Source organism: Tinamus guttatus, unplaced genomic scaffold (genome assembly GCF_059628265.1).
Source record: "Tinamus guttatus ecotype Peru unplaced genomic scaffold, ASM5962826v1 Tinamus_guttatus_pri_ptg000112l, whole genome shotgun sequence".
NCBI classification, from domain to species: Eukaryota; Metazoa; Chordata; class Aves; order Tinamiformes; family Tinamidae; genus Tinamus; species Tinamus guttatus.
This window is the reverse complement of record NW_028288646.1, coordinates 1,408,065-1,479,802: the sequence shown is the minus strand read 5'-3', so window position 1 is coordinate 1,479,802 and position 71,738 is coordinate 1,408,065. Positions and strand designations below refer to the sequence as shown.

General features: G+C 44.0%; 2 protein-coding genes across 2 annotated transcripts; one reads left to right on the top strand and one right to left on the bottom strand.

Moving 5' to 3' along the window:
- Nucleotides 1–33,777: 33,777 nt before the first annotated feature.
- Nucleotides 33,778–58,330, bottom strand: NUFIP1 (nuclear FMR1 interacting protein 1). The gene is given in 13 exon segments (XM_088521043.1): nt 33,778–34,253; nt 36,752–36,984; nt 38,638–38,766; nt 43,110–43,378; nt 47,151–47,243; nt 53,707–53,783; nt 54,086–54,148; nt 54,727–54,834; nt 55,648–55,730; nt 55,819–55,983; nt 55,986–56,014; nt 57,467–57,647; nt 58,219–58,330. Coding segments are annotated over 13 exon segments (1,878 nt in total). The 3' UTR covers nt 33,778–33,917.
- A 1,914-nt stretch (nt 58,331–60,244) lies between these two features.
- GPALPP1 (GPALPP motifs containing 1) lies at nt 60,245–71,522 on the top strand. Its single transcript, XM_010217885.2, has 8 exons — nt 60,245–60,251; nt 60,338–60,482; nt 61,283–61,378; nt 64,886–64,994; nt 67,941–68,075; nt 68,307–68,471; nt 68,859–68,957; nt 71,195–71,522. The coding sequence occupies exons 1-8, from the start codon at nt 60,245–60,247 to the stop codon at nt 71,411–71,413; spliced, it is 975 nt and encodes a 324-aa protein (XP_010216187.2). The 3' UTR covers nt 71,414–71,522.
- The last annotated feature ends 216 nt before the right edge of the window (nt 71,523–71,738 follow it).

Here is a 71,738-nt window from a genome sequence, read left to right as displayed (position 1 = left end):
CAAGTTACCTCCCGTTGTTGGCTGAGCTGTAATCACCGATCTTAGGCAAGCTTTGTGCCTCTGTGAAGTAAAACACAAGTATTTAAGTGAGCCCATTTCATCTGGCAATGGAGGCAAGCCGAGGGCACGCACATGGTTAATTAGTACGGTTCAGCCAACAGACAATAACTCATTAAGCTGCAGTAACAGGACCGTGTTTGATCATGTGCTTGGTACCCCAAGGCACTTCATAAGTAAAGCAGTAAAGTCAACTTATCTGCCATCTCAATTCCTCTCTCCCTCTTTCCCTCTCTCTCTTTTTCCTTTTTTTTTTTTTTTTTTTTTTTTTTAACCACAGAAAATCGTGGTTAAACCACAGAGGATAATTTCTGGACACAGAATAGTTCATCACCTTCCCCTTTCTGGAAGACTAAGCGCACTTGAAGATTGCTATCACGTCTCCTTTCAGCCTTCCCTCCCCCAGGCTAAAGCCAAACGCTCTCGCTCTTTCCTCACGGCTGCAGCTCTGCAGGCTTCTCTGCAAGGTCACGCTCCTAGAGGTGGTTTCCACACCTCTCCTGAGGTGTAACACCAGAGCCCTGCCTTTGCAGAGCTGCCACCCGGTCGGGCTGCCCCATCCTGGGCCTGGGCATCTGATTTTTCTGATGACAGTGCTGTTTTATGCTTGTCTCCGCTAAAATTCCAACTTTTTTTTTTTCCAGATCATTCTTCAAATTATTGAGATCTCTTTGAGCTCTGCCCCTCTCCTCCCCAATGTTCTCGCTGTTAGCTGAACCTCCAGTAAAGGTGCTCTCTACTGCTTCATCCAAGTTATTAATGGAAATAGAGAATAGTGCTGAACCCAGGCCAGATCCCTAGGGAACCAGCTCAGTAAATCTTTCCAGGTCGACAGGGAGCACCTGATAGCTGAGTACTCACAGTAATTTCCTCTAAACCTTTTCCCCTATTTTGCTTATGAAAACATTGCCTCTTTAAAGCAGAGATGTACTACAATTACATCTTACCCCCATTTACAGGAAACAGGAAAACCTACATTTTTAATAGCTAATTCTAAGATATTGTATAAAGGGAAGCCAACATTCACGTGCTAGACCTAGCTTAAGCCAGTTCCTCTGCAGAGGAACAGGATGTGATCAAACATCGCAGCCTGCCTACTGCAAACTCGCTCCAGCTTTCAGCAGAAGGCTCTGTTGGTGGTCCCACCGCAAAGAAGGCAGTAGATGAATACCTTATTATATTGGGAATAATTTAGTGTGACAGTTCATAAATTATGAGCTTCCCATCTTCTGTGGGATTTGGATCAAGTCCATAGAAGTCCTATATGTTCTTCCCATCTCCAAATAAAAGGGATGGGTTTCCAGAGAACACCTTCACTCCTGCATAGGTGAGTGCATTTCTAGGTTTCAGGGTCAGCATCTGAGAGGGGATATGTGCTTTTATATTTGGAGAAGCGATTTCCAGGAGGGGAGAAATGAACTCAGCTCCGTCACATCCTTGTGCCATAGTAATTTTGTAACTTGCACAGTGAAACGGAGGGAGACTGCCAATGACGAAGACATTCAGCAGTGTTTGTTGCTCTTTTCACATCATCCCGGGGAATAAGAACATGCAAGGAGGTAAAACTAAAATCTAGCCCTAACCACCTGTTATATTGCGCAGCACTGCAATAAAACACTGCTCACTTAAGCAGGAGCATTTGAACTGCTCACTAGAGGAGCCCTACCCTCTCCATTGGTTTTTATAGATAGCCTAGGGAGATTACATGCTTGAGTTTTAGACATTTAATCTAGATACCTAGAACAAACAGAATAAATGCCTCCATGACTACATAAGACAACTCTCCTTTTCAAAAACGAATGGATACTGCAGGAAAATTTTGAAGAGAAAAAAGGTATTTCACTCACTCTTCAATGCAGCCATGTTTTTTTTTTGCATTTCCGATGTCAATAATAATTGAATGGGAACCGTGTGGATGATGCAAATTAAGCAGGGACATTTCTGATCACTGGCCGAGTGTTTGCACTGTGCTAACAAGAAACTGAACTGTAAAATCCAGTCAAAATATTTTTTTCTGCGATTCCCAGTGGAAGTCAAAGCAAACACGTGTTTGTGCTTCCTCTTGCTCCGCGGGCGGCTTGGCGGCCCTTTCACTGGCAATGAGTCCTGCCAGAAAAGCCCATCAGGTCTTTCAGGTTCCCACTGGCAGGAAAAGTACCATTCTCATTGCACTAACATTTGGAAAACAGAGAATGTGCTGAGTCTCAATGTCCTCGAAGCTGCCATAAATCACTCATAGAAAAGAGTGGGGGTTAGTTGGGCAGTCTGTATGCCTGAAGCGGGGCTGCAGGAGGACCTCCAGAGTCGCTATAGAGGGTTTTCATCACGAGGAAGGGAGGCTGAGCGAGGATGCCCGGGTACAGCAACATCCTGTCCTTGCAGAGAAGAGAAGGGCTTTGAGGGAATGACAGCGCTTTGGAGGCCAGCTCCCCCAGGCAAGTTCAGGCAAGTTCAGGCTCGGCCCTTTTGTGCCATAGGACGTTGGAGCTTATTATGAGATCGAACTCGAAAGAGCCTTGCCAAGTTTGCAAGTTCATGATGTTTTGAGTGGAGAAAAGGAAGCCTCCCACCTCTCAGAGGGGCCGGTTTCGGTGTTATGTAACAAGCAAGGAGTTATTTAGCTTTCATTCCCAATGATGCCTGGAGTGTGAAAGGATGGGGGCCAGGGGCAGGATAGCCTGTGGAAAGCACACGGCGCTGCTCTGCTTCTCCTATGGCTTAAATTACCACTGCCTGGGTGTGCTGCTTCTTTCTCTGCAGCAGATGAGACAAATATTGAAAGGGCACAGAGTAACAGCATCCACAGTGGGCTCCTCATAGGATTACCGGGATGAGGCTTAAATCCACATAACCTTGAGCCTTGTCCCCTTTCTCACAGCTCCTTCTCACCCATCCCAAACATGGTCTTCGAGTCATCAGGGTATTTGCCTTGCTGCAATGAAATTGCAAAACATGCTCTGGTTTCCACCCTCAGCTATTAATGGCCAGTTGACACCCTTTTGCTTTTGTGTCAACCATCTCCCTCCCTCATCTTAAACAGTTCTTGTCCCTTCTTTGGGATTATCTGCATTATTTTCATCGGTAGCACCCATAGCACCCCTATCCTTAGTTTGTCTAAGCAAAACAAACCAAAGACTTTTAGTCACTTTTTATGAGTTGGGCTGTTCTTTCTGCTCTGCCCAGTCTCCTAGCCTTATCTGCACTTGATCTCATTAAAATTTATCTTCCTTGAAAGTGAATAACTGGAACTGTGTAGGTCAGGGCTCATAAGCGCTCTGAATCCTGCTAATAGCACGTCCTTCCTCCACGCTAGCTTTCATGCCTGTTATGGCTGTTTTATATTGTTTTATTTTTTTTCGTCTTCTCACATTCAGAGTGCAGAGTCACCTTGCAGTCATGCCCTGCACTCGTATCTCTGTAGCCTGGATGGTTTTCAAGCACAGCTTTCCCAAAGGAGAGCGCAGATTTTCCTTTGTGCATCCCGTGGCGATTCTGTGCCACCCCATTTCACCTCACACACACCACCCACCCCTCAGGGTCAGACATTTTTTCCTCAAAACCGACCTGGTCCTACTCTGCAGGACAGTGTAGAGCTCCTGACCTCTGCACCAAAAACATTCAAATGAGGATTTAACAAATCAGTCCCAAGTTTTTAAAGAAGTCCTACTCTAGGTTTCCTCTAGCTTGATGCTTCCCTAAAAGTACAAAAGCTATTTCTCCCCTCGAGGCAAACCTTTACGTATCTCATCTTTCTTACGTTACTGCCCGCCTCTATTCCACTCAACTAGATTATATCTATTTCATCCCTCTTGTATGGGAAATCAGGTATCTGTCAAATGAAGAATCAGACCAGGATGGCTTAAGTTACCTCTGCTAAACCTAGTCTGTGTTTCACAGGGATTTTGTTTCGCCCTGGACACCATTATCATTTTTATTTCTCCCTCAAGTTTTGTTCTAGGCCTTTCCTAACATAAAAGTCAAAGTAGTCAACCTGATAGGAATGCAGTTCCCATATTTTAAAACTCAGGTTAGCCACACGACTGGGTAAGATTATAAGAAAAAAAAAAAAAAAAAAAAAAAAAAGAAAGAAAAAGGTAGTTGCTACTGGACTAATGACTTCAGGTGCTGTAATGACTGAATCTTTAGGTATACTGGGATAGAGATCATCTTGTCTACCCCTGAGGGTCACTGACCACATTATTTTGCTCATGTGGTCCTTTGAATTTCCATGTCTTAATTCCTCTCAGCCTCTTGGTGTCATTCCCAGTAGTTTAGCTATGAATTATGGTGTTATTTTATCTTCATGTAATATCCAGCCTCTCTCTAGCATCTACTCCCTTATTGTCTCCTTACTCGCATCTTCTTCTCTTTGTATTTAAGATGATAAAAGGATCCAGTTGTGGGCTGTCTCTGCAAAGCCTAACTCAGCTTGATTTTCAGCACCTCTCTCTTCACAGCAACACATCAGGAGCTCCCCAGATCTTCTAGGATCTCCCTTCCTCCCTGCCACTTAACATGTTTGGAGCATCCCCCTAATAAGTGTCTCTAGTTTACTGAAGCAACACACTGCTTTGGTGCATCTCACCACCTGGAAGGTGAGAAGTCTATCCAAAAGTGAGTCTCAGACGTGCAACGTTGCAAAATATGAGGAATTCTTTTTTTGCTCATTCCCACCTTCTCCCCAGACCTGGGAGTGCTTGTGGCAGCTTGGAGCATCCTTCTGGGCACTGCTGCACCCAGCGCTGCCGGCCTCTCTTTTCCGGCATGCTAGTGCTGAAGGATGAGGTGGCAGCAGCATCGATGTTACATGCCAGGCCCAGGAAAGAGGAAAGAAATATTTTTGTTATTCTGAAATGCCACATTGATTTTGCGTCCAGCTGGCACTGCCTTTATATCCTCGTCTTCCCACCCCACAACTCTTTTTTCTTTTTTTTTTCCTTTTCTTTACATCCTGCCCTCATTTCCCGGGCTGTGCTTGTTTCCGCAGCCCCTCCTGTGGCCAGAACTTTTGAAGAAAAAAAAAAAATGCAGGCTTTGGGTTTTTCCTTGCACTGACATCATTAGCTGCCCATCACTTTCACGATGAATATGCTGATGCCATCAGTGGGGTTTGCTTCCCGCCCAGCTCTTTAAATATAGCAGAAATTCCCCTTCCTGCTCCAGGGCAGCTGTGACCACCAGCCGGCCAGGCACGAGCGTGGGCAGCAGGTATACCTGCTCCTGATAAGGTGTGCACAAGGCGGCTCAGAGCTAGTGCTAGCGGAGAAACAACTCACAGCTGAGCTTGGGAATTGGGCCCTTTCACCTCTGCGTGTGCTTTTACACGCAAAGAGGCTAAGAAATTTCAACGTTTTAAAGCTATACAAAGACATAGCTGGCCAAAAAATGAAGGTGGAGTCAAGTCTTTTGAATCCACAAAGATAGATATTTTCAGCTATGTGGATGGGAGCCTTTGAAAAGGTCCGTTCTTGTAGGTTTTCAAAAAATATTTGATACACACCCCAAAATTATGCAAGCTGAAACTTCAGGAAAAAAGTGACTGGAAGAAAACATAGAAGGAGCATTAACATGAAATATCTCTCCTTCTCACAATCATTTCTGAGGTTTCAAGCTAATGCTATTTGAGTCCTCAAAAGTAGCAGAAATGTTTAAAATTAATAGGAAATTTTATAAGTAGCCAGTGAAGAGATTTCATTGCGAGAGTAATCTGATTAAATTCTCTGAATCCTGTTGGCATCCTCCCATATCATTCTGTATCAAGTGCAATCTTTTAATAACACAAGCTAAGAGGTACAAAAACGATGCATTACAACGGCATACAGTCTCCCAAAATACTATTAAGGTCTTATTAGTCAAATGATCCCATAAGAATAATGACTTCAGGCTAAATGCATTCATATTCCTTAGTCTTTTTTTTTTCCCAAAATCTGAGGTAAAATACTTGACTCAGTAGTAAATAAATAAATAAAACCCTGAAGCAGAGTGGTTAGGAAAATCAGAGTTTCTCTGAGGACATAAAGAGAGGGAAATCACCCCTTTAAAGGGCAGGCGAACAACTGGCACTCAGGATCGTGTGTCCAGTTCAGAGCTCCTGTTTGCAGCTGGGTGAGCCCCGGGGAAAAGGGGCAGCAGAATAATTTTCACCTGGCTCTGGGTCTTTGCAAATGCACACATCGTGCACGATTGCATCCGGCACCTAAGCCTTTGTGGAAGCAATGTTTGGAAACTGAACACCACCCCCACCTCCAGACTGTCCTTGGCACCAGACCAAGTGGTTCAGCTCAAGATAGGCCCAGTCTTCTCCACGGCTGCAGTAAATCCCAAGGAACTGGATTCTCCCTGAAACTTGGCAGTTTTGCTTATTTATAGCTGCCTTATGTAAGTTCTGCAGCAGCTGATTGCACCTGCCGGTGCTCAGTTTGCATAGACCCATTTGTGTTGTGGTTGCTGAGATTTTCAGAGACAGGAAAAAGTGTACAGGAACAAAAACATCATCTATCCAACTGAGAGGGAAAAAAAAAGAAAAAAAAAACACTTAAAACACTTAAACTTTGGATGGGAAAACTTCAGGAACGGAAAGCTCAATCTCACCGTCTGTTTCCGAGTCCTCTAAAAGGAGTAACGTGCTAATCAAAGGGAAGCAAAAATCTTCCTGAGTGTTTCCTACTGTGCTTAAGGAGCTGAAGCACCTGCTTAGATCAGCAATATGGGACACGGTGAAGGTGGCATATACGGGAGGACTTTCCTCCTGCCCAGGTTCTTGATGGCTGAGATCCCGGCTGTTCACTGCAGCTAGGTAAGAGGTGGCAACGAGATGCCTGCTCGCTAAAGCACCTAGAAAAACACATGGATCCTCCATTTACAGCACTCATGCAGACATCTGGATGTCTTTTCTGGCTCAAGGACCAGATCTGCCCTCTTTCTTCAAGGACAGTGGTGGCCAGGCCTATGCAGTCTCTCAGAAATACATGACAGTAGCTTCCAAAGCAAGCAAGAACCAGGGCTGAAAACAGAACCAAGGCACCTGACACCCAAAATTTTTAAAACCTAAGTAAAAGCTTTTATTGATACCTGTCACCCACTGTGGCACCCAACATACCCATATGCCTTCCTGGCTGGCTTGCAACAGCCCCGGGTCCTGAGCATAGCTCAGCAGGATCTCCACTCTACTCAACCTTCCCTCCCACCCTCCCCTCTGCTCCATCCCACCCCCTGTCTTCTTCCCTATTCCCTGCCTTCCACTCTCTACCCTACCTACCACCCCCTGCACCCTCCCCTCTACCCTACACAGCCCTGCCCTGCCCTACCCTTCCTTGCTCCGGCCCTCTGCCTGACCTGGCCTGATCTGACCCTCTACTGAACTCTCTACCCAACCCTTCCCTCTAGCCTCTACTCTGTTCTACCCTCCATACTAGCCTACTAGCCTGCATTGGCCTCTTCTCTGGCCTCCCCTCTACCGTCCCTCCAGCCCCTGCCCAGTCCCACCCTCTAGCCTAGTCATTATGACCATCCCACCATGTCATTCCCATGACAACCACCCAAAATGTCATTCCCATGACAACCAACTCACCATGTCATTCCTATGACGACCACTCCACCATTTCATTCCCATGATGACCAACCACCCCAGCATGTCATTCCCACCACCATGCCCAACTTCACATTGGCCATTACACCCATTATGTGTAATATTACATTATTATCCTTCTTAAGAGATATTCACGTGCTTCAATGCGATCCTGTGCAACGTGCTCTAGGTGACACTGCTCGAGTAAGGGGGCTGGACTAGATGATCTCTAGAGGTCCCTTTCAACCTCAACCATCCTGTGATTCTGTGTGTGATCATACTGCTTTAAAAAATAAGTCCTGTGCTGGATATATAAACACTAGCATTCAATTAAAAACACAAGGTAATTCTGCTCTGCTGGACTTAGTGATCCTCACTGAATGCCCTCAGTGGGAGTGAATTGCCCGTTTTGAGGAACATCTTGTGTGATGGGTAGGTCAAATAGGGAGAGTTCAGAGGAGGACAAGAAGGCCAGGAACAAAATTATTTAGTGGAAAAACTAAGAAGTTAGACATCAGGACAGGTAAGGCTTTCTAAATCTGAAGAAAGATAAAAAATTAGCAAAGGTTTCCCTCCATCGCTGAAGGTCAACATGGCTGAGAGCTGGATAGACCTCTCTCAGGAGGGACCTTCCCAGAGGGAGAAGATGGATGAGAAATTTTGTCTCCCCGGAGCTGTGGGAGCCGCCCTGGGGCTGTCTGGAGTTCAGGGCATGGACATGGGCTCCTGGCTCCATGGGGGATCAGGACTGTTCCAGCAGGCCAATGTCCTTAAAAATGTGGTGATGGAGGTCGCCCCCTAAATTCAGAACTGCAACAAGTCTGAAAGATGATGTAGCTGATATTAGTGGAGAAGAAGGGATGTCACTAGGAAAAAGAGAGGTGCTAGGTAGTCATCTCCTCCTACAGAGCAGTCAATCCATTTATATTCCATGGGATGTAAAGTTGGAGGGATTGCAATGTGCCATAGAATTGCATCACTATAGAGTATGCAGTTTGGGGGACCTAGGAAGGAAAGTTATTAGCTCATGGGTTTGTCTTTGGGAGGCTGTTTTTTAGCTCTCCCCATTTGGAAGTAAGCTGCCTCTAATTTCACACCAGAAGAAGGATTTCTGAGCCCAAGTTTTCATACTTTTCCATGATATACCAGTTTATCTTACAAAAGGTGATATCTGCATCTATAATATTCACCTTACCTCAGAAATAATATCTTCTGTGCTTTATAAAATAATAGAGGGAACTATGGAAAAAATGACCTGGAAAGGTGCTTTTGTCCAAGGAAAAATAGACATATTTTTTTCATACCTGATAAATGCCCTTGTGAAATGATCTTAAACTCTGTGGTGATGGACACCCTGCATCCCTGCATGCAGACTTCCCAGGCTTCCAGTGCTTCACTATCCTTCCCTATAGAAAGCAACTCCGAATATGCAGCCTTTATTCTCCCTGCTGTAGTTTAAGCCCATTACACATTTTTACATAGGACATTCCCATGCACATACTTAACACACTATTTATTCTCTTTTGCAAAAGCATAAAGATACTGTCTGAGGAGGTTGGTTGTTCCTAAATGTGGTACACCCTTTCGTCCCTCTCCATGATCATTGGTACAGGCATCCTGCAGCCTGTGTGAAGCCACAGCAGTTAAGTTGTTTCACCAGATCATTGTCAGACAAAAACGACAGCCAAAGCCGGCTCTGCTCCCACATGGCAGCCACAGCAGAGAGAGCTGTCATCGGAGTCTCCATGCTCCAAAGGCAGCTGATTGAAATGCTGCTGGATGCACTTAAAATATACATATATCAATCATCAAAAAGGCTTAGAGCTCAGGGAAAGGAACCAACAGAAAATCTCTGAAAGAAGGAAAAAAATTCTCCTCTTCTAAGGAAGGAAGGAAAGATAAGAAAGAAAGAGGGAAAGGGCAAAAGAAAGGAAAAGAAGAAGAGAGAGAAAGAGAGAAAGAGAGAGAAAGAGATAAAGAGAGAGAGAGAAAGAAAGAAAGAGAGAGAAAGAGAGAAAGAGAGAGAGAGGAAGAAAGATAGAAAGAGAGAAAAAAGAGAGAAAGAGAGAAAGAAAGAAAGAGAGGAAGGAAGGAAGGAAGGAAGGAAGGAAGGAAGGAAGGAAGGAAGGAAGGAAGGAAGGAAGGAAGGAAGGAAGGAAGGAAGGAAGGAAGGAAGGAAGGAAGGAAGGAAGGAAGGAAGGAGAAAGAGGAAGTGAAAGAGAGAGAGTAAGAAAGACAGAAGGGAAGGGAATAATTCATACTTTAGGTGTCTTACACTGCCCAGTGTGACCAGAGAGCACTTGACTGCCAGGGCCTTGGCAAGGTGACAGTGACAGCAGCGGTGATGGAATATCCCCAGGTTTGGTGGTGTGAAACTTTATGGCCCCGAGCAGGGTGGAGGTACCCAGGCAAGGAGGCAGGAGGGGTTTTGCTGTGCGTCAGACCCAGTCCAAGACATTTTGGGTAGCAGTGAGGAGGTTTTGGCACCATTCCCTGCATTTCACAGATCCACACGTGTGTGATCAGGGATGAGTTTTGAAGCTGGAATCAATCACACATCTGCGCTGGGGACGGTCACCTGCAGCTCCCTGTACACTCAATGGGGAGAGAAACAAACCATTGCAGGAGAAACAACACAGTTCTTGTTTCCCAGACCATCAGCTTCCAGGCTAAAGATGGCACAAACTGCAGGCAGTTGCTTAAGGAAAGACCACTTTCAGCATCACATGGTGTGGGGCCTTCCCAGTGTGGCGGCACCAGCACACGGGTGCTGCTGCTGCTGCTGCCAGACAGCCGACACACACCAGAGACTGTCCTAAACTGCATGGTCAGCTCCTTCAGTCAAAAGAAAAGGGCTTTTCTAGCTGTATGCAAAATGTTTAATACTCTGGAGCCCTGGTCTTAACAACCTCTCTCCTCTGCCTCCCTCAAAAACAGGTATTGTGAGAACCTAGCCTTTATTTGACAAATAAAGCCCATCATTCAAGGCTGCCTCCTCTTAAACTCCATAAAACCTGAAGGCCCCCAATCCAAGGGAAGTAATTTCACTGCCTTTCAATCCACACTGCTTTTCAGGGAAACAAAATGGTTTCTTGCAGTGTTTTCCCCAAGGGGAAGCACGGTTTCATAAAAAAGTCCTTCTTTCTCTGGTTTGTTCCCCAGTGTGGTTTGGTGACACGGGAGGTGGGATACTTGCTCTGCCTTACTCACTTTTCCTTCCTGCCATCTCCCAGCCCCCAGTCCTACTTGGCAGAGATGTTTGGTTGCTCAGATTTAAGGCCAGGTCCACCAAACTCTGCTCAAGGAGATCAGCTCACACGAGGTGGCCGGGGCCAGGCAGGGTTCTTGCAGAAAGCCATCATGAGACCCCTCAAAACAACACGTTGAGTTTGAGTCTCTGTGATTCAAGCTGCGATGGGTGGAGAGGAAAGGATGAACAGAAAAAAGGATGATCAGAGAAATTTCTTTAGCCTTCTGTAGCCAATGCATGCTAAAAGCCGTAGGGACACGCAGAAGTGTTTTCCTCCAGAAGCAAAAAAAGTCCGACTGGCTCCCACTTGGATGGTGAAAACCATATGGTAGCTAAGATAGTTTTAGAGCACATGGGATTAATAATTTACTCCAGGGACTGAGGACTTGAAACCTTTACCCACAGGGACTGCAGTCAGGAGCGAAGGGAGCCGTGCAAACCATGTGTGATGCACCGGGGCCCTCGGACAGGGCCCTGCCCGGATCCGGGCTGGGAATGATTTACAGCCGCTCGGAGCTGGAGCACCACAAAGCCTCGAGGGAGCGGCAGACCTCGCTCGCTCCAATCATTCATCAATCCCATCTCTCCCGTTAGTCTCTAATTTTAAAAGTCAGCTTCTTTTAAGAGCCATCATTATCTTTTCAATCTCAAAATCTTTCAGTGTCTCTGGAGAACCGAATTAGGAGAAACTCTTCAAGGCTCGGGAGGAAAATGATGGGTTTTCTCTGACAGCTCCCTTCGAGAAGATGAGCCCCGCAAAGGATTTCCAAGAACGGGCTCAACCCAGGGCAGGCTTCGCATTCAGCGGTATTCCCGGGAAATTTGCACACCTGTCGGCTAATTGCAGCTTCCTTTGTCAAACCCAAGTGACAAACCCACATCATTTGCTTTTATTGTCACTTCTAATAGCAAAGGGCTTGACGCCCCTGCGAAAGGAAATCACAGCTCCACTCTGCTCTTGGGGACGCGGCACAGGCTGCGCTCTCCAAGGCGTGAGCAGAGCAGGTTTCCTCCAGCCCTGGTCGTGTCAGACGGTTCAATCTATTATTAAAATCCAATTTAAACTTCCTAATCTCAGAGGTGCCAGACGGCTAAATGCTGTTTTTCCAGCGGTGTGCAGCCCTGCAGGAGAGCTAGGATGGGCTTGTTATCGGATCCTGCCACTGGGGCATCTGCCTAATTAGAAGTTTGTAATGTTGTTTATGTTTTTAAGTTGTTGGCCGTTGCAGTCCTAGCACGTTTAAGTGCTTTCCGGGTTCTCCATTACAATGCGGGAACATTCCTGCAATTTTAGGCTAATTCTTGCAAAGCTGCAGCCGAGCTGTGGAAGAAGAATTGGGCTGAGACCTTAGTATTCAGCTCCTGTTCCCCCGCACTAATCTCAAAGCCATGAGAAAACAAACGGCGGAGCAATACGCACCGAGGGACAACATTCCCAAGGCCTTTGCAGACTCCTCAGTTAGAGGCCAAAAAGGAATTTTGGAAGGGTTTGTTAAACAGCAATTGCCTGCCAGGAAAACATTTCTTTCTTTCTTTCTTTTTTTTTTTTTTTTTTTTTTGTCCATATGTATATGGTGTTTTCTATGTTCCATTGCAACTTCCCATTGCTTTGCAATTGGGGGTTTTAGGAGATGGGTCAAATCTTGAGCTGGCAGGGCACCAAGGACTAGAAAATTACATAGAGCGATGCTTGGGCAGCATTGAGCACGGTGACATAATGGCCACGTTACAACCCATCCAGAAGACAAGCGGTCCCCGGAGCACCCACAGGACATGGCAGCCTCCCCAGGAGCTCTCCCATGGCTTTGCCAGGACCCTGTGGTCCAGAGTGGGATGGATCTTGCGGCTACAACGCCATGATGGGGAGCTGGTCACATACGTGTCTCCTGTGCTGTGAACAGGAGCTCATATACAGGGAGCTCAGCAGTGGTCTCCACCACTGAGGGATCCACACGCCTGGGGATTTCTGAAGGTTTTTCCCAAAAAAAAGGATGGGAACTCTGCCCCATGAGGAAGTTCGCAAACACTGCTGCAGCTTCCTTCTGCCTCCTTCCCCCCCGGAGAAACAAAAATCAATCACAGTTTTTCATGCGTATGAAGGGGAAATCAACGCCCCAGCAGACAGGAAGGAGGAGAAGCCCCAGCCCACGAAGGCTCTGGCGGCACAACCTGCCTTCCGGCCAGCAAGGTGGCCACACTCAGCGCGTGGCAGCGCGACCGGGCGCCGCACGGCTCCGAGCTGGTACCGCACGGCAAGACGAAGGGCAGACAAACAGGCCACAATAACAGGCTCATTGGCATGCACGGGGTGGGAGAGAGCGGCTCCGATCCGCGCTCAAACCCCCTTCCCTCCCCTCGCTTCGCGCTGCGGTTCCTGCTGCCCACAAAGGTGCCCTGGCACTGCCCTGTGCCACCCACGCGGCAGGGAAAAGCGTCCCCCTGGGTGGCACCTGCCAACAGCTCCGCGCGTCACCCGGGACGGTCCCGGGGAGGTGTCACCCGTCACCACCCGCTCCTGTCGGCACCTCCGGCTGCCCAGGGAGCTCCATGAGATAGCGGCATGACAGCAGGAAAGGCCTCGTGTCACTGCAGAGCCGGGAAAGCCAAGGGGAAATGGGGAGAGGGGGCTGCGAGGATGGGGGCAAGCTAGGATGCAATTCCCAGTAGGGCTCCCTGGAAGAGCCCCCCGGTCCCCGGAATCCATCAGGCATCAGCTGTTTTCAGCTGTTTTAAGAGCAAGCGTGGAAGCTGGCAACTGCAAAATGAAAATGAGGAGAGGAAAAAACTGTCTAGCAAAATTAGCAACACATTTTGTTCCTCGCCTTGCAGGGAGCATGCCCCCTCCCAGCGAGGCAGGGGCCACACAGCAGAAATTACTCCCATCTAAATTTCAGCCTGCACTGTTGTTCCTGCCAAGTATTTACTTTTGAATGCCACTTCTTCTTCTTTTTTTTTTTTTTTTCCAGGCACGGGTGACATTGGATGACACGTGTCATCACAGTACGTGTCCTTGAAAAATATGTACTGTGAAATTGCACTGGCGTTTTCCAGGATGTGCTGCACTCGCGTATAGAGAAAGCTGTCGGGAGGTTTTGGTCGAGGGACTACTCCTCGGTTCCCTTGTGCCAAAACCAAATTAAAAGCTGGTGACGCTTTCTATTACCAAATGTCACCGAGTTCGCAGAACATTACTGAGCTCTGCACGTGTGTGATTTGTGCAGATAGGACCTCTGGGCAACTTCTCCCGCAGATACTTCTGCCTCGTTACTTCCCCCACGAGTGAGCAGTACCTTCCCACCACGGCTTCATTTCTATCAGAGATCCCTTAAACTTCCAAAGCTCCTTCAGGAGTGTTTGAGCACCATTAGCAACCTCATTAAGGGCCATATGGAGATGCTGGTCTGCGCTGAAATATTGGATTTCTCCTCTCATCCCTCACACCCACATTCCTGTTTTCCTCTTTGGGCCACATGGCACCTCCCAGCACAGGGGCTGGAGATCATTGGAAAATCTGAACGACCTTCAGTCGTGTTCAGCTCGCTGAAAGCCCAGGTCCAGGCAGCATGGTTGGCTCAGCCCAATCACTCGATCACCACGCAAGTCCAGTTTGGTCATGCCAAGGAATAATCTTTTATGACTGCTCTGTCATAGAAACACAGATCTCCGAGATGGGTGAGCTCACCTCGCTCCTAATCAGCTCTGGCCTTTACCCACTTGCAGGTCTTTGTCCAACATAAAGCACAGAGCTTAAAATAAACAGTACACTTAAAGAGAAGACTTTGTACCCCCAAATACAGAGAAATGCTTTACGCTGCTGTCTTAAGCCCCAGAGGCTCAAGGTTAGAAACATTTTCTTTTCATTGTTCTGACTCCATATGGCCAAAGTCAACAAGGAGCTGATGCAAATGCTTGATATACGACAGCCCAGCATGATCTCATCTTGGGGAGGTCACGGAATTAGTGCATAAAACAGTCAGATATGATTAACATTAGGCAGTATATCTGTGCGGAGACGCGCAGATCTGTTGCTGGGACTACAGATGGAAAGCAGAAGTCGAATGAAGGTCAGACAGAGCATCCTGTCTCCGGGGGCCGTCAAAACCGGTGACATTCCCGTCCGCGCGGTGCTACAGGTAGAGGAGAGCCCAGAAGTGCCCACACGCGTCCCCTGCCATCGGTGCGGGCTGGCCCAGGGCACCTGCCTGCTCCAGGAGCGCGTGATGGGGACATCTGTGCCGGGGAATTGGTTTCCGCTGCCTTCGGCTATTTTTACACAGCAAAAGCTTCCCAAACGAGACGCATTGCCACAATTAAACTGAATGCGTTTAATAGCAAACTGTATCACAAATTGCAGAGTGAAACCACTTCATATTTTCACGGGGCTTGCTAGAAAAAAAAATAGCTCCAATTAATGAGGCACATTGTAGGCTTGTTTGCATTCAGCCAACTGCGATAGAGCAACAAATTATCTGTGCGTGATGATGAGGCCAAATTCACTCTATAATTTTTCATTTAGCCTCATTTCCCTGCTTGGCCTGTTTCACTGCGCTGAGAAGCTCTTCACCGAACGAGAGCTCCCCGGGGCCCGGCCTGTCCTCCCTCCCCGGCTTCGGAGGGCTTCACGTGTCCTGCACAGAGCTGATGACACGCGGCGCACGGCCACCGCTTGGATGCCCCAGCTTCCAGCCTCCGGGATAACGGGTTGTGGCTTTGCAGCCCTTCTGACCTGCTTTGCCTCTCTCTGGTCTCACTAACCAGGCACTGAGCGCAGAGGGTATCTCAGAGTCAGCTAGAACTTGCAGGAGTAAAATCCCCTTATGTCCCCCTCCTCGCTGTGCCACATAAGCAATATCGACCTGGTAACATGGGGGAGTTTTTTGTACCTTCCCTAAACTGCCAGAAAGAGCTTCCCAGAACTGTCCCAGCCGTGGTTTCTGGTGCAGAAATCGGCCTCAGTCACAAGCAAAAGGACACAGGAGAGATTCACTTCCACAGTAACGATGCACAGACCCTGCATAAATGTGTTTATAACCTCCCACAAATATCCTGAAGAGCAAAAGGTAACATAAAACCACAAAGCAAGAAAAAAAGAGAGAGCAGAAGTGTGTCTGCGACGTCCCACTTGTTGCTCAGATACCTTTTATATTTTTGGTGCCTGTCCCAGCAGTTTCCAAGAAATCCCTACCTATCCTACTCCTTCGTGGAGGTGTAGCATTACACTTGACCCCACAAAGCATCCACATGTGAGGATGGAGCGAGGCCACGAGGTCAAACCTGTGTTTATTTTCAATGCGAGCTGTGAGCGGGGCCGGTCCCCGAGGCTGCTGCACAGTCCTGGAGGAAATAAAAGAGCCTCTAGGAGCCCCAGGGGACCAACCCGGAGGACCAGCCCATGCTGGGCCCTGCCTGGGTCAGCAGGCAGGTCTGCACCATGCGGAAGAGCCCGACGTGCAGAGACAGGGAGTCACTCTTGGTGGATATGGGCAGCCCTTGTCCTTGTGTGGTGGGACCTGCAGGATCCGAGCTGCCCCAGGCTAAACCCCTCAGTCCTGAGTCCCAATGTTTCCTTGTGCTAGTGGGAAACCACTCGTTTCCCAGGAAAAGCATGTCAAACAACAGCCATCACTGCTTCCAGTTGCACAGTTTACCTACTGCTCCATTGTAATGGGGTCCAAACCACACAGCGGGAGACACTAGCAACACACGTAGGGAACAAATTCACTTACGAGCTTCCTGTGGGCATAGATTCACCCTAGCTTTTCTTTTTCATTCTTCTATTTTTTTTTAATAAATGTCTTAAAGACCTTCTAATGTGGGAGGGAAAAACACCTGTTAGCTTTTTGTGTTCCTTCGCTCCTGCTCCTCTCCAGCCTGGAGTCCTAATCCCTTCCAGTGGTAGCTAGTTGGGACGTTGCAAGCAAGGGATTATACCCTCAGGTGAGGCAGAGCTCCTCAGGAGCTTGCTGCTTAATGATGATAGATCCTGTTTTCATGCGAAAATTACACACGCATAAGGAGGTTTGCATAATTGAAGACAGATCAGCAAGGCTGCATGCAGATGGACTGATCTCCTAAACTTGGGAAAAGTAAGAATATTAATGAGCACATTTCCTATGTAGTCACCCCCTGTTGAGCATCTTTCAGGTGTACTTTTAAAATATAACATTTAGCAGGGGATCAAAGGTTATTACCAGAGGTGTTTTCTCATAGTCAGGTGACCAAAACTAGATGTGGTTGAGGGTTGAGTGAGACGGCAGTTGTCAACCCAGCAGCCAGATTATTCCATTTGGATTCGTCTGACCTCACGCTAAAACTCCAAAAATAAGAGTGCACTTACATTTTTAATGGGCATCCTGCTGACACACAACCTTTTCATGTGGCATAATCAGTGCTCAAGGAGGGAAGAATAGGTAAGAAGACAAATAATTCCTCTCAGTGTAATAAACTAATTGATTTTATATGCACAAGACTAAAAAAAAAAAAGAGGGAGGGGGAAATTATCCTTGTATGGTGCTTATTATTTGAACGCTGGGCAAAATGTCATTTCTAAAAATAAAATCAACCTACCATGGGAAGCCTCATAATTTTTATCACGATAATTGATAAAATCATACCTTTGTGTAATGCTTCTCTTCATAGAAAATTGCATCTTTGGGGAAGAACACATTATTGCAAAGAAAGAGCCAGCGCTGAAGAGTTGACACCCCTGCCTGGAAAGACAAGCAGTTTTTTTGTTTTGTTTTGTTTTTCTGAAAATACAATGTTTTCCTGCTAAACTGAGCAGGATCCTGCAACAACCAAAGCAACAGCATTTACAGAGTTTAAGCTGCTCGAGGGCCTTGAACAATGCAGGAGTGATTGCCCTTTTGCAGCATTTAGCATCAAAACAGGCAGTCCAGTTAAAAACATCATCTTGAAGGAATTCTCCAACAACTGTGTGCTCTCTGTCACGACACCTCAGGAGGAAGAGAACATGCAGCTCCGGCAGCCGATGAAGCAATTCCCTGGACGTGTTTTCCAGCAATTCCCTGGTGGTGTTTTCCAGCGGAGCCCGTGCAGAGCAGGCAGCTGCGAGCGCCCGTCCGCAAGCACTTGCAGGGGTCTCTGCCATCACCCCCTCTTGAATTTCCCCTTCTGCAGAAGGGGATTCGACAGCTGGTTAAGGAGCTTTAAATAAATTGTTGTCACATATTCAAAAAAAAAAAAAAAAAGGGAAAAAAAGGAATTTGGGTGACGTGTGTGTGTGTGTGTGTGTGTGTGCATGTCTTCAGGTTGTGGCCTGTCTCCAGCTGGCAGGCACTGTTGGCTTTCTTCTTTGTTTCCAGTCTGCAAAAGAACCATAAAAAACAAAACCTAAATAACATATTAATGCCGTAATTTTACTTTTTTTTACTTTTTTTTTTCCATGTATTCGAGTACCCTTGTGGCCCCAGAGACATTCCACTGGGTAACTATAAATAAAAGAGAGGGAAACGGCCCACGAGGCTGCCAGCAAAGACACTGTGCGCAGTGTGGAAAAGGTGAGAGAGAGGAGCTGGAGTGAGTTTGCAAATAAATAACACTGGCTGCTTCACACCTACAGCCTGCAAGGCTCATAATAAATAAAAAATAAAAATAAAAAAGTGAAAACAAGAAGCTTTTTGCTATGAGCAGAATTAAGTGTTCTCTAAAATTTCCCCTGAGCATCTTAGAGCAAGATGCAACACAAATAAGCATTTCCAGGAAAATATACACAAGTAGGTGTGTGCTGCCTTGGTTTTGCGGGGAAATTTCCTCTCCCTCATGCTCCTCTGGCCCTGCCGTTTGGTAGCTGAGCACACAGGTATTTTGCTACTTAGGGGAGCACCAGAGAGGCTCTGGGCTCTGTGAGATAGGCCTCATTTCTCAAACCCGAGAGCCATTAAGAATGGTGTTAATTTTGTCTAGGAAGTCCAAGTGATCTGACCAGCTGCTTGGCTGGAGGGACTCACAGCTCCAGGTATCGGCCCTCGTGCTTTTGCCTCTACGTGATTTTTGGGCAACATGCTCTGGCTGACCATGTATGAGCAGGGGGTCGGACTAGGGGAACTCCAGCTGTTCCTCCCAACCTTGACCCTAGGCCCCATGGTTTTACACCTCCGACTTCCCTGGACCTGCTTCTTTTTCTTTTTGTAGGTCCACAGTTTCTTTTAACTTTGAGGTTAGTTTGCAAACTATTGGTTTTTAGTCAAGTGTTTATTTGTACTGTTTCTAATGACCACTGGATGGTGGTCTGCAGGGTCTGCTTTTTAACAACTTTTTTTTCTTTTTTTAAGAAAACTAGTCAGAAGAAGGGGTTTTGTTCTGCTTCATTACTTAGCTGAATTTGAGTTAATACTTAAAATACACTCAAAGTTAATCTCACTATTCAGATCTTCACAAGCTGGCATAAACAACTGTATCTTGCCCTCGGCCTCTTACTCTGCAGATTGCTCAGAGATAAGTTGCAGTCAGTTTAGGTTTTAGCTCTATATTCCCACAGAAGACAAACAAAAACACACACCATTTCAGTATCTGCATTGCAAAATGCACACATTGTTTTAAGTGATGGAAAAAGCAACCAGCATGATTATCTGGAAAGTTGAGAGGAATATATTTTAATGACACCTTAATGACATCTTCTAATGCCATTTCTTCTTCTTGCAAATGTTCGTTCTCATGGTGCTTTCCTCAAATATTGCTCATTTTTTTCACTGAGTTGCAAATAATCATCATCTTCCAGGAAAAAAAAAAAAAGAAAAAAAGAAAAAAAAAAGAAAGAAAATCCTGTCTCTGGTCTTTCTACGAAGAGGGCCTTAATTAAGAAGACTGGCTTTTGAGTAGCCTGGCATCCAGCTGTACCTTCTGCCTTGTTGTTTTTTTAGGTAAAATCCATGCAGATTGAAAGGACTCTCCCCACCCCTTGTTTGATTTGCTGTAGGTTCTTGCAGAACACCAAACGAAGAGCAATGCTAGATGAACTACCCAGCCTTTCCCTGGACGTATCACCAGTGTTCTCGGCCTCAGACTCCACAAAGGTGGCACAACATCCATGCCTTTCCAGTAGCCTCAGACGGAGGAAGCCAAGATCTGAGCTCTGGGTCCCTATCAGGAGCTAAGGCAGAGCTGCTTCCACATGCTACATCCCCAGCCATTTCATCCCCCCAGTGTGAAAATTAATGTGTTTCCTTCCCATCGGTGGGAAAAAAAATCAGAGCCCTCGTGCAATCCCCAGGAATGATTTTTGGCGGGCCCGGCCCGCTGGGCAGTAGGACCTGGCTGCTCTCGTGCCCGGGGGTGCAATGTAAGCACCAGGCTTGGAACACAAGTGGCCAGTGTCCCTACGCCAGATCCCATAACCTACTTCCTAGGCCTGCTGCCAGTGTTGTGCTATGAGTCACGGAGGGAAACAAACACAGGGAATGTCAAATTAAATAGGACACAAGGCTTTCGCTGCGTTCAAAAGCGGAGCAATTGTGCTGCAGCGCACAAACCTCCCTGGGCTTCTCTTGGGCTGATTCTCATCTTAGTAATAAGAAACATCCCTTTAATTAGTTCCACCTAATGAAATTCATAAAACAGGGAGTGGGAGATTTGCTCCTGGGTAGAAACTAAAAACTTGTCTCCACTCAATCTGCCCGTTTTCTGCAGCAGTCATTAGCAAATTTTATCAAATCTCTGTGTTAAACAGTAACAACTATTGTTTGCCCAGAACACAAGTCCATTTATGAGCTGCAATACGACACATCTTGGAAATCGCAGACTGAAAAGCACTTGTAAAAAAAAATAGGACTGGCAAGAAAAAGAAGTTTCAAATTGTCAAGAACAAACAAGAGAAACTTCTACCTGATCTTTTAGGTTGCAGCAATCAGAGATGTTCATTTTTCTTTCTGGACCTGGGCAAAGTAATTTGTGAGAGTTATTCCGTATTCCCCTATAGTTAAGAGACATTGGTTATCTCCCCAGTGGAAAGCTCGGGGTTATTCATAGTCATTGCATCAGGAACGTGTAAAGGAATTTGAGGGAGCGTCAAGACGTGCATTTGCTCCTATGGAAATATTGGCCTGCAAGGGTCTGTTTAAATCCATTTTCGTTATGTGTCTCCAAAGACAAAGCAATATCCATGGCAACAAACACTTTTGCTGCTGAGGAGAGAACACATCCAGGACCGAGTGTGTAATCATCCTGGTCATCGATGACTAAAAGCCCGCAAGGCCCGAGCCCGGAGGCGCCGCGGCAGCACCCGTGCCCTGCACTGCAACAGAGCCTGGCAGCACAAGGCTGCTCTGCAAACAACAAAAAAGCAAAGCCTTGACGACTGTGTTCATTTCCAAGGCCCTCTGCAGAAGCAAGGTTCGCAGTGCATTTACAGTTGTCTTTCACAAGCCAGATGAGGAGGCTGGGAAGGAGGGGCCGGATCTTAAGCAGCATTTGGAGCCAGCAGACGCTCAATTCGCCACAAAGACAAACCACTAAGATGATCACAAGTTGTTTCCAGCACGCACAGAGGCCCCTCAGAGCATCTACGTACTCCAGCATGGCAGCTCCGACTGATGTGTTCATCCCGTTATTCCACAGTGGGTCTGTAACTGCAGGGCTTGACTTGGATCACTGGATGCGGCTGCGGCGCTCGTGGGGGAAGGAGGCATCGTGCCCGCAGCCTGGTGGACATGCACCACCCTGGGACACGCTGAGGAGGAGGCCACAGCTCCCCTGGAGCCCTCCCAGACACCTTCTGGCTGATAAGGCCACGGCTGATCCGGGCTGTGGAGTGCCATGTCCTAGTTTAGCACTCAGGGGTCTATTTTTCAGAGCTTTACAGCAATAGCTCAACCCAGTCCTGCTCTTCAGGCCTGCCAGAGAAAGGTACTGACATGCAGCACATCTAGCTGTGGTCCTGTGGTAGCTAAAGGACAGGTCTGCAAGTGAGTTTGGTGAATTTTAACCCTGAAAACCTGAACGCCCTTCCCTTCCAAGCCCAGATGCCTGATGGATCTGCTCTACTCTCCAACCTCCGTGGTCCTGTCTCCGTATCAATGAGATTCAAAGCCTCTGATAATTTGGCTCTGGTCTTCTGGGACCATTTGCGGAACGACTGGGATCATCCTAAAACCCAGCACTCATGGAGATCTGCACAGGGTGGTTACGGGACTACCCATCCAGGAGCGGACACTGCTGGAGAGGGAACACAGGAGAGCCCCACGGCTGAAGAGCTAATGTATGTTCTGGTGCAGCTGCCTGCCTAAAAGCTCTGCACCCCCTTGCAGAGCTAGGACACATCACAACTGTTGTCTGTACAGGCCACAGTGTGGGACTCTGGATGGGGCAGCCCACAGAAAGGGGGTTTACCCTGGTGTACTCCCCTAGACTTAATGAACTCTGCGTTCGCCATGGCTGGAGCCTCCATACGTTGGGTTTGCTGCAGCCCACCCCTCTAAGAACCCCCTCACTGACAAGCCCGAAGGAGAAGGGACACCACAGGCCCACACTATGGACATCTCCGCACTGTGGAACCATTCCCCACAGAAGGACATTTAAGGGCTGCACTGGTTACTAGAGCCACGCAGCTTTGTACAGCTGCAGGCTCGCATTGCTTTCACTGCACATAAAAGAGAGTAAGTAAGTCACAGGAACATGTCGTGGACTTGGCCCTGCACTCAGCTGGTCTGTGGACCCAAGGACCCACCTCTCAGCCGAGGTGGCACGGTGAGGAGAACCCGGGGAAAGCTGAACTGGTGGAGTTGAGTTGAGAGCCTCCCATGCGATGCATCCATCAATAAGATGCATGCGGGCTGAGTACCCATCCCACAAAAAACACTAGAAGTATGAGAGGTTTGCTGTGCCATGGGGAAGGGCCAGGATACAGGCCTCTTTCTTGGGTTTGGCTTCCTACAGCTGGATTTCCTGTCCCCAGGAGGAAGAGGTGCTACTGGAGACAAATGCTTATGCATGCAGCAGAGCCAGCTGCTTGTAGATTAATACTCACGTTAGCATCTCCAGTTGCAAATGGCCACCCCTGGCAAGCAATAGTCGCATCAATCAAGCAGTGATTTTAGGGATTAAAATCAGTTGGATGAAAAAAAAAAAAAAAAAAAAAAAAAAAACAGAGACAGTCATTCCCCCATCCATTCCGCTCATCTCCCCATCCCTTCCTTATCCCTTATCTTCCTCGCCCCACCGTGACCTCTTTGAGAAAACCCCTCCTCCAGTACTGCAGGGCTTCCTATTTCAGCAGCGCTAGAGGTGGCGTCTCGCTCTGCAGCCGCAGGGACATGTTACCCACCCGGGTACCGACGTGCATCAGCTTCTCCGCCACCGCGTGCTCCAGCGACCCTTCGTCCCAGCTCGGGGCCTGCTCAATTTATGCTCCTGCTCTGACCTTCTGCCCCACGCTGAGGCCAGCGCTGACGTTTTTACTATCGATGCAGTTAAAACCATTACAAGAACGTCATGAATAAAACTATCTTGCTTTGCCAAGATCAAGTGGGAGGCAACCCTAATGCCTGCTTTGGAAAGTATCGGTTGATCAAATTGGCTTCGGAAGAACCGTTTTTAACACCAAATTGAAAGAACTAGGAGGAAAAGTCAGAGTAGTCCCAGGGGGATGCTGGCCTGAATTTAAAAACGCCTTCAAGTGATTGGAGCTCAGCTACAAAAGTCAGAAGGAAAATCTCTACTTGAGTGATTCTCAGTGAAAAGGCACAATGACAAGCTAGATTTTTATTGTGGTTAACCCTTTTGATGCCTGTGGCTAGAGTTACAGATTTAGACGTATATTTAGATATTGTCGCTGGCTGCTGGTATAAACAGTGTCGTCTGAAAGAGCCCAGAAGCCAAAGGCTGGTTGCCCATCTGTCTCTTGGGCATTTTCTCCCGAGAAAGCACAGGTATTTACAAGTCAGCACCCCCTTATTTGCTTGCCCTTAGTAAGGGCATTCCTTCCCCAGGCCATATATCAGAACTTGGCTGGTGAGGGAAATTGGACCAGCTCCCTCCCCTTCTCTCCCATGTCTTGTCCCATAAGTTCCCCGCTTCTCAGCAGTGGCCACGACGCCGCTGAAGGTGACAGGTTTCCAGCAATCCCAGCTCTTGGGGAGGAGGCTGGAGAAGCCTTTTCTGCCGTTACTTGGGGGTGCTGCTCCCAGCCAAGAAGTGATTTTGCTGGATCGCAGTGTCTAGAGATGCTGCAGATCCCAGAAATCCCAAGCCCTTAAGCTTAAACGGGCCGTTAGACGAGTCGCCCCAACGCCGCGTGCTGGGATGCGGTCGGGGAGAAGGGAGACGCGGGACTGCCCAGCCGGGAGGGCAGAGCCAGCCGTGCAGCAGCGCGGGCACCGCGCACGCGCGTGATTCCCTGATCCCAGTTTTCTCAGAGCTGCAAGTCGAACAGTACCGGGCACGGACGTGGCACAGTAACCCATTGAACCAGATCTCATCAGCTATCTGCAGAACTATCGAGCAGACTATTAAAATTAAACTCAATATAGACACGTGTGAAGAAAAAAAGAAAAAGAAAAGGCCATTCTTAAAGATACAAGCCTCATTCAGCAGGCAGCAGAAATGCTCCTGGGAGCATAGTGTAAAACTCAACCTTTGCAGCAGTCCTATGAAGTTAAATTAGTTTGTGCAAAGACTTTGAGATCTAACGCAGTCTTCTGCGAGGAAAGCACAGCGTTGTGCGCCGCGCGCTGCGTTGATAAGCGCTGAATTATTCCAGGCAACTTCAAAGCCATCGGGGAACTTTTGTTTGTTGACATTTGTGTGTGCACCGCGTTGAGTGAATTTTCCCTGCCTCTCCTAGTCACTATGCAACAGTCAATTAAAAAGCACTGCTTGCTTTGTAGCCTTTGCTACAGAATGAGGTTTATTGCCCTATTTATCACCATTGAACTGCCATCGGCTGAATTATTTATAGTGCTGAAAAAGATGAATTAAGTGGTAAATCCAAACTGGGTCACACAACCGTCTTCCTGGCCTTGCGACACCGGCGTGTTAGTGGGCCAAAGTTCCGGCTTCGCTAGTGCTGCTAGATGAAGCACAGCCTACCCTCGCATTAAAACCTGGAGCCACTTGTATTCGGTGGATACTGCCCTTCCTTCCCTCTTAGCATCCTTACAGAATCGTTATGGTTCGAAAAAACCTTTGAGATCATTGAGCCCAACCATTCCCTCCCTTCCTTTTTCTGTTGTATGTGCAGGAGATAGGCGCTGGCATCGGACATCCTCTTCCATTGGTGACCTTCCTCTGCATTGTTATCTGTGCATATTCAAATATTTCGATTGACGACTGGAACATCCTCAGCAAGAAATTCCGTCTGGAGAACGTTTCTAGCACAGCATGGTGTGGCATGTTAGTATGGCAGCAGGTCTTTCTGACATGGGTTGGCCATGGAAATGTTGGAAATTTCTAGATGTTGGAGCAGCGCTGAGTCTAGGAGCTGGCTTGGAATTCGATTGGAAATGGATGAGCTCGCAGTGGGCAGAGTGCTCATCACCCTGATTTTGTAATCGGTCTTTCTGGCTAACGTCAGTCCAATGACAAGGCCACCCAAGGCCAAGCAGACGCCACCAGCCTCCCACCACCAGCAGGGTCTCCAGGACCACGGCAGGGTTTTGGGACAGGTACTGGGGCCCAAGAGAGACACTAAAACTGCAATATTCCCCACCCGATGTGTCATGGGGCTTGGGCACATTGCAGTGACAGGCAGGCACGGGCCACGTCGCGGAGCTTCCTGCGAAGGGCAAGGGCTCACCCTCATGTCAAGCAAGCAAAAAGCAACAAAATACAGAAAACTCTCAGCTCTGAGTTTAGAAACAAAACAGCTACTTAAGCCTGAGACTTTTAAAAGGAAATCCTGTGTGCGTTTCCTTGCTTAAATCCCGGCTGAACTCGGTAATCCTTCGCCGGGAACAGCCTGTGCTTCGCAGCGCCTCCGATCTTGGAAACCACAAGGACTCAATTGTTTCTAAATCCAGAAAAGCAATTTTGACGTTACAGGTTTTCTTATGCAGTGTCTGGCTGTGTAAGGAAAGCTTCATTACAGCGTTCACACTCTGGGTTTTCCCTGCCAGTTGTCTGCACCGGCCAGAAAGGGGGTCGAGTTTATTGAGACATTTATGTGGTTTCTGCCCGAGAGGCTGGAGGACGACGGCATCGAGCATCCCTCAGGGACAGGCGATGCTGCCACCTCCATGCGACCGTGGAGCAGAGGGAGGCTTGGAATCCAGGCCTTGCTCACAATTCGGCACCTTCCACACAATATTAGTTTTCCCTTGGCATTTGCAACGCCTTTTCCCCCAAAAGCTGAAATAGGCAGCCCCAGCCAGGCTGGAGACGGCAGGGTCAGCTGCCACGTGGCAAAGCGAGCAGTAAACACGGGGCAATGAGGTCCTGCTCCTTGCCTCCGGACACGCTCAAGGACTTTTGGTCAAACACAGGCCCAGGTTGCCAAAGATGCAACCGAGAAGCACCAGTGCTAGGTAAGAGCCAGCCCATGTCATGCATAAGGGAAGAGAAATAACATTAACCAGGGGACTCGAATAAGAAGCCTGGATAACTTCAGGGTCAACATGCACTTTGGATGTTGGCAATGAATCTGGTACTCCCACTTCACCGCTATTGCTGAAACTGGAAATTTAAAGTAATGCCTCTTGACACAAAAGGTGATAAATTACCAGTTTGCAATGCCAAAAGAGATATTATTTTAATTAAACTTGCAAGTACTGGAGATTTACACCATTTTACCCATGTCTGTGCTCAAATGCAATGCAAAGGCGTTTTTAAAATCCATTTTAAAAGTAAATACTTGCACAGATGGGAATGCTGCTCCCTCCTCGCCGCGTTTGCCCATTAGACACAGCATCAGGCAGGTCGGTTCCGGTCACCTTTGGGTTTGCTCAGAGGACATTGCATCCTCCAATACCAGCTCAGAGCTCCCATGTGTGGATGGAGGTGGACGGAGGTCTCCAGCTCACGAATATGAGGTTCTGAGGGACACCTATTGGAAACCGAAATGCAAAACACACCTGCCTTGTGACAAAACCAAAAGGCATTAGAGAAGAATATTTTAACCACGTTGTTGGTATTTTTTCTCTGTGTCACAAGGGCAGATGATCTTCATCACCTCTCATGAGCAGACTTGTAGCAACAGTATCTCCGCATAGCACAAAAGCCGTGCCCCAAACCTGGGTGTGAGCTGCCTGTAATGGACACGCTGGGACACAGCCTCCGCTTTCCGAGGGCTACAACCGCACGGGCGCCTCCTCTGCTCCGGCGTCGCCTGCTGCAATAGTGACATCTTGCCCTGGGAAGTCAACATCTTTAGGCCAGGAGACCAAAAAGGGCGAGGAAAAGGGTTCGGAATTAAATACAGCAGGACAAAGAGTTTGAGCCACACAGTACTCCTCGAGAAATGTGGTTGAAATAATCTCACTGCTATCCCAAATTCAGGCTGAATGTATTTAATGGTGCCCAGGAAGAAAGGCATGCGGGCTGGATCTGGGGACCCAGGCGCAGGAGGGGAAACAGGCAGCTTTAATTAGCTGTCTCGTCAGCAAAAGCACCAGCTCGGGAGGAGATTAACCTGGGCACATGCTCCTCTCCCGGCTTTTTCCCTTTTCCCAGGCACCAGGCTGTGCCAGGGGAGGATGACAGGGCTTATGCCGAGGAGGAGCCGGGCTCCTCTTCCTCGCTTTCGTGGCAATAGAAAAGAAATGCCCTTCTCTAAATCAAAAGAAATACTTAATTCAACCAGGATCTCGGAAATTTTACACTGCAACAGCATAACAACCTCTCCTTTGAATTATTATAAACCCCAAGCCTATATTCTTTATGACTTATTAGGGCCATCACTGGAAATGAAGCAACTCTCACTTGCACAGATCCCTCTGCAAGTCAATCCAATGGGAAATGTAGCTATTTCAGCCCATAGGTTTGCAGTGGAAGCAGATTTAAAAGGCGCCCTGGTCTAAATGAGGTGCCAGGGACATGAGGTGCCCTCTGCTCACAAGAGCAGTGGATCAGCACATGCAAATACTGCTGATTTATTTTCTATCCTGTCCAAAACTGAGGTTACATTTCCATCATTCAGGCAGATCACCCAGTATTTGGAAATGAGAGCACAGCCTTGCATGGCCAGGGAAAGGAGACAGACGATTTTGCTGCATTTAAAATAGCCAATTTGAAAATGTCTTATCACCAGTGAAATCCTTCCCACTTGGAAAAAAATCACCACTTTTCAGGAGCGTCATGAAAAGATCACAACACTTAGAGAAAAATACAGAAAATGTTTCTATAATATTTATAGAAATATACAAAAATATAGAAAATATAGACCAAATATGTACACTTGCAATGGTCGCTGTATTTCACTGCTGGCCGCAGCTTGCAAATACCCTGCACACAGCAGCACGCGTATCAGAAAATCTGCAGCCACCTTCTGCAGTACATGTATTTTTGTAACAGAATTGCATTGGGATGTGCGAATGCAGTTTTAACCTGTACCTTCCTAAAACAAACAGAAAATGAGCTTGCTGTTCTCCTCTGATAACACACAGCATTTATTCCAATTTCTTGTCTCATTTACAGCAAGAAATATGTAGACCAGTTTCTTCGTGATGATGTTAGTTAACTCAAAATAAAGTTTTCAGATGAAATCCTCCTGCAAAACCACCACCTACTATTGTTACCACTTGGAGGTTTTGACATGTCAGATGCTCCTCGGTGCTTTATTTTACTGGGCTCGTGTTTCCTTTATACAAGAGCCCATACCCATACGCAGCCCATACAAATATGTATACAAGAAAGAAAAGATGGAAAAATTATATTATGCCAAGAAAGCTATCTTATTAGGCAAGAGTCTGAAGGGTATATTTAGAAGTTAGAGGACAACTTAGGAAGAGAGTCGCACAACATAAGCCAGTGTAATGAAAAGGAGGAAGAGTGGGAGTTTCTTTTAGGTATTCCAGACTGCATCGATAAATAAATACCGAGAGTGACACAACTCTTCTGCACCTCACCACGTAACAGCAACACCTAGCACTTACATAGCATTTTTCATTCATCTATCTCAAATTACTTCACAAGGAGGGAAGCGCTCAGCTTCCCTCTTTGTAAAGCGAAGAGAGCTGAAATCCAAGGTCGTACAAAGGCAGATGCTGGAAAAAAAAATCCAGGTCACTGACTTGTTGGACACGGGTACCTTGCTTGGCAATGCTTGACTCCTGACATCAAACCTTCAGCCCTGTGGGCCTATGCGTCGCTTCAGGAGGAGCAGAACTGCCAGTTGTCCACACAAAGTCACCACACTGAACATGCCTGCTGAACAGCAGCCCAGAGACCTGGGGAAGGGTCAAGGTTCAAAGGCCCCTCTGGAGACCAGCTGCTCCAGGCCCCTGCTCAGACAGGACCACATCCACTTGCGTTTTGGAGATCTACAATGATGGCAACTCCACACCTTCTTTGGGTAACCTGTACTAGTGCTCAGTCATCCTCCCAGTAAAAATGTCTGTTTGTTTGTTTTTCCAGGTTTGAATGGAATTTCCTGTGTTTCAGATGGCAATTGCTGCCTATGAGCCTGTCACTGAACATCACCGAGACCCCTCTCCCCTCTTTTCAGGTATTTATACACATTCGGAAAACCTCCCCTCAGCATTTCTTCTCCAGGCTGTGAAGGCTCAGCTCTCCTAGCGTCTCCTCATGAAAAATGCCCCTTCGTAATCCTCACAGCCCTCTGCTGGACTCACTCCAGCAGCTCCATGGGTTTCTTGTGCTGGAGAGGCCAACACTGGACACAGGCCTTGAGAGGAGGCCACAGCAGGGCTGAGCAGAGGGAGAGGATCATCTTCCTCAACCTCATGATAATGGTGATGCCTATGTAGCCCAGGGTACTGTTGGCCATCTTTTGGTTTGTTTGTCCACTTGTCCTCCAGGACCTCATGGCCTTTCCTGCAAAGCTGCTCTTCAGCCTGTACCGGTATATGGAGTTAACTCACCAATCACATTTCCCTTTATTGAACCCCGGAGATTCCCACACACCCATTTATCCAGGTAGTTAAGTCCTCTGCAAACTTGACGAAGGTGCACTCTGCTCCACCAGCTAGGTCCTTAATGAAGATGTTTAACAGTATCAGGCCCAGTATCACTCCAGAGGTACCCCTGCTGGTGACAGATCTTCAGCTGGACTTTGTGCCACAGATCACAGCACTTTGTGCCAGCCCTTCAGTCAGTTTGCAGTCTACCTCGCTGTTTATCTAGCCCCCACCTTATGAGTTTAGGGGAGACTGTGTTGAAAGCCTTGCCAAAGTCAAAATAAACACCCACCATGCAGGTCCTATCATCATAGGCCATTGAGATGGCCAAGGAGCATTTCTCCTTGATGAAGGCTGTAGATGCTTCATCATCAGCTTGTTCTCAATATGTTTGGAAGGAGTTTCCAGACTTATTTGCTCTACCTCCTCCCCAGGGAGTGAGCCTGCTGCTTTCCAAATCCTGCTGCTTGCACTTCTTGCTTTCTTTAAGCCCAGGGGGACCTTCCCCAAAAGCACATGCTTTTAAACATTACCAGGAGTGGCTTCACACTGGCATCAATCAGCCCATGGATAGGCCGGATTGTCACTTCCAGATAGTTTGAGGAATGTGACAGTCCAGGTTGAACTTCTATTTTTGATAGTGACCTGCCAGAACAGTTTGCATGTGTTCCTCAAAAAGCTTTTTAATCATTTAAGAACTGTATTTTTCTCCCTCCCATGTAAAAAACTATTTGTTATTCCTAGATAGTGAGCGCACTGCTCCACAGGGATTAGCAGTCACACAAATAAATGAAGCACAGAAATAGACCCAGTTGTTGACAGAAAAGTTCAGAGCAGCGATAGCAGAAACAGCATCTTCCTCCCAAACAAGGCCAATCAAGTCACCATGTGTCACTGATGCTCTCGGAGTGAGGATTGAGGCTTCAAAATTTAAAGAGCAGTTACCAAAGTCCCAATAACCAAGAGGTCTTGAAGGAAGTTTTCACTGATTAGAAAACACAGAACACTTACTTCATCCCATGCACAGACTCTAGCCACGCTAAAGCAAAAGTGACTTTGTTCACAGTAAAGTGTGGACTACCTAAATTGCATCACGAATATGATCAGAGTATAGGTTAAGAAGCTATAAAATTATTTTTTTCCCCTCAACTGTACTGAGTCAGTGAGATGGATTTAAAAAAACAAAACAAAAAGAGCCCAAGAGTACCAAATTTAAACTAGACACCCACAATTACATTTTCAGTAGCTAAGTTATCAAAGAAGAAAGGTAAAAATAAAATTTCAAAAGCATGAGGATTGCCACCGGAATATTTTTATCTAGTGAGTCACAAAGCCTGAGAAGTAGGGCATTTTAATAGTCTTGCAAAAATTAAAAAAAAAAAAAGGAAAAAAAAAAAGCACAACAAAAGCATCAGTTCCTGCAGCACAATAAAAACAAAGGTTCCTTCTTACACAGCCAGAGAGACATCTTATTGTAAAGGAGGAGCAACCAAAAACCCACCTCTCCGTCTAGATGACACCATGGGCCCTGCAGGGACAGGAGAAGCCTGTAGGTATTTGACAGTATCAAAAATGGATAAAAAAAACAAAAAGGTTATTATGGGAGCCAGGTTGCTATCCAAAAACTGGATTAGAAGCACTAAGGAAGCACATTCTGGAGTATCAGGAAAGAGGCAGCAATGCCTGAGCATGGCTTAGAAAAAACACAAAAAAAGTGGGGAGAGGAAGGAATGGGGAAGTTTAACTTGTTGATCACCAAGTCTGCAATGCCTGTCTCACTGTAACAGCACCATATGTCACTGTGTATCTGCTGTAGGTGTCAGCAGAAGCAGTTCATCCCTAAAACACCAACTGCAGTTTTGCATATATGCAGTGCAAGTCCTACACTATCATCTGAATGATCTGGTGTGTCATGGAGGCCTTGTGCAGATCTTCCCCAAGAGAAACCTGCATCTTCAAATCTGCGTGGGAAGGACTTTCATAAAGACCTCCTCTGACATAGCATTTTGTGTGTGTGTGTGTGCACGAGCATATGCATGTCTGCTATTCTTAAATCCAGAATGACAAGAATAGAAAAATTTAAATCTGAATTTGCTGTAATTTAGGACCAGGACCTGTAATCAAAAAAAAAAAAAAAAAAAGAGTCTGCAACCAACTTTGTTGGGAGAGGTGCATGGCAATGGCTAATTAAAGTGTAATTTCAGAGAAAAACAAATCCATTTCTGTTTAAAGTGCGTGTGCAGTCATCCTCCTTATGTTCAACAGCATTGTGGTATCAACCCATTCAGACACCAGGTTCCAGTCAAACGCCAAATATCCATGATCAAGACTCCTTTGCTAGTACTTCCATGGCAGCAATGCTGTAAAAGCCACGTGCAAGTTAGTAAGAACGAGATGGCTCGTGGGACCATCATGCTAAGAATGAATCATCTGCCTTGGAAGCATTAAATGTTTACGATCACGCTGCTTCAATCCTTTCTACGCATATATTCTTAAGGCACACAACTCTTACAAGGGTGTTGATATTTATATAATCCCATAAATTTAGACAGTGCATTACAAACACAATATGCAGTTCCAACTATAAATAGCAGAGCAGTGGGACAGAATTTCCAGCTATTCCTTGTTTTCTGCACTGCACAAGTGAAATGTATCATCACATAAATGGTACAAATTGCAAAGGAACAAACAGGACAGTAAATACAGTCATTAGGCAACTAAAAGCCCCACGTGAATCTTCATGTTTTAGGCCATGGTATGGACGGCTAGGCTTCCATCAAAGAAGAAAACAAGCAAGATCAATCCCTGAGAAGGCAATTTAACTCCAACATTTAACCATGACTAAAAGATTAAGTGCGGAGATCTACTCTTCAGTGGAGGTTTTGGTTATCAATTACTTTTAGGACATGTTTTCAGTGTCAAGGTGACAAACTTGTACCTGCACATTACAAGGATTCTGACAAACAAATGCACAATGTAATCAAAAGATATAACATGTTTCTAAACCTTAGCTGATGGTTTTTCTGCGTCCAAAAACAGCTTATGTATGTGCAACTACACAGAAGAATGACTGAATGCACAATTCCAGGAAGAAAAAAAAAAATCACTAGATGCTGCATGAACATCATAAAAACATCCCAAGGAAGACATTTTTCCAGAAGGCCAATTCTAATTCCCAGTGCATGTGAAAAATAAAGGGACACATACATAGCTAAGTTTAGAAATCTTCAGTATATTAAATCTATTATTCTCCATAGTAAGTTTGCTCCAGGAGTTAAATCTGTCAGGCAATGCCAATGACAGCAGTTAAGGCCTATGGTTTAACAATGGGTGGGTGAAGTCCAAAAAATAAAAATAAAAATAAAAAAAAAATAAAGCAGTTAGTAGCTATTGACTCTACTCTTCCCCACACTCCACTTTTTTTAAAAAAGCTTCTTATATGACTTCACATCCTTGCTGTCTTTCCATTCCTCCATTTAATTAGCACATTAAGATTAGTTCAGGGAGGTGTAGTACTTTTAGTGTCAAGTCAGTTATTTCCTCCATTTCTTCGTTTTATCACATCAATAACAGGTGAAAAAAATGACACAATTATCATTTCAAAACTATGTTCAGATACTTCCAGAAACCCAGATACTTCCAGACTTCTAGGCCATGACTTTGGATGAGGGAGAGCCAATTCACTCAAACACCACTTCACTTTGCCACTGGATTTAAATTCTGACTCATTTCCTCTTAGCAAAAATGAGGAGCTCCAAATTCTAAGCTCAAAAGCAGGGATCAAGGGACAATTCAAGTGAAGACCACGGTCTGGGTCCCTGCCCTTTTTCATTCACGGGGAAAAAGCAACTACTGAACATGCATGCTGCTGTCACAAGGAAAAGGTGACCTCACGTAGGACAGATTAGAAAAGTGGTTTTAGCAGTTCTCAATATACATTTTTAATTGCAATTTTGTTATACTAGTGTCTTTCAAAAAGTGTCAGTCAGGTAGCAAAGCTGAGCCGTGGCTGTACTTTCTATAACGCCTCTTCACAGTGAATTGCTGTCGTTTCCCACGTCTCCTCATCTACCCAGGGAGGCTTCTGTGAGGTCTGATCTACGGGCGCTTTCTCACTCCGGGCTGTTAACACCGCATCTCCCTCTCCTGCTAACCGAGGGAGAGGGCTACAAGAGCCATCAGCTCCGTGGAGTTTGTCCGCCAAAGCCTCGGCTGCAGTTTGAGAGTCCTGCCCAAGCTCCGTTTCGGCTGCCGCTTCCGCCTTTAAGGGGAGTCCAAACACGTCGTTGCGGACGATGTACCGAACGCACTGCAGAATCACGTTCCTCTCGTGCCGGATGTCCTGGGCCAGCAACTGGGAAGAAAGAGGAAAAAGTGATGCACGTTCCCCCTGCTGATCAGCACCCAGCAAGGTGCACTGCAATTTTAAACACCTTTAAGCACACACAGCGGTCTCTTGAGGCCTGGGAACAGAGATGTAGAGAGTGCACATGAAAGCCACATACTGCCACACTCAGTGACCTGCAGTGACTTCACGGTTGCTTTGGTAAAATCAACGTGCTTGTTTCAGAGGAGCATCACGCAGCCTGTTGGGCTGTAACCTGACTGCCCAGCAAGAGGGGTCTAAAAACTCGCGGTCCCTTCTCTTGAATCAGTTCCTGTGCTGATCAGAACCCTTGCTGTGTCAGTTTAACTGGTTAATTAGTGGAAAAGGAACCTGATGGGGGGAACTAATGTTTTGCGTGGGGGGTTGAAAGCTGAACCAAGTCAGCAGAAGGCTCAGCATATCACAGGGGTGGGATCAGGCATCCCTGATCACGAGGCAGGGGCAGAGCTGCCTTTTGGGCAGCAGTGAGTGGCTCAAGCAGGGCAGTTTCATGGTCTAATGTCACCTCTGCAACAGTGCTCTGCAGATACAGCCTGCAGAGCCTCGAAAGGCCACAGCCGAGTACAGTGCTCACAGGTGGGCATCCCACTGAACCAAAAACAACCCCAGTATATTCAACATACAAACATTTAAGGACCTCTCTTTGAGCCCTATCAATGAGCTAAGGTCAAGAAGCACAAGCTGCCAAATCTGAGGGTTTCTGTTTGGACTAAAGCACCAACCTCCGTCTGCTCAGGTGAACAAAGCTGGTGAACATATCTAAATATCAGGAATTTCCTCCCCAATTATTCCCCAGTGTAGACTCAGAGCACCATGTTCTCACATCATGTGTATGAATTCAGAGTCAGGAGCAGGGCATCATGACGATAGCTCCGTTAGCACCATTCAGACTTTTTGGGTTGCTGTTAACATTTGATTAGAGAACTGAGTAAACGGTACTCTCAGAACTTGGTTTTGAATATAATAACTATTTTGGGACATAATCTACCAAACCAAATCTTCTAATAGCTTACTTAGAATGCTGGAGACCCCCTCATTTCCTTTAGCATCACTACACCTTGATTTTAGTAGTATAAAAAACAGACAAGAAAGACAGCAGCTGAAGGACATTTTCTCATTGTGAGTATCAGCAGAACTAATACTCTGAACAAGCTACAGGCTTACAGCAAGTAGCTAAACCTACGACTAATACACATCTCTTGCAAATAATCAAGTAAACATTTTGAGTAAGTCTGGCCTGTAATGGCCCAGAGAAGCCTTTTTTTCTTTTTGCTCCTGGTATAAATTTCAACCGTGGGTCTAACCAGACACTGAAAAGGGTACTTATTTCTACTTAGGCCAGTTACTAAGCTGTATTAGTGACAGCTGGTCTATAAAATGCAGATGTTTCACTTTCAATATTTACCTGCACTGGCAGCTAAAATGGCATTTTTCATTTCACTTTCTTTTTTCTCTCCTCTCCTAAAGCAACCCTATTTCTTCACATTTTGGAGAAGCTCTCAGCAGGATCCACTGTGTGTAAAGTTTCAACCCTGCTTCCTGAACACTTTCGTCGCTGCTTGTGGCAGCAGACACCTGCCTGTGAATGTGGGGCACTCTTTTGCAATCCACCATGCTAGCACATGTCCTTTAACAACCGTTTTGAACCTTGAAAGGCCAAAAAAGGCAAAAAATGCAATTTTAAAAACAGATTCTACTGCCAAGCTACAATCCAGGTTTTCTGTTCTGTCAACACCTATGCCACCTCCCTCAGCATGTAGGACTTTTTCCTGAGTCCTCCCAGCTTTGATCACCAACAGCTTTGAAGAGCAAGAGATAGAGATGACTAGGAGCTGCACAAAGGCCAAGCGCTTCCTTTCCGGTCACAGGCAGCTTTAATTCTTGGCAGGAAAGATAGCATGTGCTAAAAAACTATCAAGGGATTTCTCCCACATCTGCAACTGAGGATGTGCCTCATCGGGAGCATTTGAGTGTCTGGGCTGTTTAGGAGCGCAGATACCAGGGCAACTCTGCTGTCCCCCACACCATGTGCAGCAGCAGTTTGGCTAGTTACAGAAGTGCAAGGGCAGCCTACCCCATCTGACCTCCTACCTCATGCTGCTTTAGGGTATTAAGTACAATAAAATCTTAACCAAATCTTAGTCTGGGTCATAGAAAGCCACCAAGAGCTCCCAGATTGGGTGCTGCAGACTGTTACTCGGAACTGAATCACATCATCTTGGACTCAGTCACCCCATAAATCCCTTGTTACCCTTCTGAGACACTCAAAGTCAGCCGTTACCTGAATGCACACCAAAGTATTTCTGTTTGCCTACTAAACAACTATATTTTTACTGAGCAAAACACTCGCTTTATTTGTAGACAAGGCTTTTGTTAACATATCACTATGACTTCCTGACAAGGCAACACTCCCTAAAACTACTACTTCTGTAGAGCAGTGATTATTTTAGCACTAAAACCATTACCATTTCCAGCAGAGTTGGACGCCGCTTCGGGAAGAGGGATAACAGTTTCCTTCCCCATTTGTCAGGGCCTCTGGGGGGGCCTGCAGTTGAATTGGAGCTTCTTAACGTTGCATTTGTGGATTCCGCACGCTCCTGGTTCACGTTTGGATTCTGAGGAACACTTGTAGCTTGAGATGCATTGCTGAGCACAGCCTGGTTTTCTTCAGTTTTTGCTACAATCTTGACAGGGATTTCTTTAAAAAAAAAAAAAAATCAGCTCTCAAACTTTTAAAACCTCCCTAACATATTTACACCCCATGCACTGGCAGGTCATTGGTACTATTCTTACCTATCTGCCCTGATGTAAAGACAGGCAAGGCTTTTTGGAGAAAGGGAAGATTTTTGTTGTTGCTGTTCTAAATACAAAGAATTTTCTCTGAATATTCACAGAAAGGAAACCCAGATGCTTAAATTCAGCTAAATGGGGATGGGGAAGCCTCAAGAGATGAACAGACTTAAGTCTCTGCTAGTGATCACTTTGAAATGCCTTGCCTCCTGTACACAGTATCTTGCTGCACATTTGACTGATAAGAAAAGAATTGTCCCAAGTTCAATTCCCTTTCCTCACAGACCCTCTCTAACTTTTAAGCCATCTAGGGAGATAAGGCAGAGCAACTACCAGCAAAGCAAGACACAGCAGAGTTTCCTACCTTACACTGATACTGCAAACATTCCCCTAAAGCAAAATCTGAGGCAAGCAGAGACCCTACAGAAATGGGATGCAGGAGAGAAACTCTCCTCTTCCCACCACAGCGTACACTCGGAGAAGCATCCAATCCAAGGGCTATAAAGTTCAAGTTTTACTGCACCATCCAGCAGCCTTCTATGGAAAAAACCCTTGAAGACATAGAAATTAGTTCACAGGGTGAGTGTAAGAGCATTTTCCTGGCACTCCTCAAATATGATCTGAAGTGAGAGTGAAGAGAGGCTCCTTTTTTTCCAACTGCCTGACTCCAAGAAGCTCGGGAAGTTTAACGATACCCACCCTAAGCAAATAAATTTTATCTCCACCCTTCAACTCAGGTCACAGTGGTGGGAAAAGGCAAACAAAGCGGTGGGGGGAAGAAACCCACTCAATCTTCCAGGAAACTTTGTTCTGGATTTCCTAAACTATGCTGTAGGGCTAGAAAAAAAGACCAGGAATTAGATGCCACACAGTAAGTGGACAAGGCCACTTCAGTGGAGTACACTGGCTGACTGCACAAGTGGTACAAGTGTGGGTGTTTCTTCAACATCGGGAGTTGTAGTTGTACATGGAAATAATGTCTCACTCAGAAACCCAGTTTAATGCTCAAAACTGGAGGTCAGACTTGGGGAAACAGAGCAGGAGTAAAATAATGACATATCCTTCTACTCATCCCAGCCTCTTTTTGACTCAGAGCAGTTAGCCTGCATTGCCACTGCAAGTAAAGTGGAGAGTATTTTTGAGATACAGCCCCTGAACTGGCACTAAACTAACATCTTAAATATAAGCTCAGCTCATATGCTGTATTTTCTTCTCTAGCACCTATGATTTCTCTACAATTTATTGTAAAAAAAAAAAGAGTTTTGGCAGGTTCTAACAGAAGCTGAGGTAACCCAGAGATTGCAGGAGTTAGGGGCACAGCCGTCAAGCCTGCCACTGGGCCACTGCAGTCATAAACGCTGCATTTGTAAATACATAGGGCCTGGGCAAAGGAATGGGAGACGGCATAAAGCTGAATGCGAAGCCTTCCAGCTCCTTCTCAATGAGAGGGGAAGATTGTTCCTAAACCAAATTTTATCCGTGTTTGCAGTTCACAGATTTGGGGTGAAGGGAGAGAGAAGGGGGGAGGAGAAAAGAGCAGTTTCCCCGAGCTCCTTCGCACCTTCGGGCTCGCTCTCCGACGCGCTGCCGTAGTTGGCCGACAAGGAAGTCAGGGCCGAGGTGACCTGCTTGGGAACAACAGTTGTTCCCAGCTTCCCGTCTTCAGCAGCTTCCTCCTCCTTGTCGGACTCTGCACGGAAAGAAAAGGCAAGAGGGATTTTTCCAAGAGCTCACTTTCGTAACTTTGCTACTAAACCTCCATTTGAGCCATACACAAGACCGGTGTTAGGCACCATTGCTCGGTATCTCAGACAAATGACACCTTCCACCCTCCAAACAGATTCCAAGTTGTTCGAGCACCAGTTTACAATCCTGCGGGTGAAGCTCCAGGAGGGAACAAAACCCAGGGCTTTTTGGTTCTGTCTTTGCACAGAGCACTTAATTATAGGTTTTATTATCAGCTGCGGGTAAAGAAAGAGCAAGGATTTCATAATATGTTTTGAAGTCTTGTTGGATTTAGTTCAGTGGGGGTGGCTGCAAAAGCCAATAATGTAAAAAGGAGAACTTCCTCATTTACAGGGAGGATTTTAAAAGGCAAAAGAAGTTTTTCGATGGCAAAAACCCTTCTAAAGGGCACCCAGCCCCAGAATTGGGCAATCAGTTTTCAGTGGTGCTTCAGACAGTTAAATACCTAAATCCCTGCAGAGCATTATGGATATGCCCAAGTAAATGAGATCTTATAGTCTAAAACTGTCCTTGAGAAAGAACACTGTGAAGACAAGACAGAGGCAAATGGACCAAAACCACCTAATTTGAGGGCATCAGGAAAACAGAAAGGACCTACCAGAAAAACCTTCCCAAAAAATAAGCTTGTAACTTTATGAGGGTTTGAATTCTCTGGAAAGGGCATTTTGATCTTGCACAAGGATCTTTCTCCGGAAACCTGCCCCCATTAACACTAGCAGTATTTATTGAAAAGCATTGTCTAATCAGTCGATTATTAGTATATGCATTTTATTTTACAAATATGTGTGTGTGTATATATATATATATATATAAATATTAAAAATCCTTTACTAGAAGCATTCTCTGAAAACAGCCTATAGAAACTTCTAGAAAAAAACTGGTTGCAATGTTATTTTCATACACAAAAGAATCATGCCCTCTCCCAACCCCTATCTCCCTACGCACGAATATTACAGCAGGAAAGCTGCCTAATACTCCTTAGAAAGATGTTACAGAAGCAAACACATACTCTTTATTTTAAAAATTACAATTACACCTCTGTTTTTCTTTAACAGATCAGTAGCAATAGGCAATTTGATTTAGAGAAGCTCTTGCTACCTGGCAAAGTAACTTTGATTTAAATTCACGTGTATTTATAGGAACTTCTACTCTATCCCTGTTTGCCTTGTCCTCTCTTTGCAGGGGAGCTGATTCGCATTGGTTTGGTGACCACATCAATAGGCAATTTCATGGGAAGCCCATGACAAAGGTGGTGCACTTTTTGTAACGGAGGATATAATGTGTCTGCAATTACACACACATATATATATAAAAATGTGTAAGCACTTATAATACACAGGAATCTGCAAGTATTTTGACTTATAACTACCTGTTACTTCTATCATACTCAAAATGATAAAGTAGGACACCCTGCTTTGGTGGCTGTTGCTTTTCTTTTATGTAGGCTTTTTTAATGTAGTTAGACATAAAATTAGAAATCAGTTTGATATGTAAAACCAGCTTTCCAAAACTGCTAAGAGCATTACTTTAAAGTCGCTAAAAATACTGAAAAAGATTTATTGGGAAACAGTTTCCACTTGATAGTAAAACTTATTGCAGGAAGTACTACAAGCTACTGAATAAGATTCACTGCTGTTCAGCTATCTCTATTTTCGAGCTGACAGGTGTAATCCTCTTATACCATTTCTGTTCACAAGTGAAAAAAAAGTCTTTATCTCCCACTCCATCCCTTAGTTTCCTTCTAGGCTAAGAGGAAGCTGCCACTGAACTGATCTTGGGGAAACGCACGAGGCCAAGAACACACTGCTGCTGCAGAAAGGGCTGCTGCTCCTGGTGACAAGGCCTGAGTCCTCCACAAAATGTGCCTAGGCAGCAAAAACAGGAAGCTTATTTTTTTAATTCTACTTCGTGGCACCATGTTTGTTATTATCATGCCTCGGTTATTATACTCCTCAATACTGCCTTACAGTCACAGTTGTGTTTTTTAACATACCATATGCAAGTGCTGCATTCTTCTACTTATTATAACTGAACTTACCTTACAAAAACAGTTGTACTTTGCTATAATTAGATTATCATTAAATAAAATGGAAAATAAAACGGAGGCACTATGGGGAATACAGTTATATTTAAGCATACTTAGTACTCCAACACTAAGAGATCAGTGGAACAAGCAAATTGCACAGGGATGCTGAGCTCTTATTCCCACTAATTGAAGACTATGTTTTCAAGAGGAAAACCTCAACATCAGACGTTGCCTTTCCCAGGGATGCATTTTAACCTTGTTGCTAAAAATAGGTAGCAAAGTCAGATTACATGCCATATTCTGAGAGTGCTACATCACCGCTCACTATATTATAAATAGTTACATCAGTAGGGTTTATATTGCTGCCAGCACATAGAAACAAAACATGCTCAAAAGAATCAAAGCAGCAACATCTTTAAAAAAAATATATCACAAGCAGAGAGCATCAAGATCAAATTAGATAAAGCAAAAACTGGTATTAAAAGAAAAATGCTGAAACTTATTAGTACAGTACAGAAACTTGTAAGCAATTCACTTACAAGTAAATCAGTTTTGTTTTCACATTCTCAGTACTGTTTTATTTCAAAACAGAAAAGGATATTTAATAGTCTTTAAAAGTAATTTTATTGTGGAAATATTTTATTCCTCTTTTGGCTTTAGCGAAAAAGTCTTGTAAAATAAGTTAGTTTAGTAACCTAAGTTGGTGCTAGTTCTTTAGGCTATTGTGCAATATTTATGGCAGAACATGTAATGCTGCACACAAGCTTTTTGGCAGCACTTTCTAAACCCTGACTAGCCAGCAAACGTTTCAGTATCTAAATTTGAACAGCTCTGATGCTACTTCTCCTCTCTCACTACACTCTGCTTGCCAGGCTCGCTGTCCCCGAAAGGCAGGTAGGCAGCCCCACAGTCACTGCTCGGGCACCCCCTCCGCTCTCCAGCGCTGCACATGTACCTGTGCGTCCTCCTACAGCAGCTGTTCGGCCCCAAAATGAGCACCACGATGAAATGAAGCATTTCCACACAGTGCCTCATGGAGAGAGGCCTGGTGCCCCATAGCAACCCCTGCTCCATTCCCTACGGCAACTGCAGTGTCACTTCCCCAGGGCTCAAGTCACTCTCCCTCCTATCTAAGCACGTTGAATGAAAATGAAGTCACTCCTAATTCCTGGAAACAACAGGTAGAACAAGATTTTAGCAAACGTTTTACCTTAGTAAAGGTAGAATTAAGCTGTGCTCTGTTGGGGCTAAGAGGCCTAAAGAACTTCTCCATTTTGTTAGATAAATTTGTTAGTTAAAATACACAGAAAGAGAAGCAAAATGCTCGATATAGACACTTTTCAAATCCAAGATACCCCTACACCCTGTATCCCAACTTCCTCTCCTCTTAAAGAGGAGATTAAAGACTTCTTGATGACACAGCACAGGAGTGTTTCACAGTCCATGCAGGAGAATCCAATGCATAGGAGGCATCCACCAGATCTTTCTCCATATGCTGGTAAAAGGATCAATTTGGCCCACCAAGATACTTAAGTGACTAATTGTCAGCAGTGGCCAAGAGGAAGCAAAAACTCCTTCCTTTTCAGTATGGAAGGGAAGTTTTACATTTTCGCTTCTTTTCAAACCATATCAGTCAAGCCTACTGGTTTTAGCTTCTCCTATCAGCACAGATGAAGGTGCATCAGTAGGATACAGACATCCAGGAGAAAGACCTCTCCCTCTGAAAGATGACAGGACATTGTTTCCTCCTTAACAGGCCAAGCCTACAAGGGCAGAAGCTCTTGGAAATGCAGGAGTTGCTCCCTCCTTTTCTCTCCAGGCAAAGCACTGAGCCAGACTGCACAATAACTACACTGTGCCTTCTCCTGCAAGACCATGTCCTGAATCTGGATACAACCCCACAGTAATTTCCATTTCAAAGGCAGTTCTAAGGGGATTTTAGACACGGGGATGTTCAACTAAATCCAAAGTTACAAGTTCACGACACTGCTGACCCTGGAACTGTTCAGGCCAGAGTACAGCGATGCCAGTGACAAATACAGGCTCCTAACCATTCTCCTCCAAACACGCTGTTAAGACTTGCATCAGTTTTTTACTAACAGAATTTTCCATTATAAACATGCCCAATTCACCCACTTCCACTCAAGGACACAGTTTACATGTGTTTATAAAGTACCCAGCTCTCCCCATAAGTTTCTAATGAACAGCTTGTTCCATTAGAACTACTTAAAATAAAACTTCCTCCAGTGCCTTTTTCTTACCAATATCACTGCTTGCCAGTAGACTGAGAGGGTCCACGTCCTTCATGCATGCCTGAGACTCCAGTGCAGGCTGTTTTTCACCTTCTTGCTCACACGCATGGTTTTCTGGTCCATTAGCTACATTTTGATTTCTTTGTGATGGCACACTATCACCTCCACCATTTCTCTTAAACTTCTTCCAGAACTGGCGTTTTTGCTTTTTCTTCTGTCTTCCTTGCTGCCCAGACCTCTCCTCATCTGCTGGAGCTTTCCACATCCCCTTCATTTTGCTGGAGAAAAGCAAAATTTTAAAAAATGATAATCCACAATCAACTGAAACAACCAAAAGGCTCCAGCCCATGCTCAAGACAATGGTGTAAAGAGCTGCCAGAAGCTACTCCAGCTCGACTACCACATGGTATCGGACCACATGTGCAGTCTTGGAACATCCCATTAACAGGGAAACGGAAAAAGCCAAAACCTAAAAGAGAAGTTTGAAGTTCATAAGTTTTAATCACAAAAAGAGTATGAGGGCTAAGTAGTTTCCTTTATCATCTTCTACGGTGTGCAATTTTACATTATAAAGCCAATATTCCCAGCATTTAAGCCATGAGTGGATACATAACAGGGAGAGCACATGTGAAGTTAAAAGGGAAGCATCTGCTATTAGCGACTTCCATTGCTGAAATCTCTTTCCCGGCTGCAGCTCAATGAAGGATCCTGTTGCATTAAATCCACCCAGGCACCTGACACAGTCAGTTGTGATGATTATCTATCCCTGACTCCAGCTAACACATGCCTTTTCATCTTTGCACTTTGATCGAAAAGGAAGAAGGAAGAAGAAATTTCTATCAAGGAAGTGATTAAATATACATATAAAAAATCCTCCTAAGTTACAGAACTAACATGCTATGCTTTTTCTACTGATGTTTTAGCTTATTCTGTGGACAGAATAAATGTTTAAGGAAGGTACCTGAACAGTCTAACAAAGTGTCCTCCACAATCCATGGCTACCAGAGTAGGGTGTATTGGATTGGTCAGAAAGGCAAATATAAAAGTGGCAACTTCAACTTCCTGAAAATACTTATTTTCAGGCAACAGAAACTCCGTTTAGCAAAACAAGGCTTCAAATGAGCATCAGCACATTTCAGCCACAAAAGACATGCAAAAATCTCACAATCCTCAATGAGCCCCATGGTTGATTTTGCTCAGTATGTTCCATTCAGTCTTGTCTACAGCATGACAAAGACCCTGTAATCCCTAGGCAAGGGCATAATACCCTGCTTAGCTAAGAGCTTCTTCCCAAAACTTCTCCCTGCTTCTAGTCATACATCTGTAAACACAGTCCCAAAGATGTGTTTCTAACCTATGCATTTCTAACCTGGTACCATGCAAGCAGCCAGGAACATACGTAAAGAAATAGGTGAGTAAAGGGCACAAAAATCAGTCGTAATATTTCCAGTTTGTTTTTTCTAGTTTTCAGCTCTCACTGGGAATATCTCTAGCCAGATATGGTCTAAGACACTAACGGTTTTGCACTCCATGATAGAGGATGCTGTAAAAACTTAGAGAATCTCTGAAGGCTTGCAGGAAGGTATTGACCTCGTGAAAAAGGACTTCCACTGGTTTGTTTTCATTCTGATGCTTGAAATGACCACTTAAACCCAACTTTCTTGGTTTACCAAAAAAAAAAAGGGGGGGGGGGCAAATAAAATTATTACATTTACCTCTTCCCCTTATGCAATTTTCTAGACCTCTGTTGAAGAGCCTTTCCAAGGCATCTCTTTGCTTGTACAGAGCCCCCCCAATACTCAAGTTCCGCTTCTACAGCTTTCCAGTTCTATCAAATCGTTTTTGTGCGCATGCGAGATTCAAGGTGGTTTTACAGCCATTTAGTAACAAAACATCCTCTGTTTCATTCTCCAGTCTTTTCAGACTAGTTTCTAACTCTGAATACCCAGCTCTTACAGAATCACCTACCATAGTTCTCCTATGGAACAAGATACAAGTCACCATCTTCCCATGCACAGGCCTCATCCACAAAAGCAGATGAGTGTTTTCCTGCACAATTTACCTCTGTCCAAGACAGAGGACTTCGTTAGTGTGAATTTTTAGTGTCTTACACAAAAAAGGGCTCTAAATTCAGCATGTTGCAGCATACCCTATAAAATATTGAGCAAGTACAGGCTCAACAGAATCCTTGACTGACAGATAAAACCAGTATTCTGATTCCCTGTGACCACTGAACACCCAAAAAAACTCCAAGGTCATGCAGATATCCCAACAAATGCCAGCCTGTCTTCTGCCTCCTGCTCCTGGAAGATGTATTCTTCATGTCCTGTCCAAAGGGAGTAAAGAGCTCTGTGCTATTAATCAGCTGTTGCAAGACACCACACAGACTGCCAAAGTGGTCCTCAGAATCTCTAATCTCATATGCAGGGACACCGAGAATTAATAGTTGTAAAGCACTCCGGAGAACCACAAATGGAAAGTGCTGTAGAAGTGTTAAGTATCTAATCCTTTCTAAATCTTACTGAGCTATTTGCTTTAATAGTACAGCCTGCAGAGAACAAGCTGTATGCTATTTTTGCCTCATGCATCAGTAATTTTGCCAGATAGGCACCAACTCCAAAATCTTTACTGTTGATATACAGAGCACAAGCAGTTTTTTGGACAGTTTATCAGATCTGTAGCAGTGGTAGCTGAGTAAAGAGGAGCAAGGGAACAAGAGAAAAGAAGGACACAGACTTCTAAATTCAGAGTTAAAGATCACCAAATGAAAGCAAACAAACAATAAGTCTGAGGTGTTTTTTTCCAAACAATTTTCCAGCTGTCAAGTTACTGAAACATGTAACAGATAAGTAAGGAATTGCTGACTGACACATACTGACTCAATTCGCTAGCAAAACCCCAGGAGTTTTAAAAAAATAATAATAATAATCCCACAATCTGTAGACAAAGAGTTTGTTACCATAACAAGCATAACTCATCTTTGTTTATAAGAATCTCCAGACGCAATCCCATATGTTCAGGGTTTTAAGTTTCAATGCCCTTGGTTTGGTTCCTTGCATATGAAGTTCTTCTGCAACTTTATATCCTTTGGGCAAGGAAAATTTACTTCAATCTTTTATAAGCCATTCCTAGACCTTCAAAAGTCACAAAAGGCAACCAGTGAGAGGAGGTGGGTAGAAGTCTTTAAGGATTTACCATGGTGAAAGGCTTCCCCCTCCTTTCCTAATGCAGGCAAAGCCCAACTTGCCTTCCTTCCACACAACAAGTGTGTAACCAGAGCCTCTATCATACCAAGTCTACTCTTGCCTTCCAGCTCAGCTTTTCTACTTAAAGATATATTATTCTGGGGACATGGAAGATTTTACCAAAGTTAAAAGTTGTCTTTTTACAAGTACTCAGATGAAGTTAACAAAGTAGTATTTGAGGGAAGACAGCTGGGATTACACTGAAAAATGATTTGCGATATGAGGGAGAAAAAAATCCCAAGAGGGGTAAATATTAGGTCCAAAAGAAAGGTAGCACATAGATAAAGGTGATGAACGGTAGAGGAAAGAAGTAAGAGAAGCACTAATTCAGTGCTGCAAAATGAAAATAAAGTTACATCTTCCCTCCTCAGCTGATCATTGCTCTCATTAATCATCTGAAAATGAAGTAAAAAGACAAATTCACTCATAAAGTTGCTCTTGGCTCTTTTCAGGCTTTGAGGATTAGACCATGTAGATTCATTATGTTGCATGAATACCATCTCCTTTACTTCTTAGTCAGAACCCAAGGTTATGGTGTTCTAACAACCGGCCATTACATTGTACTTAAAAAGAAAAGGCATAGTACAGAATTCAGAGAGAATAGCAAGTTTCTAGTATAATTGTTTGACTAAATTGTACTACAAAGCACTGCAAACAAAGGAACATCTGCAATTTGTCTATGACCTGTCCCGTGTTCAAGGACAGTTACATTTAGTGTGTACAGTGAGAGCAGTAAGTGTTCAGAGACCGTAGTGAAGGTGGGTCCTTCTGAAATCAGTGAAAAAGCCTGCCTCGAAATGCTTACCCAAACTGTGGAGTAGTCAGCACCTCTCCCCTTTCTTCCTTCTCCATCTGCATCACCTTCTTCTTTTCAATGTTTGCCACAGTAGGAAAATTTCTAGGGGAAAAAAAAAAAAAAAAGGCAGCTGCTCTTAGAAGGCTTACTGCACATCTCTTAATTCACCCTCCACCAAACCAACATCCCATATAAACAAAGCTCGATTTAATTTTTAAAGAGCTTCCTGGAAGTGTAACAGGCTCTTTCCTTCTAGGGAAGCCAGCTGAGTTTTTTTAATTACCAGAAGGAGTTTATAAGAACAGCTACTGCACATACAGGATTCCTTTACTGCGACAGCTACAGAGAAGCACACAAATTTCCTCCTGAGCAATATTCAGTGCTGTGCTTGCACACTGACCTCTATTTCACCAATATTACTGCGTTTTTTTTCTTTCTGGCTTCAAGAAAAAATTGCTAAGTCATGCAGACCGAAACAAATCTACTATTATAATCACCTCAAATCATCTCTCTTCCAGCCTCCACCTTCCTCCCTCCCTCATGGCTCTTCCCTGTGTACAAGCTCCATGCTGGTTGTGACACGCAAGCCTGCTGTAAATTACTGTCAAAGTCCTAAAATGACTATGCTGGGTGCTCTGTAAACATTAATTAACTAAATCCTAGGGCTTTGAGATAAAAGTGGGGCATGGGAAACACACATATACCCTAAAAAACTTTTTCTGGACAGTACGAGGGGGGTTAAATATTTTATGCCCAGTAAAACGAAGCAACAAGAAACACAAAACAGCTAGACACTACATACAGATATCAAAAAGGACACTGATCTATCTTTAAATGTTTAATCTTATCACATGCATCCTCCCCATTTTACAGGATTGCTAAGTTGATACATGACAGCTTCAGCCGCACAGCAGGAGAAAGATGAGAGGCGTTTTCTAAGAGACACTCCTAAATACATTACAGAACTTATCTTCTTTAAGAGGACTCAAATATGAGCTGTCAAAAATCTATTTTGATTGGATTTCTCCCAGAAACCCAGACATAGAGCTTTCAAGAGAGAATAGGGATATGATGTTTTATCTCAGCACTTCCCCATTAGCTGCATTTCTTCATCCGTGTTACAGCACTGCCAGCCAACAGCGAGCCCGAACTGAATTATGTAATCTCAAGAGCGTCTCATTCACAAAGACCCCTGTGCTTGGCAGCTCTCCATTGCTTTAGGACGGAGTGTTTTCCTTCACATAAGTAATGTCCACTGGAGAACCATAACTATTTATTTATGGCTCTGTCAAAACAACTCCAAGCTTGTTTTAACCACTCTTTTTTCCTTCTTTGGAGGACAAAGGAAGACCCTTAATCCTGGAGCAAACGAGCCTTCAAAGTGCTCCCGTAGCTGTGCTGATTAAGGACATATTCAGACACGCTCTCACCACATGGCTGAGGAAGGGGGGCCTCCCCCTTCATTCCTGCAAGTTACTGCTTCCTCCACGAAGTCCCAGCAATGAGATTCAGCAGGCTGCATGTAGCAGCACCTGTGTGAAGTGCATACATTTTCTCCAAGTCTCCTTAACAAGAGTGTTAAGCAGTATTTTGCTCACTTCTACCTCATGCAGAGAACATACCTATTTGGAAAACAGAGCATTTTACTTGGTTCACAACAATTAAGTGGCTGCTGTTTTACTTTTCGGTCTCAGGATTTTGCTAGCAGCAAGACCTAGACTTTCAAGTCTTCAGGTCTCTGCACAAGGTAGACAAGGTCCCACTTACCCATGTGCTCTCTGCTGTGTGATGAGGCTGCAACAGACAAACCAGCAGCTCTCACTGGGAGAAAGTCAGCCCCAGCAGCCCCTTCTGGGAACAAGAAGCAAAACCAGGGGCCAGGGTTGCCCACCCATCTCAGCATCCCAATACCAGGGCAACTGGGCATCTCATCACACACCATAACCAAATCAAAGTGGACTTGTGGAAGAGTTGCATTTGGTTTTAAGAAACATGGACTGGTTGGCAAATTCATGGCAATATTAAAAAAAAAAAAAAAAAAAAAAAAAAGAAGGAAAGAAAAAATCAATTCAGCCTTCTGCATCATCTTCTGCTGCAGTAAGTTCCACTGCTTGGACTCCTCTGCAAGAGAGGGTCTGTACAAAACAAACATGGGTTATCTATTGGTTTTTGACTTGTGCATAGTTACTGAATGCAGAGTGGCTCTGTATTTCTGTATAGATGTGCAAATCATGCAGTCACAAAACCTGCTGACAAAACTTCCTGCATCAGCCAGAGTTCCCCATAGAGGCAGCAAAATTGGACTGATCTTAAATGGAGGCAGAAGCCAACAGCGCAAATGTTATGGTCTTTACCTAACTTTGTGGCAGACACATACTCTGTAAGCTTTAGTTTCTGAGAAGAGTCACAAAGCATTCAAGAGGGGCCAAAACGAGGGAAAGTTTTGGGTATAGAGAACTCTCATTCAGGAAGACCAAATTTAGGAAGATTGCTCCTGAACACAACAATCCAGTACAACAATCCAGAACGAAGAGGCTGTACTTCATCTCTCTAGCTAAAGAAACATACATTAAAACTGATGAGTTGACTTGGTTTTACACCCTGCTCAGCAGGTACACCCTCTTTGCCCAATAAAATAAGGTTCTTAACATGTCAGATAGACTTTTTTTCCCTCTATTTCACTTGTGCCTCTATCATCTACACCCTCTAAACAACCTGCCAGAGCTTGAAGACAAGCAACCTCATCAGCCACCACAAAGACTTTACAATCTTAACTCCCTTTTCATTGAGAATTCACTTAAATCAGGACATGATGAACAGGGATAGCGGATTTCATGAAGGATCCAGTACTGCCCAAAAAGAAGGCATCCCTGGGTTATAACTGTGACATTTTCCCTCACTGTAATCCAAGTTAGAAGACTTACAGTATAAATTGTCATGATAACATCAAAAACTGGAGTTCAGGTTTAGGCAAGTACATTACATAAGCCAGGCAGACACATGCAGATAAAATGATAAGCAGGTAAAAACCTCTAAGCTCTCAGACACAGAAAATAGAGATGTTGAGCAAAACCACTTATTTGCATACTTTAGTGAAGAGACATTTTGCATCGAATGAGCTTACTAGCCAAAGTCATATATGTTTTATAGTCCAGGAGCACGAAGCATGAAGTGGACATCCTGTGCCACATGCCCTAGGTATCCCTGCTTGAGCAGGAGGGTTGGACTAGATCTCTAGAGGTTCCTTCCAACCTCAGCCATCCTGGGATTCTGTGACATAGATGACCCAGAAAGCTGATAAATGCTTTTGTGAGTCTTGGGACTCTTATTGCTGATTAACACCAGCAAATCATAGTAAATGTAGCTACTTCATCCTTTTCTACCTTGATCTACCAAGGTTTTATCTTCTCTACTTTTAATAGGTGTTAAAAAATTATTTTTCTTTATCACAGTTTATTACTATGAAAAAAATCTCCAGGAAGGCAGCCAAACTACTGTAGGGATACTCTTATTCACTACAGGATCATAAAGTAGCAAAAAGTATGTCTCTTGATAGCATTGTCCTTTACTGAATATTCACTTAATGAATATTCAGTACATCAAATACTCCAAAAGCAATGTAGCAGACAGTCCTTAATTGGACCAGAAAACAATATATTTAGAAAAAGATAGGGGGAAATGAGCAGCATGTAAGATAAAGAAAATCCTCTTATGTATATCAAGACGCAGCCAAAACTAGGCTCAAAGATTGGGTTTAATGCAAGAACAGCCTTGCTGCATTCTTTCTAATAACCTCTGCTCAAGAACAGTTGGCATACATGGGGGCTAGCAGGATCCAGATTTCATCTGGAAATAATGAAAGATAGCAAATAATATTCTGACATGCTACACAAATGCATCAGTATATCTACTGTAAGTAACTCCCTTTGAGACGATTATTAAAAAAGTGAGAACACATAAAACAATTTTAGTGATTAAAGTTGATGTCAGATTTCACAACCATCTGCCTGCAAAACATAGGGAAGCCCTAAGGTTTTGTAGGACTTCACTTTTACCACTCTCTGCTTAACTCTAGATTGTTTGGCTTTGTAGATTTAGTAGGTCGCAAACTATTAAAAAGTCTTTTAGATAAACAGAGACACAAAGGCTGCAGTGGTGAACGGGACATTGTGTGGAGTCTGAAAGAGACCAAAACAGAGCCTGAACACCTTAAACTAAGACACTTGTTACCTGTTCTCCCCTTTCACTTCCCTTACCTTCTACAAAAAAGAAATGCTGTACTTTAAACACAGATTCTTTCTAATAGATTTTAGCAAGACACATAGCTGAGCAACACAGCAACTAATTAAAAAGCAAATCTCAACCCTCTAATTATTTGTACTGGCTGAAGGAACAAGGCAGAAATGGTAAGGGTGCAGCATGGAAATAAACACATTAAATCATGCGACCTGTTTAGAAACATATCACTGATGACCTAAAAAGATTCATTCTTAGCTCTGACTGGACCTTCTAGAAAGAAAAAGGCTTTTCCTGCAACTATAAGCCCACACTGCCTAATAATTCAGACTCCCTCTGGCGTTCTTTTTTTCTTTACAATATTATGTTTACTGTGAGTCAGCAGCAGACCTTCAACACTCAACAGTTTCTTTGCTGGAGACCCAATTTTTGCTTCACAAAAGTTTCAGAGGTTTTTTGTTTGGTTGGTTAGTTTTTGCTGCTTTGCTCTCCTCGCCTTTGACTTTATTTTTTTAAGAGATTGTTAGTATAACTTCTTGAAATGTAGACGGTAACAAAAACCACTCAAATAGTCACAGGGTCCCCATCAGTTACAGCTAAACAAGATGCCAACAGAGCAACTGAATTACTAGATTAACCCACAGCACTGCTCCATCTAGTGGACCTGGCTTAGAAGATCCTAATTCCATATTGCCTCTTTTATTTGTGGTAGTAGTGACTACAAGATTTAATTTCCACCAACTTCACCATGTTACAGGAAGCAAAGGTTTTCAACAGAGCTGTACTCCTCGCAAGTTACATTGATCTGCAGAAGTGATATCCAGCAAAAGATGTTCCAAAAGCTCAAGGAAAAGACAGCATCATCTTTACAATTAACTGTAGAAACATTTTGCTTTGATTCAGCACACCCTGAGCAAATAGTACCCTAAACATGCCTGCATATTCATTCATGTTTCCTTAATGCTCTAGCATGCAGTATACAATATTTACATACACAGCCCTATGTATTATTCAACATTTAAACCTTAACGTCAGCCACTAGACAGGGACGATTCCATCAATATCTCAAAACAGAAACTTCTGTATACAAAAGTGAGAGAAAATTGTAAGACATCGCCTGCAACTACTTCATATAATTGTCTTTACAGGACAGATACGTAAGAATATGTTTTTACTAACAAATGATAGGGAGGGAAGAAAGTGGTTTTGTATGAAAAAAAATATCTCTGCACAAGAAATCAAACTTCTCTTTTGGAGGTGGCTTCACTGACAGTTATTTACTATTCCCCACTACAAGGGTAAACATTTGGCTTCTAAATATAGCAAAAAACAACTGGAGGTAACAAAAAGTTCTCTCTGTCCCTTCTTATCCCCTACTCCATTTACAAAGTTACTACATAATGATTTTCCAAGGGAAGTCAAGTTCAAAGTGAGAATGCATTAGCATTGCTTTCCAACATAAATCCACACCAGGCTTATCTGCAAGACTTCACTGAAGGTAATTGGTTTTACATTTAATAAGAAAAAAGAGAACAGCGTAATCTGGAAGTATCAAGATGTAAAGTGATCTTGCAGTTTTAGTTTATGTCACTTTTCACTGCAAAAATGCCTCTTGCTCATAGGGACAAAAGCCTTGGACTGACCACTCACAGGATGACAGTCCCAGTCACAAGCAGAAATGGGGAAAAATCTTTCATTTGCTGAAAAAAGCAGAAGTTTCAGCCTGTTTAACTTTGGAAATGTCAGTGGGATTAGACCTGAGGAGGAACAGCGCAACTTTTTAGGTATGCCAGTGCTGGTAAGCAGGTGTAAGCTAAACATCACCTCAGCATGATGAATGAGAAGTACCACCTACTCTACCTCATGAACTTTACCTCATGCGCCAGATACAACGTGAGCTTTGACCATTTGACAAATAGTCCCTCAGATTTTGTTTTCATCCAGAACAAGGCTGTCATATAATGCATGAAGTTCTTAACTTGAAGAGACTTCTCTGTGGCCTCTTAATAACTTAAACCACGGCAATTTGCACACAGTGGGAAGAATTACAGTTATGGTCAGTACAACCTTTTCGGGTATTTCTAGCTTTTTTACTTCCAACCTAAAGCATCTCAGTGCTCAGGCTATAAGGAGGACTAAATCACCGGGCCTGGGGTACCCAAATCAAACCTTTCCCCTCCCACTATAAACACCCAGATAACCTCTATGCACTTAACATACCCATCACTTGGCATTAACTAAGTACATGCTGCTGCCTTTCAAGCACCACACAGTTGTCACACATGGAAAATAGAGTAGAGCAAATTCACAGGCTGCAAGTCCTACTTACTTTTTTCTTTCTTCTCTCCATCTAGCAATCTCTTCTGGAGTATCTAACTTTATTTTTTTAGCACCAGGACCATGCACCTAAGGAAGAGGCATTTCACCCACATTAAAATAAACAAATAAAATAGTCACCTCCTACATTAACAGAACATTGTTTGCATGCTCAGTACTGCTGAGATTGGGCATTGCCATTAGAAAGTGAACCTATAAAAATAGAGCTGTCACTGGATTATCATTTATAAGGTTTTCTTGCACAGGTTTTCAGCTCTTAGAGTGACACAGTACTTCTTCACTACAGAAGAATAAAGGAGAATTTTAAAAGTATAAGAGACTAAACTAAAGATTGCCAAGGCTCACGTCTTGGTTTCAGCAGGGATACCTACATTCTTCCAATGTATCTGAACTAGCTTCTCGTGTGCGTTGAAATTGCAACCTTCTTCTGTGCACTGTTAAGATAAAGGTAAGAAGATTAAGTTAACATTTTTCTACTAATTATTTAAACTAAAGTAATATTCAAGTACGCTGCAAGTACATTAATCAGTAACAGATTATTACATGCAGTTTTCGAATACATAGTTTCAAAACATACAAAGAGTAAAGTACAGTAACATACTTTTAAATTCATGCTTCCATTTAGCAAGAAATTAACTTTAAAAAGAGAAAGTCTGCTAGGATCTGCAGTTTCAAACTGTTATTTGTCTGCAATAAAGGAGCAGACTCTTAAGATATTTTTTCCACATAAACCATCTTGGCAAAAAAAAAAATACATCCTATAGACAATGTATTAACCCACAGCACTCCTATGACTTAGCAACACTTTGCAAAGAAAAACTTTAAAATAACTTTAGCAATAAATCTCAAAATATTACTAAGAGCTCTCCTACACAGAGCATTTAGAAAACATATTACCATTTTCTGTAGTTCATGAATTTATTTTACAGGTCTCTTATTCAACAAGTTACTAAAGCTAAATACATATCAGGCATGAAATTAAAAATCAAAGTGTAAATAAACATAAATTAACCTGCATATGTTGTGAAACATGTTCATCATATTTATCCTGATTTTTATAGCCACGGTCACAGGTATCACAATAATGAGAGAAGACTGGCTCTTTTCTCTTTTTGTTTTGCTAAAGAAAGGAAGAGAAAAAAATAAGACATATTCATACTATCAACAGAGTAGTTGGCACCCTTATGCGTAACTGCAAAAAATTTGCATGAATATTTTGATACTAACTTCATGAATCAAGATGCACTTTAAAGATTTTAAACATCAGCTAAAGCGCCACAAAGGTAAAGCTGAAACCACTCAGATTCCAGGCAAGTCACATAGCACTAGATTCTTCCCGCTACCGGGTTCTTCCCTGTTACTGCTGCTACCCAAACCTAGGGGCCAACTGGGCGGCCCCATCCTGAGCCTCTTCCCTGCCCAGTGCTGCCTGTTGCCACAGGACACGGGTGCCCAGCGGCTGCACAGAGGTGATCTGTCTGTGAAGCCACTTGGACATTTGGGCTCTCTACAACTACCTGAAAGAAACTGTAGGGAGGTGGGGGGCTGGTGTTTTCTCCGGAATAACTATGGATAGGAAAAGAGGAAATGGCCTTAAGTGGTGCCAGGGGAGGTTCAGGTTGGATACCGGGAAACATTTCGACATGGAAAGAGGTGAAGCACTGGAACAGGCTGCGCAGGGAAGCCGTGGAGTCACCGTGCCTGTCAATGTTCAAGGATTGTGCAGATGAGGCACTCAGGGACATGGTTTAGCAGACATGGTTGTGAGTGGCTTACGGTGGCACTCGATGATCTTGAATCTCTTTTCCAACCACAGCGACTCCAAGCGTTACCACGAGACTGGACCGGCTGGACCCGGCTGCTCGGACACGCGGCACAGCCGGACCCCCGAGTGGCGCCCCGAGCCCCCCCGGCTCTCCGGTGCGCTCCCTACCTTCTGCTTGTGGGTCCCAGGCGGAGGTCGCTGATAGAAGCCAGGCGCCTGCTCGCCCGGCCATTCCTGCGGGAAGCTGCCGCCTTGAGCACGGGGAGAAGCGAAAAAGGCCGGTTAGGCGCGGCCGCCGCACGCGCCCCGCCGCGCGCAGGCCGCCCCAGCCCCGCTTACCGGCGCGCGGGCCCCGCGGGCGCTCGGCGTAGGGCGGCGCGTACCAGGCGGCGGGCGGCGCGTAGCCCTCGGGCGGCGCCCAGAGCGCGGGCTCCCAGGCGGGCGGGTAGAGCAGCGGCGCGCGCAGCGGCGGCGGGTACCAGGGGAAGGGGTTCATGGCGGCGCCGCGCCCCCGCCGCCGCCACCACCTGCACGTGCGGACCGCGCCGGCGGCCAAGGGCGTCACTTCCCCCGCCGGCCGCTAGCCCCGCGTCACCGCGGCGCGCCGGAAGCGCGAGCGGGGAAGCGGCGGGGACGGAACGGGGCGGCGCGGCGCGGCGCCCGTTGGCACTCGGCGCATGCGCGCAGCCGCCCCCCGCGCAGCCCGCCATGGCGCGCGAGCTGATCGGCCCCGCGCTGCCGCCGGGCTTCCCGCGCCGCGCGCGCGCCCGCCCCGAGGAGGCCTGCACGCACGGTGAGCGCGCCGCCGGTACCGGCACCGGCACCAGCTCCCCGCGCCCCCCGAACGGCTTCCCCCGGCACCGGCTCCCCGCGCCCCCCTAACGGCTTCCCACGGCAACGGCTCCCCGCGCCCCCCTAACGGCTTCCCCCGGCACCGGCTCCCCGCGCCCCCCGAACGGCTTCCCCCGGCACCGGCTCCCCGCGCCCCGCCCCCTAACGGCTCCCCCCGCCCCAACGGTTCCTCGCGCCCCAACGGCTACTTCCGCCCCCCTAACGGCTCCTCCCGGGCCCCCAGCGGCTCCCCCGTGTTTCCCCGGTGCTGCGGGGGCTGCACGGGTGTCCTTTGGTTTCGTTTGTGGGTTTTTTGTTTGTTTTCGATTTTTTTTTCTTTTTTTTTCCGCCATTTTTCAATTCCCCGCGCCCCTCTGCTCTCCTCCGTTCCCAACCGCCGGGCTGCTCGCCCTCACCAGCACCGTAGCAGCACCCAGCCCCCGTGCCCACACCTTGGCTGCGGCTTGGGGGCACGCGTGCCGAGCAGATTTACCTTTATATATATATATATATATATATATATATATTTATATATAAGTTTTTGCAACAATTAAAAGTACTCACAAAAACGGGTTGTGGCTGTTAAGTTCGCCCAGTTCCTGGATCCCACTCATGGCCTGCCCAGCACAGGAGGCACACCAGAACACGTTTCATAAACGTTGCCTCTTGTGTTGTAAGAGAGACTTGATCTTTTGACTCTTAAAGAGAGAGAAACAGGGTTTTTTTCATCTCTCCTTTCGGTCTCACGAATATTTGCTGCTTTTTGTTGCTAAAACCAAATCTGGTTTAGGCTTCTTATTACAACAACAAAGTAGAGCTTTGGGCAGTCACCCCGAGTGTTGCATCAATAAGTTTTCTTTCAGTAGTATAAGTTTCAATGTCACCCACCTTTGACATGACATTGCCGTGTTAGATGCAGGAAATGAAAGGAAATGCATCTGTTGATCTGTTCTTAAATTTACATTTTTCTTGTCTTTGTATGGGTAGGATACAGCTCTATTGCTGGTTGCAAGTGGTGTTTCAAGCTGTAGATCACGAGCAGAGTGTGACCATGGGTTGGTTCATCCTCCCGCATCCTGAGAGATGATGGAGCAGCCAAGGGAAGGCACCAGCTTTTTCCTCCTGTAAATCAGCACCAGAGGGAGCTCAAACAGACCTTGTCAGGCGATATCCGTGTCCTCTGCTGGCATCGGAGATCTGATGGTCCCCAAACCCTGGGATATTTGTCAGGGCCTGAGGGGAGCGAGCATTAGTGGGACAGTCACACATCCTGTCCATGTTGTTGATGTGCGACTCGTTCACGATCCGATGCTCTGTCTCGTGATCCTTCTTTGACGCTGGCCAAGGACAACACTGCCAACACGAGCATGACCCGTTCATCCCTGCTTCCGTACTGCCTCTTCCTTGTACCAGCACAAGAGAAGTGCTAGGAAATGGCTACAGATAATGAGAAGAAGGCAGTTTTGTGCCTCACAGTGGTGAGGCCGAACTTGATAAAGTAAAAATGTGTGTATATAGTGGGTTTGAGCTCATCTGACAACTCACTGCTCTGAGCTTGCTCTCAGTTCTAGTTATTTCTTTGCTTTCCTGATCCTCTGTCATTGCTGCATTCCTGCCTGTTTCTCAGCTCTTTGGTTTTATTTTCCTGGCACTTTGAACCAACCTCAGCTTCCACTTCGATCTATATCTTTACACTCTCCTTGGCTTCCAGAGAATTTCATTCACAGACTTCTAATTAAATCTCAGTCTACCTCCTTACTGTTTCTTCTTTGTTCCCTACATTTATGATCAGTCCCCACCCCTTCCCCTCTGTTTCTTTTTTTTTTTTTTTTTCGCAAATCTGTATCCTCCATCCTTGTTCATGATGTCCATGACTCAGTCCCTGTTTCCATACTCATTTTCCATCACCATTCTCTCGTAGCTCCCAGTCTATTTCTCCTCCAATTCTTTCACCATTCCAAATGACCATTTCCCAGTCCCCAGGCTCCAAATGCCTATTTTTCTTGCTGAACCAGTCCATGCCTGTCTGTCTTGTTTCTGGATGTCCTGTTTAGGCTGTCATTCCATGAACAAACAATTCTTTCAGGGCAGTGCTGTTTTGATTTTGTTTTTTGATTTTTTGCAGTGCATTTTTATGCCTGATAAGTTCCCTGATCCAATTTATTGCACAGCCAACACAAACAGTTGTACCAACATAGTGGAGGGAGCAGTATGAAAGAATCATGAGACAGAAAACATGTACACTTGCATTGTGAAAAAGTGCCTGTATATCCAATTTTCTTTCATAGATAATTTTATTTTCTTCTTTCCATCTCACATAGCCACTCCTAATTTCTTTCTTCCTCTGAGGCTCATCAGACTGCATTTCAAGTTGCTCCTTTCACCTCAAATCTTTTTATTTATCCTCTCTGCATTCAGAGCAAATTAAATTCTTATTTCAGGTTACCAGGGCACCAGTGGGTGAAAGTGGTTGATGTGAGGAAAAAAAATAACTAAAAAAAAAAGAATATCTTGAATGTGATGTTAATTCTCAAGCTGAAATGGGTTGCTTTGTAGTAGTAGCATGCACTCTTATTTATCATTCATCTCTTTGTTTCCTTTCATCTTGAACTTACTGTTACAGATTGTTTTCTTTTTTTTTGCCCTCCTTGGTGCTGAAATGGATTTGCATGTCCCGGCTAAAGTCATTCTCATTAAAATAGAGCCAAAAGAAGTGGATCTGTGATGCTGCATCATTTGCCCTTGTTCTGTGTTTTGCAGTAAAAGCAACTAAAAGCTTCATAAAACTCATTTGGAGGTCTCAATTCCTGCCAACCCTTGGTCAGCTAAAACTGGAATTTTAAAATTAGTTTATTTTGCACTATCACAAAGGTCATTGCTCTTTAACTGGAGATGTTCCTGTTACTCTTCAGTTATATGATTTAGTTGCACCTCATCTCATAGTCCTTGACTATTCATGAGTTAATAATGCCCTTTCCCCACCAAATATTTCCCTGTCCTTTCACTCTTGGAATCAGTGTTTGAAATCTTAAAAGGAGGCATAGGTCTGTGTTGTGGGAAGCTAAATTGCCAGTACAATCAAGTCTATTCTATGGATAGGTCATTGTTGCTGTGTGTAAACTGTGCAGTCTCTGCATGTTCTAATCTGTCTTGGGAAGGCTGGGACCTTAGCTGGTCTTTCCTCCCTCTAGCCAGTGTGTGCTGAGCCAGTGAGGGTGTCTGTATCGAGCTGCTTGCTTGGTGGGCACTTATTTAAGTTCAGTACCACATGAATGTGGCTAAATTACTTCTGCATTCAATATGTATGGCACCATATCCAAGTGAGCAAGTCAGACCATAGCCCTGCTCCCTGACGAGGACAACACCAGCTCCAGCTCATGCCCGTCAGATGGGTTAAGACTCTGAATTTCTCCTTTACTAGGATATCCCATTATTCCAGAGGATGTGAAAAGTTGATTGATATGAGGAAAGCTCAATCCACCACATAGGTCTCCTGACAGCAGTGATTCTTTGGAGTCTGAGTGCCTGCGTCATCCCTTTTTCAGCTGAGTGTTTAAGTCTGTGCCTGCTAGAACTGGGAATAGCCCTCACTGCTAAAGCAGGATGGCAATGAGATTGCACCAATCTATGGCCTCCCATTCTGTGTATGCACAAAAGATCTGACTCTTCAGTAATAAGCTTCAAATGCTTGATTAAAGTCATTATTTCTTTATATATATATACCAGCCTATACCATATACATTTCAAATCAGTTGTTGGACAAAACAGGCCTTTCTACTATAAAAAGATAACTGATGTACAGAAGGTGGCTAGTGTGATAATGCATTAATAATGTACTGAGGTTCTGTGCAGGGGTTGTTCCTGGCAGTGTGGTGCTGAATAAAATCTGCCTGTTTAGATATCTTCTCTTAGTGCTAGACACAGTAATGATTGAATGCCAGGTCGGTTTGTGTTCGGGGAATATCGTGCTGGATAATGCTCATTTGAAGTGTTTAATGGAACATCCCAAATAATTCTCGGTGTTCAGTCGTGGGACCGGCGCTGCCTCCGGGTTACAAAAGCAGCTGGAGCTCAGAAACCCCTGAGAGTGATGACGACTCGGAGCCTCTTCCCCTGCCCAGGGAAGCAGATGGAGATTCCGAAGAGGACTCGGAAGGAGTTCCGGCACCCAAGTTAGTGTGTTCTTCGGTCTTTGATGCATTTACCACATAAAATTACACAGAAATTAGAGTTGGAGTGTAACTCTGTAAAATAAGAGAAAGAGCCAATATCATACAAATATTTTTTTTACCTGAATTTGGCCTTACATGTGCTGTACTGCTTTGCACCAAGGTCATAAGAACTATTCATGGGCGTGAGTTTATATATTCAATTATATCAACTGGGATGAAAGAATTGAGTTGTTGAGCAAATAACAGGCATCTTCACATACCACAATTTAGTGGAATGAATTACTCACGATTGCTGTGTTAAGATCTTGTGTCTGTTTGCATTAGGTCTTATATATAAGGATCTTGAAGGACACAATGCTGTTTTAATGAGCACTGGAGTACATACTAATGACTTTTCTCCTGTTCTTTTATCCACCATTTTTTCAGTCTCAGTAGAACTGGTTTGGGAAAGCTAGTAGTCAAAAGGCAGCAGACAAGTGTGGAAAGTGTGCTGAATATAAGATTACTGGCTGAATAGAAAATGGTATTTCAGCATTATACTATTCTTCTTTCTTCAGCAAAAGCACTCTGAATATATTTTTTAAATGTTGGAGTGTTTTTGGAGTGAGGCTTATGCTACCAATTTTTTAATTGCTACAAATTATTTTGGATCCTTTGGCACTGTTTCCTTGGAAACAGCAAGATATTTAGTACATAAGACTATTCTGAAATGGTTTTTATGTTTCTTTTTTCCTTTTCAAAATGTAGATAATTGTCTCGTATGTCAAGATAATTATTAAGTGAAATCCTTATATTTACAGAAAGCCTAAAGGAATTCAGGAAGATGATGATGATGATGGATTTTTTGGACCTGCTCTTCCTCCTGGTTTTAAAAAACAGGATGATTCTCCAGAGAGGTAATTTAAATGGAGTAATACTCAGGATTGTTTCCTTAAAACACAATTATTTAATATAAAATATTTTGTGGCACTGTGACAGAACGATTCAGTTTGCCTTGAAAGAGAATTCATATTGCTCCTAGTACTGTTTGGAAGGTTGGAGAGAAAGATAAAAAAAATAATAGAAATTGTCTGATTTATATTTTGCATTTCAAGCTACTTCTGTTTCTTATGATATCTCAAAAAATTGTAGGACAAACAAGCTACGGGTACAGGGACCCATATTTATGTAGTTCATTCTGGCCAGACAGAGAAGGATGCTTAGCTTTTGTGTGTCATAGCACAGTACAGTGCTGTTGATTTGCTAGTGCACTGAGGATTACTGTCTCCATGTCTGCGGGTGGAAAGCCAGTCTGAATCCTCTAGATTTTTAGAAGGCCAATTGTCATGTCTGAACAAATAAGTTATTTATAGCCCTTATCAGTAAGCTTTCCATTTGATTGCACATGTTTGTAAAATACCTACAGAAGAAAGCTAGTTATGAATTCCATTCATAATTTAACCATGTCTCTCAGCCCCCTACTCTTGTACTTTCTTGTATAAGTTGAAATGATTATCCATACTGACATCACTGCTTCCAAGGGAAGGCTCCTTGATGAAAGGTGGTTGAGTCTCTTGATCACTGTTTTCTTCCTCAGAGCCATAGGCAGCTGACATAAATAAATCAATACCCACTTGTCAGATATGAGATGTCACTTCTGGGAAGGTGAGCCAATATGTTGTTAAGCTGTGCTCAGTATTTCCTTAAGATAAGGGAAGTCACTAAAAAATAATATTAAATTTAATAATACAACATAAATAAATGCTTGTACCTTTTGGTATTAGGTGAGGGAGCCTTCTTGATTTTAACACGAATGCTGCTGTGGTAAATTGTGATGCAGAAGGGAAGAGGAAGAGAAAAGGTAACTGGTAGCCTGAAAGCTGGAGAGATGAACAGTAATACAAGCGCTCTCCCATTGTGTAGTCCTAATCTTTTGCATACTCATCCAACTTTTATTTCTGCATAGGAGTTTATTTCCAAAATGCTGCATATCTGCACTTAAATTCAGAGAGGTGTTGTGTGCGGGTATGGGGAATTCAAATGATCACGGGCTCCCAATAGTTTCTTAGTCGCAGGTCCGCACACAACTGTGTCTAGCACGCACTAAAGAGCTGTTTTGCAACAGCCTCCATCCCTGAATAGGTGGGAAAGGTGCAATGTGTGGGAAGAGCCTCATCTGCCTTCCACCCCCATGCACCTGGCAGGCTGGTTAGTGTCACACCAAGCAGCGTGAGCGGCGCAGGGCACGGGCGCAGAGCTGCAAACTGCCTCCCTGCCGTGCTGCCCACAGCACTGAGCACATTGCCAGCTGACAGTCTAGCTGTCACTGACTGAAACAAATGTGAGGCTGTTTATTTCGTGTGGACATAATGTTTGTAAGCTCTGTGTCATGTACTTATTCTTTCAGAAAAGTTTTTGTTCTCACTTACATCATTTCCCAGGCTTGTCAAAGCAAGTACTCATAATTAAGAGCAGCTCACGTGGCAATTTGTGACTTTAAAAATTGCTCAAGTCATTCCAGCATAAAATGTCTAGGTGAACAGATTTCTTTTGACTTTGGAAAGAATGTTACTTTTTACCAAAGTTAGGCAGAGATGGATTTTCATAAGTTTCCCAGAAATACTTACACATCAAGGCGAGGAAGCAATGTTACCTTAAAATTCTGAAGTTAACCATCAGAAAATGGTGAAATTCACATCCTGTATTAGTGAGGACTTAAAAGTCCAACCACAAGAAAGCTTTCTTTGCCGTGTACGAAGTCCAGCATGCATTAAATGAAAGCTTGATTCCTGAAGAGGTTTTCGTGTATGTAGGTGCTGAAGCTTGCCAACAGCAGCAAAATGCGTTCAACTGGGTTTCATTGAAATTCACTTTGGTCAGAGACATCCAGGACATCCAGGAATCTGTCAGAATCACGTCAGCTATGAGCTTCTGAGGAGAGACCTGAGCAACAGGGTTGTTCATGTGGAAGACCAGAGTAGCAATGGGAAGTGTGGGAAGGATGAGTAGAGGAACCATTTTTTTCTGTTCCTTGTTAGAGCCTTTGAGCTATGACAGAGGTATTTAATATCTACTCTTTTTTCAGAGATTGCAGATATAGAGCCCACAATGCAGAAGTTCTGGTATTTCTCAGTAGAATAAACTATATTTATAGTTTGGTTTAAATCTGTTGGTCCACAAAATATATTTTGGTGTCTGTACACCGAAATAAAGGATTCTTTTTTTTTTTTTTTTTTGGTATATCTCTGTGGGTTGACATTCAAACTCTTTTTTATCATTTTATTTTATTGGAAACCGAAAACGTGTTTTTAAGAAGTTAGACAGGAAGGGACAAAATAAAGGCTGTTTCTCTCAGCCAGCAGCTAGGTGGAGGTGGAGTGTCAGATTTATCCCAGACTTCTTGCCTGGCTTTGAAACCTCTCTTGGCCTGAGCTCGCATGTATTGCTCTTGCCTCCCGTTAGCTGAATTCTCTCTACCAGGATCTTTCTGGCAAGACTTCCTTCTTTTTTTCATTTCCACCTTCAAATCCTGACAAACACATCACTACTGCAGGGCTGTGCTGATTAGATTATACGAGATTTAATAGAGGAACATAATTAGAATAGTTCAATTAATGTTGTGTTACGTTTGATTGCCCAAAAGCTCAGAGACTGGAGATCATAATAAATAAAGTCTCTGTCTTATGCACTCCAAGGATGCTCTCAGTTCTCTGGATGATGATTTTTTCAGGTTCTTAATGACTTTTATTAGCCTTTGAAGGGTATGGCAGACTGTTAAAAGTGGATCTTCTATACAAGAGTCCTTTCAGGACTGTAAGTGCAGCTCAACATACACTCTAAACTGTCTTCTCCACTGAAGAGAGAGCCTTGCCTTTCTGTGTTTCTGGAACCGATTGACTTGTCGTACTCTTTGCAGAGTTGCTGTGTTAACCAAATCAAGGAAGTTACCTGGGATTTCAAAACCTTTCTCTGCTTCCTCTACTGTCTTCCCTGCCCCAAGGGAAAAAAAAGTAACATTTGAAATTGGAGCAGTTCATTGATTTTGTTTACTGAAGGTGCTCTGAAGCTGTGATGCAGGGCAAGAACAGCAAAATCCTCCTTTGGTGTTAGACAAAGAGTAAGGTATTTCTGAGCTTCCGCCTTCCCTTGCTCTTGAAGCTGGTAAAGGGAGTTTGTGAAAAAATACGTGTGTTTTGTTCACATGCTCGAGCCTTCCCAGGCTTAGATAGACTGTTCTTACAAATTCAGTTGTTTCTATGATGTGCACAGAGGAGACACATAAAATCAAAACTTTTTTGTGAATCTCTTTAAAAATTGTTCCAGCACCAAGCAAGATAAGGTTATTTAATGTACTGTCTGTGTTGGTTATTTTACTTCCTTTTTTTTTTTTTTCACTTAAAACCTTTTTTTCTTTTCACTTCGAGGCCCATTATAGGTCCTGCATTGCCACCTGGCTTTAAGAAAGCTTCAGAGGACGCTGGGAGTAACAAATATTCCATAGGACCTTCTGTTTCATCAGAATTCTCTTCCCAGGTTTGTGGAAACAGACATCTCTTGCTTTTGAACAAGCTTGCTGAAATGCTCAAACAAGTAGGACCTTGAAGAAGTCTACCAGACCTACTTGTAACGTGGCAGTCCAGATTTAGACCAGAAAATCTCTGGCTCTTTTTTTTCTGTGGGAGTCAAATACTGATACTGAAGCATAAATAATTTTGAAACAGGCAAAAGCTGGTCTGGTTTGTTGTGATTTGACTGTTAAATGGGTCTTGCACACTGTTCACAAAAGAGCTGGGCATCTCCATTCACAGAGTACTTCTCCCTGCTGCTTTTCCATTTTTTTTGTTTTGTTTTGTCATAACATGTTCTTCCCAAATGAACATCTTGGCAAAGTTCAAAAATGTGAAGGTTTTAAAGCAGTAAAGCAACATGTTCAATGAATATTTAGCTATAGTTCAAGCTTTTACCCCTTTCCTGATGGGAGAAATTGCTGAGTATATTTTAAAAAAAAAGTCTTAATATGTTTGTTAGTGCAGGTGTTAAATATATTTGTTTAAAATAATCCAATCAAGAATGATGCTACCATGTCACTAATAGACCTTCTCAAGCAAGAGGAAGCCTGTAGCTTGGGGTAGGGCACGCCAGGATCGGGGACAGTGGCAAGGACACACATGGTACATTGTGTTGTGTGACTGCTCCAATGGGGTCATGTAAATGCTAGACCTGATCATCTAATTCCTGGCTACAAAATAATATCTGTATTACTAAAGAATATTCAGGAGAAACATGTGGGACTGAAGTACTACTGGAAGCATGGGAAGGATTCAGCTCACTAACTCAGGCATCTCGTAGCATCCTGAAGGATATGAGTCATCAGGCTTGCAGATAAGGCAAGAGAGAAACCTGCCTCCTCCCAGAGCAGCAGCATGTCCAAGTCAGGCAAGACACCCTGGACGTCCAAAATGACCCCAGATATCCATGTTATGCAGCTGAATCGCTCTCAGGATATCATAAATATTAATTCATTGTAAAAATTATCACTTGTTTCCATACTTTTTCTGTTTATTTCTAAGATATTTCATTTTTTTTAGTTTAGTTCCCAGGTGCTATGGTGTATGCTAAGAAGAAATGAAACAAAGGCTACTCTGGAAGTTTACTTTTTTGATTGGTACTCGTGATGTATATATATCATTCCCCTGCCTCCCACAGCAAGCCTTGTCAGAATCTATCATCAGGAATGATTGTCTGACATTTTTAAGATGCTTGTCATGCTATAACTCCAAGTAACAATCAAGCAATTTATCATAATGACAAATGTCTTGAGGCAGGAATGTCAAAACTGGGCTGTTTATATATTTTGCAAGCAAAAAAATCGTCTTTCTCCTATACAGATCTTAATCCCTGGCACCAGTTTTGCTACATTGAACTTGGCTTTTGTTTTTTTCCCTCTTCCCAGTAATCTCCTGTCTTTTTTTTTTTTTTTTTTAACCTTTGAATCTCGTATAATGATTTGTTGGAGTTTAATTACTTTGTTTTAGTATTTAATTATTTTGTTTTTCAGTACATCTTTAGAGGCAGCTAATTCCAGGTTGACTCTTCACTTCATTTTGATGTCTCCTTCAAGCAGGGAGGCAGTATTTTGAGATGCTCATTTAACTGCATCTTGTTTGAGGCAGGAGGTAATGGAGTGAATTGAGCTTAACACTAATGAGAAAGGCAACGAGACATGTTTCTTCATTTAAAACCCAGCATGGATTTTTTTTTATTTGGCTTTCATCCTCAACTGCTTTACAATTTATTGTGAAAGCTTTGTATCTTGGTGCCTTTTGTTTCTTTGCATGTGGAGAGAGGGAATTATTTTATTAGGCTGTTTGGTTTTTTTTTTTTTATTTGTTTGAGTTAATTCTTCCTGTTCATTAAAAAAAAAGTTGGGAGGAAGTCATTCTGTAAAAGTTAAAGCATTGACAGGTTAATGTGAAACTTTGAATTTGTAAATGTTTCTGAACAAAAAAAAATTCATATCTATTTGTGTTATTAGTGCTTATAAATGGCCAATTATTTTTTATCCATCTCAATCTTTCAGATGGGATACTGCCATTAAATTTGTTAAGCCTTATACCTCATGATCCATGGTCATACCCAGCTGTGTCTCGTTCTACCTCTAAGTTTGCTTCTCCACTGTTCTTATATCATCTCCTTGCTTCCAAGGCACTGCTCAGTATCCCCTTTGCTGCCTTCTGCCCATTTCCACCATGCTCTGTATCTTTACTCCTCTTAACCCAAGGGACCTATGAGCCTTCTGTATATTACCCTGACTCCAGAAGGATTTTTCTTAATATTCAGTCCCTTTAAAACTTAACTTTTTCTAAAGTTCTCTAAGTAATTTGACTGTTCAGAAGGCAATGTCAAAAGGAATTGAAGAAGTGAATGGCCAAACCAAGAGATGGGACTAGCAGCTCTTTGAGCGACCCAAGGATGTCATTCCATACACGCCGCCTGTACCCTGGCTTGCTTATTGGTCTTCCTCGTGCTCTTACAAACTGTGAGCTTTGCTGACAGGAATTCCTCTTGCTTGAGAAATCATGATGTTGTTATGGAGGTGTGTCCAAACGTATTAGTGGTGGTGAAGCCCAGATAGCAGAGCTATGGGCTTGTGTATTTCTAATCCCCTTACTGCCACAGAGGCTACAGCAACGCATGCAGAGCAGCACAAAGTAGCAGCACCCTGTACTGCTGCTGTGTTTGCAAGTGTTCCTGCCTTGGGGTGCCTGCCTCCCAGGAAATGCAGGAGCAGAAGGTCCATGCTAAATTGCTAGAACAGCACTAATATGGAATGATAATCTGCTTTTGTTGCGTGATTAACAGTGGCATTGCGTAGGATCTATATGATCTTCCATACAAAATCATCCCAGCTCTATGAGGTTAAAGTATTTCTTGAGTGTCTTAGCACTGTGGTTGAGAGAAATATTTTATTTTTGGAAGGTAACAGATAGTAGTGAAGAGGAAGACAACCTTATAGGCCCAATGCCTGCAAAAGGACCAATGGAGTCTGATGTAACTAAGGATTTTGAACGCAGAGCTCAGAGAATGAAAGAAAAACTTACTTCAGCAGACAATGTAAGTTGGGTATTTTTTCTTTTCTGGTATTTTTTTGGTGGATATATTTGTCTTTTTCCTTGCATGACAGTTTTTCTGTGTGGACCCAGCTGCAGTATTACTGCATTTTTTTTCTAAATGGTTTTAATTCTTATTAAGACAAAGAAAAATCTGTAATTTCTGCTGGAAGTTAATTGATTCATCTGGCAATTTTGTTTTGTTTCGTTTTTCCACTTTTTTTCTTTTGTAAAGGATGAACCCAAGAAAGTTACGAGAGAATCATGGATGACAGAGCTTCCTCCAGAACTGAAAAGCTTTGGGTTTGGCCCAAGAACATTCAAGAGAAGAGCTGATGAAAAATCCGGCGACAGATCCATTTGGACAGATACTCCAGCCGACAGAGAGAGAAAAGCCAAAGTGAGTGTTTACTCAATCCTGTATTACATGCAGGCGGTTTATGTGTTGGTAGTGCCCTGTGAAAACAAACTATGAGCTGTTCAATGAAAAAGCTTTTTCATGCTTCTCTTTAGATTACCAGACCTCATGAGTTCACTCTAAAGAAGAGGAAATAACCATTTTAACCAACATTGCTGCTCTTTTGTTTTTTCACTCTCTCTTCTGTCTCTTGCAGTACCCAGTTACTCTGCATCAGCACACTGAATTTCCAGTTACAATGTGTCCAGTCTCTTACCAAGGAGAGCAAAAAAATGTGGTGGCCTCTACTGGCTTCTAACCTGCGTATTTAGTTAAAGTAACTCGAGATTTCCTTGCTGTTTACTTCAGACTTTCTGATCACTCTAACAGGAAAGAGAAGAGGCAAAGAAGTCGGCCAGTAAGGCTAACGAAGAGACTGTGTTGTCTGGGAGAGACAAGAGACTTGCTGAGCAGGTGACTTCGTACAATGTGAGTATGGCAGCAGAATGCATCCTCTTCACAAATTTCCTTTAATTCTTCACTCTTTCCTTTCCTGATCTCATTTCTAGCACTGCTGGTTTCCATGGATACCACTACCTTCTTTGCTTTTATGGGCCCAAACCTCCTGCTGTTCAGTCATTAGACCATTTCCCATTGATTTCAACAAGAGAAGGACTGGGTCCTTAAGCTGCTGAGGACGATGTCAGGATTGTGTTTTTGTGTGCAGAGGTTTTTACATATGTTCTCCTGTAGCAGTTTCAGTTGCTGCTTTGCTTAAATCGTCCCCACCTGAGGACGTTACTGCTGCAAATAGACACACTCAGCTCAAACACCAGCTTGATTCATCGAATTAGCAACAGCCGAAAAGAAGAAAGCAATACTGAAGGTTCCATTTTTAGAGTCGCCAAGAGGAAGCTTAATGGACTAAGCAGAGCAATTCTGTTAACTAACTGCCTCATTATAACAACATGATATTATATTATTTTTATTATATATTACATTTTTCAGTCTCCACAGAGACAATTAATTTTCACAGACAGATGTTGATCACAAAAAAAAAAATGAACTCCACATCAAATTCCCTCCCACCTTCCTGTCTGTCCGCACCATCCTCCCGTGTGTGTGGTCTGTCACCTGCCTTACAGCTGCTCCCTCCTGTTCTGCCCTGATTTATGGCTTGAAGTCTTGCAGAAGACAGGTCTCCTGAGAGTATAATTAACTTGGAAAATCGCAGCCTTGGCTTATATTACAAGATTGGAGTTTGTCTGGCACTTTTAATAATTTATTTGTAGTTCATTAAATCGTATGTCTCTCTTGATTTGCAGGACTTGTAAATGCAGAGCTTCTAGTATGCTGCCTTAAATTTCTTCTGTATTTTCTGTCTGTACTGCCAATATGCATGTAGTAGAATAAATATATTCTTTTCTGTTTCCAGAATAAAACACATATATATATACACACACACACACATATAAATGCGTGTGTGTGTGTGTATATATGCACATACATACATATGCCTTTTTATTGTTTGAAGATTAATAGACATCTCTCCCAAAATTGCATTATGCAGATAAAGGCATTTTATTTAGGAACAGAACTTCTTGGCTTGTTTTTTTATTGTTTTTTTTTTCCCTTTCTTTTAATCTGTTAAATATTTTGTGTCTCTTCTTTCCTTTTCCTTTCTCTGTTAACTTTTGTTGAGGACATTTTCACAGAAGAGAGCTTTGGTTTTTAGAATGGTTTCTTGCTGTTAATTCCTGCAGTGCTGGTCACAAATTTCTTCCCTGGTGCAATTCCGTTCGCATCAATGCGGTTATGCCTGTTACCCACTTTTTGTTTTCCATGGAAATCACTTTTTTTTTATGCCATATATCAATTAGTATTGCTATATGTGGTAACATAAGTGGTTGAAGAGGGAGTGAGGGGAAGTGAACCTTGCAGAATAAAGGTCCTGTGTTCCTAGCTAAGAGGAGATGGAGCTGCTCGTCTTTTCTTTAGGATGAGGGAATTGGTTTGGATTCGGCTTTTGGCCGGTTGGAGGTTTAGGCCAGTGTCTGTGGCCACGGGTGCAGAAATACACAATACACTGAGGAGAGGAAGGGCCCATCACCCTGTGCCAGTGTGAAGTGCAGTGCAAATCTTGCATCTTTGATAAACACACGTGGGTCCTTGGCGTGGTAAAAATGCTTCAGCGTGTGCTTTGCTTGACACCTGTGACCTTCTCTTGAGGGCTGGCAGCAGATAAATACTGAAACACTGAGAGGGAAACATAACTTTGTGTGAGAATAAGATCAAAAGGTTCCCTCATGCCTCATGTTCCTGCCCCTAGCAGTGACCAGGACCAACTGCTCAGGGAAAGTGTGAAAGAAACTGGGCCTGTATTGTGAGATCTTTCCCAAGACATGTTGTCTTAGCTTATGTTTCTGATTAGCGTGGCAGAGTATCTTCATATTTTTCCCGCTGTTTTTATTGAAATTTCAGAATAGCATGGTATCTTTAACATCAGTGGAGTTGATTAATCAGTGTCTTACTCCACACAGACAAGGTTGCCTTTTTAGAACTCTATTCTGCACTGTATATGCAAAATTAATATTACCATTCTGTTTTCCAGTTACTAAGCTTTCTGGAATTCTTAGCCTAATTCTTGGCCTATTTGATTGTTTGGGTCTCCTGTATATTGTTGGCATTTTAAAATATTTTCCCCCTCCTCCTTTCTGTTTTCCCAGGAGTCAAGGAGGTCAGAATCTCTCATGGATATACATCATAAGAAGCTAAAAAGCAAAGCAGCTGAAGAAAAGAGCAAGCCTCAAGAAAGAAGGCCATTTGACCGAGACCAGGATCTCAAAGTCAATCGATTTGATGAAGCACAAAAGAGAGCCCTGATAAGAAAATCTAGAGATCTGAACACTAAGTTTGAGCACAGTAAAGGCAATATGTTTTTGTAACATACAAGCTTGAAGCTTTTTTGAAGTCAGCTATATTTCAAATACTTAATTTTTTAAGTACGTTTCTGTAAATATTTGTATGCAAAATAAATATCGTATTGTTTTAGAATTATTTTTACTTTTCTGTAAATATTAAGATATTCTGTAAATATTAAAAGCAAACTGATAAAAGAACCTGCTTGTTAAAAATACAATCAGTGTACACTTGCTACTTGGAAACAGTCATTTTTTGTTAGCACAAAATTAAATATTTTTAGGGAGCTTTGCAACCAGCCTTGCAGGAGGGTTGGCAGTTTCCTCCTTTCTCCCGCCCTGCTCCAAGTCC

Bases quoted from the DNA above. Each gene is read 5' to 3' on its own strand.
- GPALPP1 (XM_010217885.2), top strand. The intron at 68,076-68,306 runs GTAAGTTGGGTA...TCTTTTGTAAAG, and splicing joins AACTTACTTCAGCAGACAAT to GATGAACCCAAGAAAGTTAC. The intron at 68,958-71,194 runs GTGAGTATGGCA...CTGTTTTCCCAG, and splicing joins AGCAGGTGACTTCGTACAAT to GAGTCAAGGAGGTCAGAATC.